Below are 72,089 nucleotides of genomic sequence, written 5' to 3'. Positions count from 1 at the left end.
TGAAATCTGGTAATGTGATCCCTCCAACTTTGTTCTTTTTTTTTTTTTTCAAGAATGCTGTGGCTATTTGAGTTTTTTTTTGGTTCCATATGAACTTTTGAAGTATTTGTCCTAGTTCTGTGAATTATGTCATTGGTATTTTGATGGGGATTGCATTGAATCTATAGATTGCTTTGGGTAGTATGGACATTTTAATGATGTTAATTCTTCCAGTCCATGAACAAGGTATGTGCATCCACTTTCATATTTCTTTTTTCTTCTATTTCTTTTTTCAATGACCTGTAGTTTTGTGCAAATAGGTCCTTTATTTCTTTGGTTAAATTTATTTATAGGTATCTTAAATTTTAGATAATTTTTGCCGCGCTGATAAATGAGATTGTTTTCTTAGTTTCTCTTTCTGTAAGTTCATCATTGGTGTATAAGAATGCAGTCAATTTCTTGATGTTAATTTTGTATCCTCCTACTTTGCCAAATTCATCTATTAAGTCTAGTAAATTTTGATGGAGTCTTTGGGTTTTTCTACGTATTGGATCATGTCATCTGCAAATAATGACATTTTCACTTACTCCTATTCCACTTGGATCTTTTTTATTTTTTCCTCCTGTCTGATCGCTGTGGCTAATAAGGGTGGTGAAAGTGAGCTTCCTTGTCTTGTTTCTATTCTTAAGGGAAATGCTTTTAATTGTTGCCCATTGAGTATGATGTTGGCTGTAGGTCTTTCATATATAGACTTTATTATGTTGAGATATGTTCTCTCTATGCTCACATTGCTGGGCGTTTTTATCAGAAATGGATGCTGGATTTTGTCGAAGGCTTTTTTGGCATCTATGAAATGATCATGTGGTTTTTATTCTTTATTTTATTTCTGTGGTATATTGCATTTATTGATTTGCAAATATTGTACCCGCCTTGCATCCCTGGAATGAATCCCACTTGGTCATGGTGAATAATTTTTTCGATATATTTCTGGATCCGATATGCTAGTATTTTGCTCAGGATTTTGGCGTCTAAGTTTATCAGGGATATTGGCCTGTAGTTTTCTTTCTTTGTAATGTCTTTTTCTGGTTTTGGAATTAGAATTATGCTGGTTTCATAAAACGAGTTTAGAAGTCTTCTTTCTTCTTGTATTTTTTGAAATAATTTGAGGAGAATGGGTGTAAGATCTTTTTTAAATGTTCGGTAATACTCTCCTGTGAAGCTGTCTGGGCCTGGGCTTTTATTTCCTGGGATGTCTTGATTACATCTTCAATATTGTTAATTGTTATTGGTCTTTTCAAGTTTTCTATCTCTTCCCGGTCCAGTTTTGAGCAACTATGTGTTTCTAGAAATTTATCCATTTTGCTTAGATTGTCGAATTTGTTGCCATACAATTGATAATAGTAGTTGATAACAATCTTTTTTATTTGTGTGGTGTCTGTTGTTACTTCTTTCTTTTCTGATTTTGTATATTTGGGTTCTCTCTCTTTGTTTCTTGGTGAATATAGCTAATGGTTCATCAATCTTGTCTATTTTTTTTTTTCAAGAAACCACCTCTTTGTTTCATTGATCATTTAAATTATTTTATTGGACTTGTCATTTATTTCTGCTCTGATCTTTCCTATTTCCTTCATTCTACTTGCTATGGGTTTTTCATTTTGTTTGCTTTCTAATTCTTTAAGTTATGAGGTTAGATAGTCTATTAGAAATTTTTCTTGTTTCTTGAGGGAGGCCTGTAGTGCTATGAACTTCCCTCTCAGAACTGCTTTCGCTGCGTCCCATAAATTTTGTCTTGTTGTGTCTTCATTTTCATTGGTTTCGAGGAAGTTTTTAATTTCTTACTTGATCTCCTCGGTAACCCATTCAATGTTTAATAACATGCTATTTAGCCTCCATATGTTCAAATATCTTTCCATGTTCTTGTTGCAATTGATTTCTAGTTTCATGCCATGTGATCTGAGAAGATGCGTAATAGGATTTTAATCTTCTTGAACTTGTAGAGATTTAGTTTGTGTCCTATAATGTGGTCTATCTTTGAGAATGTCCCATGTGCACTTGAGAAGAATGTGAACTCTGTAGTTTTAGGGTGTAATTCTCTGTAGATATCTATTAAATCCATTTGATCTAGTGCTTCATTTGGAGTCTCTGTATCCTTGCTAATTTTTTGTCTAGAGGATCTATCCAGTGATGTGAGTGGGATGTTGAAGTCCCCTGCTATGATTGTATTGCTATTGATTTCTTCCTTGAAGTCTTCCAGAAGATTTTTTATATATTTTGGTGCTCCTATATTAGGTGTATATATGTTTATCAAGGCTATATCTTCCTGTTAGATAGATCCTTGCAATATTATGTAGTGGCCTTCTTTGTCTCTAGTTATAGCCTTCAGTTTGAAATCTATTATATCAGATATGAGTACTGCTATCCCAGCTTTCTTTTCCTATCTGTTTGCTTGGAAGATTTTTTTCCATCCCTTCACTTTCAACTTAGGAGAGTCTTTTGTTGTGAGGTGGGTCTCTTGTAAACAACATATATATGAGTCTTGCTTTCTTATCCAATCAGCTACCCTGTGTCTCTTTAATGGAGCATTCAATCTATTTACATTTAAGGTAATTATTGAAATGTACTTATTTATTGCCATTTTTGTTTAGTGTGATTCTATTTTTCTTCCTATTTCTCTTGCTAATTACAGCAGTCTTTTTAACGTTTCTTGCAGTGCTGTTTTGGTGCTAATGTGTTTCCTTAGCCTTTTTTTGTCTGGAAAGGTCTTTATTTGACCTTTTATTTTGAATGATAGCCTTGCTGGATAGAGTAGATTTGGATTCAGATCCTTGTTTTTCATGATCTTGATTACCTTATGCAATTCTCTTCCAGCATGTAGTGTTTCCATTGAGAACACAGCTGAGAGCCTAATGCAGTTTCCTTCATGGTTAACATGTTGATTATTTCTTGCTGCTTTTAGAATTTGTTCTTTTTCTTTAATTTTTGGCATTTTATTACTATGTGTCTTGGTGTGAGCCTGTTTGGGTTCTTCTTACTTGGGGCTCTCTGTGCTTCTTGAACTTGAATGCCTTCTTCCTTCACCAAATTAGGGAAGTTTTCTGTCACTATTTCTTCAAACATATTCTCTAACACTGCTCATTTTCTTCTTCTTTGTGGACTCCTATGATGTGAATATTATTACTTTTTCAGTTGTCCCACAGTTCTCTTAAGCTGTCTTCCTGTTTTTTAATTATTTTTTTCTTTTGGTTTTTTGATTGGTTGATTTTTTTCTACTTTGTTTTCTAATTCACTGATCTGGTCCTCCGCTTCCTCTATTCTGCTGTTTAGACCTTCCAATGTGTTCTTTATTTCTGATATGTCATTCTTAATTTCATCTTGGTGGTTTTCAATTTCCAACTGGTTGATTTTCAACATTTCTATGTAATTACTAATGGTGCTCATGTCCTTACACATGCTGTTGAACTTCCTCAATATCATGGCTCTGAATTCTAGTTCTGTTAACTTGCTTAACTGAACCTCATTGATCTCATCTTTGGTAGAGGCCTCTTGTTCTTTCATTTGGCTTTTGTTTCTGTGTTTCACCATTTTGGCTATTGCAGTGGGCTTTGGAGCCTGCCTAAGTTTTTCTGTTAGAGTTGGTGTTCTGCTGTTTGTGGCTCCCTCTTCTGGGTTTGGATGAGCCAGGGAGGACCCACATTAAACACCACTGTCAAGTCTTACTTTCCTGGTTAGGGTTGCTAGCCCAGAAATGGTACAGTTATACTCTAGCTTGTTGCCTGGAGACTATCAGTAGTGACTACTTGAGAAGTCCTGGCTTCTCAGTTGAATGAGAAATTCCCTCAGGTGTTCAGCATAATTAGATTTCCTGAGGATGGGGCAGATGCTGGTTGTCAATTGGCCTCAATTTGCATTTCAATAGCCACTGGGTAGGTTTGGATCTCCAAGGGAGGGTTTGCTGCCTCTTCCCAGAGCCCTGAAAAAAATGTAAGATGACCACTATCCTGTGTGGCCGCAACTTCTGCTTAAGCTCTGAGTGCCCTCTAAATCTTGAGTGGTCTCACACAGTTCCAGTTCAGTTCGTCCTCCCTCTGCTGGAGCCCAAGGTGAGTGGCTGTGGCTATTTTAGCCAATGTACCAGCTACGCACTGTTTAGCCCCTTGGGAGTTGAACCCAAGGGCACTGCTCACTAAGGCTGCTGCTCACAGCTAAGGCCGCTGCCAACCGTCAGCTCCCAGCCCCCCTCTGGTGCCTCTGCAGTCCTACCAGGATTGAGTTAGAGTCCCTGGTTATATGGTCCTCCAAGCTGCTTTTATGTTGCTATTTCCTGATGATTTGTCTTTATATTTGTTGTAATTCCAGTTTGGTCCTGGAAGATGGTCTCTGTAACTTCTATTCACTCCACCGCCATTTCGGAATTCTCAGCTCTTTGTTTCATTGATTCTTTGAATTGTTTTCTTGGTCTCCATGTCATTTATTTCTTCTCTGAACTTTACTATTCCCTTCCTTTTACATGCTCTGGGGTTTTTGTTTTATTTGCTTTCTAGTTCTTTAAGTTGTGAGGTTAGATATTCTGGTAAAAAAATTTTTTACTTCTTGAGATACGTCTGTAGTACTATGAACTTTCCTGTCAGAACTGCTTTCTCTGCATCCCATAAGACTTCTATTGTTTTATGTTCATTTTCATTGATATTCAGGAAGTTTTTTATTTCTTCCTTCATCTCCATGGTAACCCATTCATTGTTCAATAACATGATATTTAGCGTCCATGTTTTCAAAAGTCTTTGCATGTTCTTGTTGCCATTGATTTCTAGTTTCGTGCCATTGTGATCTGAGAAGATACTTGATATGATTTCAATCTTCTTAAACTTGTAGAGACTTAGTTGGTGCCCTAACATGTGGTCTATCTTTGTGAATGTCCCATGTGCACTTGAGAAGAATGTGAATTCTGTAGTTTTGGCGTGTAATTCTCTGTATGTATCTATGAAATCCATTTGGTCTAGTGCTTCATTCTGTTTCCTTGCTAATTTTTTGTCTAGAGTATCTATCCAGTGATGTCAGTGGGGTGTTAAAGTCCCCTGCTATGGTTGTATTGCTGTCAGTTTCTCCTTTGAAGTCCTCCAAAAGATATTTGATATATGTTGGTACTCCTATATTGGGTGCATATATGTATACCAAGGTTATATCTTCTTGTTGGACAGATCCTTTCAATATTATGTAGTGGCCTTCTTTATATCTAGTTATGGCCTTTATTCTGAAGTCTACTTTATCAGATATGAGTATTGCTATTCCAACTATTTTTTTCCTTTCCACTTGCTTGAATGATTTTTTTTAAATCTTTATTGTTGAATATAGAATGCATTACAGATGTTCCTAATTTTTCCCCCATTGGCCCCTCGTCCCCACTCCCGCCCCCCCCCCCCCCACGTTTTCCCACACTATTGTCTGTGTCCATTTGTTATGCATATAAGTTCTTTGGTTTATTTCTTCCCACTTCCCAACCCCTTTCCCTTTGAGGTTTGTCAGTCTAGCAATGAATTTGTACTTCTTAGTCCCTTCACCTTTTTCGCCCATTCCCCCAATCCCCCTCCCATCTGGCAACCAACAAAATGTTCTTTGTATCAATGAGAATGTTTCTGTTCTACCTGTTCATTTTGTTTGTAGATTCCATTGTTGATAGATATGTATTCATTGCCATTTGGTTTGTTCATATATTTTATGTTTTTCTTCAAAAAGACCCTTCATCATTTCATATAACAACGGTTTGGTGGTGGTGAACTCCTTTAACTTTTTCTTGTCTGGGAAACTCTATATATGGCCATCAATTCTAAATGACAGCTTTGCAGGATAGAGTAATCTTGGTTGTAGGTTGTTGCTGTTCATCACTCTGAATATTTCTTGCCACTCCCTTCTGGCCTGCAAAGTTTCTTTTGAGAAATCAGCTGACAGCCTTATGGGAACTCCCTTGTAGATAACTAGCTGCCTTTCTCTTGCTGCTTTTAAGATTCTCTCTTTGTCTTGAACCTTTTGCATTTTGATGATGATGTGTCTTGGTGTGGGCCTCTTGGTGTTCATCTTGTTTGGGACTCTCTGTGCTTCCTGGACTTGTATGTCTGTTTCCTTCACCAAGTTAGGAAAGTTTTCTGCCATTATTGTTTCAAACAGGTTTTCAATTTCTTGTTCTCGCTCTTCTCCTTCTGGCACCCCCAAGATGCGAATGTTGGCATGCTTGAAGTTGTCCCAGAGGCTCCGTACACTATCCTCATTTTTTTTTATTCTTTTTTCTTTTTTGCTGTTCAGATTGGGCATTTTTTGCTTCCTTATATTCCAAATCAATGGTTTGCTTCTTGGATTTACGTACTCTACTATTGAATCTGTGTAAATTATTCTTGATTTTAGTTAATGCCTCCTTTATTTCTGACTGTGCATCCATCATTTCTGACTGGTCCTTTTTTATGCTCTTGAGGCCCTCACTAAGTTCACTGAGGTTCTCACTAAGTTCATTGAGCATCCTTATAAGCAGTTTTTTGAACTCAGCATCTGTTAGGTTGCTTATCTCCATTTCGCTTAGTTCTTTTCTTGGGGTTTTGTTCTGTTCTTTCATTTGGGACCTGTTTCTTTGTCTCCTCATTTTGGCTGCCTCCATGTGTTTGTTTCTGTAGATTACTTAACAAGCAGTATGGGACTACCTGATACCAGATGCTGCTTGTTTAAAAGAATTTAGGAAAAACCTAAAGCAGGATCTAAGACAGGTCAATCCTATGGTTAAGCAAGTGGCAACAGCTTGGGTGGGTCTGAAAGTTGGGTGGTGTGGGGCCTTAGAGAGTCACCAGAGCGGGGCTACCAGTTTGAGCCAGGTTGCTGGAGTCCCAGATATGGCGACTGTCTGCTGCCCCAGGGAAGGGCTCACCAAAGGAACAAAGGCCTCTGACAGCACGTTTTTCCCCGAGAAAGCCCCCTCTCCAGCCCTCGTCCAGCTCAGTTCTTTCTGTATGTCTCAGGCGCCCCTCAAGCTGCCTCCCCTCCAAGCTTAGAAGGAGTGAGTCCAATAATTCCATGTGCGGGCCCTTTAAGGAGCTGCCTGGGGCTCCAGCCATGTCAGCTTCCCTGAGCTCAGTTCCTGCTGGTTTTTCCAGCCAGAAGTTATGGGGACTTCTCTTCCTGACACTGGAACCCTGAGCGGGGCACCTGGAGTGGGACAGGGACCCCCCAGTCCTCAGAGAGGACCTTCACAGCTGAGGTATCCTCCTGATTGTTATCCGCCACACGTGGGTGTGAGACGAGCCCATCGCTTAGCCGCTGCCACCGCCACCTCTTGCGCCTTCGTCCCTCCTACGAGTCTGGATGTGGCTGCTTCTTTAATTTTGTAGTTGTAGGACTTCCATTCAGCTTGATTTCAGGCAGTTTTGAATAATGGTTGTTCTGTAGTTTAGTTGTAACTTTGAAGTAGTTGTGGGAAGACGCAATACCGTGTTTACCTACACCGCCATCTTGACCGGAAGTCCTTGAACTATTTTTTCCATCCCTTCACTTTTAACCTAGGTAAGTCTTTTGTTGTGAGTTATGTTTCTTGTAAACAACATATATGTGAGTCATGCTTTCTTATCCAGTCACCTACTCTGTGTCTATTTCTCGAAGCATTCAAACTATTCTCATTTAAGGTGATAATTGATATGTACTTATTTATTGCCATTTTTATTTAGTGGTTTTGTTTTTTTTTCCTATTTTTTCTACTAATTATAACAGTCCTTTTAGACTGCCTTGGAGTGCTGGTTTGGTGTTAATATATTTTCTTAGACTTTTTTTTTTTTTTCTGGAAAGGTCTTTATTTGACCTTCTATTTTAAATCATAGCCTTGCTGGATTGAGTAGTCTTGGATTGAGGTCTTTGCTTTTCATGACCTTCATTACTTCATGCCACTCCCTTATGGTCTGTAGTGTTTCTGTTGGAAAGTCATCTGAGAACATAATGGGGTTTCCTTTGTAGGTAACCTGTTGCTTATCTCTTGCTGCCTTTTGGATCCTCTTTTTGTCTTTAATTTTTGGCATTTTAATTACTATGTGTGTCTTGGTGTAGGCCTGTTTGGGTTCTTCTTACTTGGGGCTCTCTGTGCTTCTTGAACTTGAATACCTTCTTTCTTCACCAAATTAGGAAAGTTTTCTGTCATTATATCTTCAAATATATTTTCTAACACTTGCCCGTTTTCTTTTTCTTAGGGGACTTCTATGATGCAAATGTTATTACGTTTCCAGTTGTCCCACAGTTCTCTTAATCTGTCTTCCTGTTTTAAATTGTTTTTTTCCTATTGGTTTTCTGATTGTTTCATTTTTTTCTACCCTGTCTTCTAATTCACTGATCCGGTCCTCATCTTCCTCTACTCTGCTGGGTTAGTCCTTCCAATGTGTTCTTAATTTCTACTATGTCATTTTGTATTTCTACTTGGTTGGCTTTCAATGTTTCTATATCTTGACTCATGGTGCCAATGACCTTACTTATGCTGTTGAGCTTCCTAAAGATGTTAATTCCACCTCTGATAATTTGCTTAGCTGCATTTCATTGATCTCATCTTTGATAGAGTTCTCTTTTTCTTTCATTTCAAATTTGTTTCTTTTTCTCATCATTTTGGCTGTCTCAGTGGGTTTAGGAGCCTGCCAGATTTGCCCTGTGGGTGTTGGTGTTCTGCTGTTTGTGGCTCCCTCTACTGGGTTTGGATGAGCCTGGGTGGGCCCGCATTAAACACCACTGTCAAGTCTTAATTTCCTGGGTAGATTTCCAAGCCCAGGAAAGGTTCAGTTATCCTCTAGCTTTTTCCTGGTGGCTAGTAGTTTCAGTTACTCAGTGCCTTGGAATGTAGCCCTGGTGTTCTGCCTAAGAGGATTTCCCAAAGGAGGGATACTTGCTGGTTTCTAATGAGCCTCAATTTTTATTTTTTTGCTTCACCTGGGAAAGGCTGAATCTCTGAGGCAGTGGGATGCTGCTTTTCCCCACAGCTCTGGGAAGGAGCACATTGGCCATCGTTCTTTGTAGCCCCAACTCAGCAAAAACTCTGAGTGCCCTTCAAATCCCAGGTGTCCCTACAGAGTTTCATCCCAGTTTGCCCTCCTTGTGCAGTAGCCCCCAAGTGAGTGGCTGTGGCTATTTTAGCTCTATGCCCTGTTTCTCTGGGCTGTGGAGTGGCTTGGTCTTTATTCCCCCAAGGGTGCTGCTCAGAGCTAAGACTGCTGTAGTCCTTGGGTTACCAGCCTGCCACCCTTTTGTGCCTCCACAGATCCTACCAGTGTTCCTGGTTATATGGTCTTGTCCTGCTGCTTTTCCGTTGCTTTTTTCCAAGAATTTGTCTTTATTTTAGTCTTAATTCCCGTTTGGTCCTGGGAGATCTTCTGTATGGCTTCTATTTACTCCTTCTTTTTCACATCATCTAAGCCTATCTTGTGCACAGCTGGATCACACAGGTATTTCTGGTGCTCCTGCACCTTGCAGGGCCTGTGGGTAACTGTATAGCACAGTCCCTCTGGGGACCTGGCTCTATGCCTATGTTATGGGCTGCTGGGTTGCACAGGCCTCTCTGGTGCTTCAGCACCTTACAGGTCCTGCAGGAAACTGGATGGCACAGTCCCTGCTGGGGCGCACAGGCCTCTCTGGTGCTTCAGCACCCCACAGGCCCCATGGGTAACTAGATTGCGCAGTTTCTGCTGTGTGGCACAGGTCTCTGGTGCTTCAGCACCCTGTAGGTCCCATGGGTAACTGGATGGCATAGTCCTTGCTGAGTCGTGCAGGCCTCTCTGCTGCTTCAACACCCCACAGTCCCCATGGGTAACTAGATTGCACAGTCCCTGTTGGTTGGCACAGGCCTCTCTGGTGCTTCAGCACCCCGCAGGTCTCGTGGGTAAGTGTATATCACAGTCCCTGCTGGGTCACACAGGCCTCTCTGGCGCTTTAGCACCCCACAAGTCCCGTGTGTAATTGGATGGCACAGTTTCTGCTGGGTCACAGGAGCCTCTCTGGTGCTTCAGCACCCAGCAGGACCAGCAAGTAACTGGATTGCACAGTCCCTGCTTGTCCACACAGGCCTCTCTGGTGTCCCCACACACTGCAGTTCTGGGGGCAGGCAGCTGGATTGCACCAGTCTCCCTCAAGCTCGGGCATCCCACTGCAGTTGTGAGCTACTGGACCACACTGGGCCTCTGTAGACCCCAGGTCCCGCTGATGGTGGCTGGGGAGTGCTTCTGCCCCATGGGGCTCAATTCCTCCTCAGCTTTTGCTGTAGATTTTGGAGATGGGTCTCATCTGCTGGTCTGTGCTTCTGTTGCCTGGAGATGGATTTCTGCTCCCCAGCCTCTGTTGCTGGGGGTATATCTGGACTCTGATTGGGCTGCTACTATGGGTGATGGTGCTGGGCTCCAAGCTGTCCACAGCTTCTGTGACCAGCACCTTGGGAGCTCCACTACTGTGCACAGAGTGTCCACTGGTCCCATGGTGCCAGGTATGCTGGTAGGCTCAGGTTGCTGGGCCCTAGCCACTCCCACTGCCTTCTCTCAGGGATGACCTGAAACCTTCCAAAGTGGTGAAACCTCCCACTGAGCAGGGAGAAGCAACCCTGAAGTGCCGCTCACCAAGGTCGCTGGCTGCTCCAGTCTACTGCACAGGAACTATCTGCTTTGTGTCTCTGCACTGTTCAGGTTTTGTCAGCCACCTTCATGTCCACTCACACTCTCTCACACACTCGCTCACTTTCTCACACACTCACCCTCCCACCAATTCTGCCCACCACCATCTTCCATCTAGATTGTTTTGATTATGAAGGCTTTGTAGTATAACTTGATATCCGGTATGGTGATTTCTCCAACTTTGTTCTTTTTCAAGATTTATGTGGCTATTTGGGGTCTTTTTTGGCTCCATATATTTCTTTTGGCGTATTTGTTCTAGATCTGTGAGATATGTCATTGGTACTTCTTTTTTAACTTATTTTTATAGGTTTATTCTATGTTTATTTTATTTTCTTTATTATTTATTTTCTTTATTATTTATTTATTTGTGTTACAGATTTTTCTCCTTTTCCCCCCATTGACACCCTTCTCCCCCTCCCTCCCCATCCTGTCATCAGCTTTGTTGTCCATGTCCACTGGTCATGCATACATGCATATAAGTTCTGTGGTTTATCTCTCCCTCCTACCCCCTCTTCTGGGGATTGTCAGTCTGTACCTTACTTTCACGTCTGCCATTTCTCACACTTTTATATTTATTATATTTTACAAATAAGTGACATCATATACTTGTCTTTCTCTGTTTGGCTTGTTCCACTTACAATAATATTTTCCAGGTCCCTCCATGTCATCTCAAAGAATAAGAGCTCTTTCTTATAGCTACACAGTACTCTACTGTGTATGTACCACAGCTTTTTTATCCATTTGTCTACTGATGGACATTTGGGCTGTTTCCAGATCTTAGCTACTGTAAATAGTGCTGCTATATGGAGGTACATATATTCTTTACGATTAGTGTTTCAGGCTTCTTAGGGCATATTCCTGGAATTTGGAACACTGGGTCAAATGAAAATTCAATTTTTAATTTTTTTGAGGTAACACCATATTGTTTTCCATAGTGGCTGCACCAGTCTGCATTCCCACCAGCAGTGTACTAGAGTCCCCTTCTCTCCACACTCTTACCAACACTTGTTGCTTGATGATTTGTTGATGACAACCATTTTGACAGGTATGAGGTGATACCTCATTATTGTTTTAATTTTCATCTCTCTGATTATTAGTGATGTTGAACATTTTTTGTATGTCTCTTAGTTGTTTGTATGTCCTATTTGGAGAAGTGCCTATTCAGGTCCTCTGCTGGGTTTTTAATTTGATTGTTTGTGTTTCTTTTGTTGAGTTGCATGAATACTGTATATATTTTGAATATTAAACCCTTATTTTTTGTATCGTTGGCAAATATGTTTTCCCAAAGAGTGGGTTCCCTTTTTATTTTGATGCTGGTCTCTTGGTTATGCAGAAGCTTTTTAGTGTGATGTAGTCCCGTTTATTAACTTTTTTTTCCTTTGTTTCTCTTGCACTAGGGGAATTCAGTGAGAATTCTGCTACGTGTGATGTCTGAGATTTTGCTGTCTACATTTTCTAGGATTTTTATGGTTTCATGACTTACAGTTAAGTCTTTTATTGATTTTTGAGTTCATTTTTGTCTATGGTGTACATTGGTGGCCTAGTTTCACTTTTTTTGCAAATACCTCTCCAATTTTTCCAACATCATTTATTGAAGAGACTATCTTTTCTCTATTGTATGCTCTTACTTCCTTTGTTGAATATTAATTGTGCATACTATCTTGGTCAATTTCTGGGTTCTCAGTTCTGTTCCACTGATCTATGTGCCTATTCCTGTGCCAGTACCAGGCTGTTTGAATTACGATGACTTTGTAATATAACTTGATATCCAGTATGGAGACCCCTTTAACTCTGTTCTCCTTTTTTCTTCTTCAAGATTTCTGTGTCTATTCAGAGTCTTTTTGTTGTTGTTGTTCCATGTAATCCACAGGAGTATTTGTTCTATTTTTTTTTTTTTTTTTTTTTTTTAATCCTCACCCGAGGACATTTTCCCATTTTTTTGTTCAGGTAGAGTGGGAGGGAGAGAGAGGAACAGAGAGAGAGAGAGAAACATCGATGTGAAAGGAACACATCGAGTGGCTGCCACCCACACGACCGACCAGGGCCGGGGACAAACTGCAACCAAGGTATGCGCCCTTAGTGGGAACCGAACCCGGGTCTCTCAGGACCGCAGGTCGACGCTCTAACCGCTGAGCCAAACTGGCCAGGGCAAGAGTATTTGTTCTAGATCTGTGAAATATGGCATTGGTACTTTCATAGGAATTGCATTGAATTTATAGATTGTTTTCGGTAGTATGAACATTTTAATGATGTTGATTCTTCTAATCTGTGAACATGGTATATGCTTCCACTTTTTTATATCTTCCTTTATTTCTTTGTTCAATGTCCTTCAGTTTTCTAAGAACGGGTCTTTCGCCTCCTTAATTAAATTTATTCCTATGTATCTCATTTTTTTTGCTTATTGCAATGGTAAATGGAATTTTGTTTGTTTGTTTGTTTTCTTTCTGAGTGTTTATTATTGTATAACAATGCCATCAATTTATGAATGTTAATTTTGTATCGTGCTACTTTTCCAAATCCATTTCTTAAATCTAGATTTTTGGTGGATTTGTTAAGGTTTTCTATGTACAATATTATGTCATCTGCAAATAATGACAGTTTCACGCCCTTCTTTCCAATTTCAATGTCTTTTATTTTTTCTTCTTGTCTAATCACTGTGGTTATAACTTGCAGTACTATATTAAATTAGAGTGATGGAAGTAGAGTGGTGTCTTGTTCCTGTTCTTAAGGGAAATGCGAGGGGATTCCAAAGTGGCGGTGGAGTGCATGGAAGCTACATAGACTGTCTCCCAGAACCAAACTGGTATAACAATTATAACACAGACAAATTGACAGGAAAAAGCAACAGAAAAGCAGCTTGCAAGGACCATATAACCAGGGACACTGACTCAATCCTGGTAGGATTGCAAAGGTGCAAGATGGGGTTTGGGAGCCCACAGACAGCAGCAGCCTTAGCTGGAAGCAGCGCCCTCGGGTTAAACTCCCAAGCGGCTCCACAGCGCAGAGCCAGGACAGAGGCTAAAAAGCCACAGCCACTCACCTTGGGCTCTGGCAGAGGGAGGAAAAACTGGACTGGAACTATGTGGGAACACTTGGGATTTGGAGGGCACTCAGAGCTTTTGCTAAGTTGCTGCCACACAGAATGGTGGCCATCTTGCTCCTTCCCAGGGCTCTGGGGAGAGGCAGCAGTCCCTTCCTCAGAGATCCAACCCCACCCTGTGGGCTATTGAAATACTAATTGAGGCTCATTAACAACCAGCATCTGGCCCACCCTCAGGAAATCCCCTTATGCTGAGCACCTGAGGAAGTTTTTTAATCAACTTAAAACCCCAAACTCTTCAAGTAACCTTGACTCCTAACCTCCAGGCAAAAAGCTGCAGGATAACAAACAGTACCTTTCCTGGGCTAGCAACCTTAACCAGGAAAGTAAGACTTGACAGTGGGTCCTCCATTGCTCCAGGAGAGGGAGCCACAAACAGCAGAACATCAACACACACGGAAAACTTGACAGGCTCCAAAGTCCACTGTGATAGCCAAAATGGTGCAACAAAGAAAGAGAAGCCAAATGAAAGAACAAGAGACCTCCACTAAAAATGAGATCAATGTGGAGCAGTTAGGCAAGTTAACAGAGCTAGAATTCAGAGCCATGATCTTGAGAAATTTCAACAGCATGAGTAAGGACACAGAGATGCTGAAAATAAACCAATTGGAATTTAAAAATCACCACGAAGAGATAAAAAATGACATATCAAAAATGACAAACGCATTGGAAGGTCTAAAAAGCAGACTAGAGGAAGCTGAAGAATGAATCAGTGAATTAGAAAACGGGGTAGAAAAGATCAACCAATCAGAAAACCAAAAGTAAAAAACGATTAAGAAACAGGAAGACAGCTTAAGAGAACTGTGGGACAACTGGAAACATAATAATATCCACATCATAGGAGTCCCCGAAGAAGAAAATGAGCAAGGGTTAGAGAATATATTCAAACAAACAATGACAGAAAACTTCCCTAATTTGGTGAAGTAAGAAGGCATTCAAGTTCAAGAAGCACAGAGAGCCCCAAGTAAGAAAAACTCAAACAGGCTCACATCAAGAAAGAGTAATTAAAATGCCAAAAATTAAAGACAAAGAAAGAATCCTAAAGGTACCATGAGATAAGCAACAGGTTACCTACAAAGGAACCCCCATAAGGCTATCAGATGACTTCTCAACAGAAACACTACAGGCGAAAAGGGAGTGGCATGAAGTAATCAAGGTCATGAAAAACAAGAATCTGAATACAAGACTACGCTATCCAGCAAGGGTATCATTCAAAATAGAAGGTCAAATAAAGACCTTTCTAGACAAAAAAAAAAAAAAAAAGGCTAAGAAAATACATTAGCATCAAAACAGCATTGCAAGAAATGTTAAAAAGACTGCTGTAATTAGCAGGAGAAATAGAAAGAAAAATAAGACCACACTAAACAAAAATGGCAATAAATAAGTACATTTTAATAATCACCTTAAATATAAATGGATTGAATGCTCCATTAAAGAGACACAGAGTAGCTGATTGGATAAGAAAACAAGATTTATATATATGATGTTTACAAGAGACCCACCTCGCAACAAAAGACTCACCTAGGTTGAAAGTGAAGGGACAGAAAAAAATCTTCCAAGCAAACAGATAGGAAAAAAAAGCTGGAGTAACAGTACTCATATCTGATATAATAGATTTCAAATTGAAGGCCATAACTGGAGACAAAGGAGGCCACTACATAATATTGCAAGGATCTATCCAACAGGAAGATATAGCCTTGATAAACATATATGCACCCAATATAGAAGCACCAATATATTAAAAAAATCTTCTGGAGAACTTCCAAGGAGAAATTGACAGCAATACAACCATAGAAGGGGACTTCAACACCCTATTGACATCACTGGATAGATCTTCTAGACAAAAAATTAGCAAGGAAACAGAGACTCTAAATGAAGCACTAGACCAAATGGATTTAATACATATCTACAGAGAATTACACCCCAAAACTACAGAATTCACATTCTTCCCAAGTGAACATGGGACATTCTCAAAGATAGACCACATGATAGGACACAAACTAAGTTTCTACAAGTTCAAGAAGACTGATATCATATCAAGCATCTTCTCACGTCACAATGGCATGAAACTAGAAATCAGTTGCAACAAGAACATGCAAGGACATTTGAACACGTGGAGGCTAAATAGCATGATATTTACAATGAATGGGTTACCAAGGAAATCAAGGAAGAAATTAAAAACTTCCTGGAAACTAATGAAAATAAACAGACAACAACACAAAATCTATGGGATGCAGCAAAAGCAGTTCTGAGAGGGAAGTTCATAGCACTATAAGCCTACCTCAAGAAACAAGAAAAATTTCTAATTGACTGTCTAACCACATTACTTAAAGAAAGCAAACAAAAAGAAACCCTAGAGCAAGTAGAAGGAAGGAAATAATAGAGATTATAGCAGAAATGACTGACATAGAGACCAAAAAAAAAAAAAATTCAAAAGATCAATAAAACAAAGAGCTGGTTTTTTCAAAAAAATAAACAAGATTGATGGACCCTTAGCTAGACTCACCAAGAAACAAAGAGAGAGAACCCAAATACACAAAATCAGAAATGAAGAGGAGAAGTAACAACCAACACCACAGAAATACAAAAGATCGGTAACAGCTACTAAGAACAACTATATGGCAACAAATTCGATAATCTAAGCAAAATGGACAAATTTCTAGAAACACACAGTCTTCCAAACTGGGCCGGGAAGATATAGAAAACTAGAACAGATCAATAACAACTAAGGAAATTGAAGAGTTAATCAAGACTCTCCCAGCAAACAAAAGCCTAGGCCCAGATGGCTTCACAGGGGAGTTTTACCAAACATTCAAAAAAAAAACCAACACCCATTCTCCTCAAACTATTTCAAAAAATTCAAGAAGGAAGACTTCCAAACTCGTTTTATGAAGCCAGCATAATTCTAATTCCAAAACCAGAAAAAGACACTACAAACAATGGAAACTACAGATCAATATCCCTGATAAACATAGACGCCAAAATCCTGACCAAAATACTAGCATCAGATCGAGGAATACATCAAAAAATTATTCACCATGACCAAGTGGGATTCATTCCAGGGATGCAAGGCTGGTACAATATTCACAAATTAATAAATGTGATGGGCCATATAAACAAAATGAAGAATAAAAACCACATGATCATATCAATAGACGCTGAAAAAGCATTTGACAAAATCCAGCATCCATTTCTGATAAAAACACTCAGCAATGTGGGAAGAGAGGGATCATATCTCTAAATAATAAAGGCCATATATGAAAGACCAACAGCCAACATCATAATCAATGGGCAGAAACTAAAAACATTTCCATTAAGAACAGGAACAAGACAGGGGTGCCCACTTTCACCACTCTCATTTAACATAGTACTGGAAGTCTTAGCCACAGCAATCAGACATAAGGAAAAAATAATAGGGATCCAAATTGGAAAAAAGGAAGTGAAACTCATTATTTGCAGATGACATGATATTATACATAGAAAACACTAAAGACTCCATCAAAAGTTTACTAGACTTAATAAATGAATTTGGCAAAGTAGCAGGATACAAAATTAATGTCAAGAAATCGATGGCATTCTTATACTCCAATGATGAACTCACAGAAAGAGAAACTAAGCAAAAAATCCCATTTACCATTGCAGCAAAAAAATTAAGATACCTAGGAATAAACTTAACCAAAGAAATAAAGGACCTATTCGCAGAAAACTACAGGTCATTGAAAAAAGAAATGGAGTAAGATATAAAAAAGTGGAAGCACATACCCTGTTCATGGATTGGGAGAATTAACATCATTAAAATGTCCATATTACCCAAAGCAATCTATAGATTCAACGCAATCCCCATCAAAATACCAACAGCATACTTCACAGAATTAGAACAATTATTTCAAAAGTTCATATGGAACCAAAAAAGGCTTCGAATAGCCACAGCAATTTTGAAAAGGAAGAACAAAGTTGGAGGGATCAGAGTACCAGATTTCAGGTTATACTACAAAGCCATTGTAATCAAAACACCCTGGTACTGGCACAAGAACAGGCATATAGACCATTGGAACAGAACAGAGAACCCAGAAATGGACCCAAGGCAATATGCTCAATTAATATTGACAAAGGTGGGAAGAGCATACAGTGGAGTAAGGACAGCCTCTTTAATAAATGGTCCTGGGAAAATTGGACAGCTACTTGCAGAAAAATAAAACTAGACCATCAACTTACACCCTACACAAGAATAAACTCAAAATGGATAAAAGACTTAAATGTGACTCATGAATCCATAAAAATCCTAGAAGAGACTGTAGGCAACAAAATTTCAGACATCATATGCAGCAGAATTTTTACTGACACATCACCTAAGGCAATAGAAACAAAGGAGAAAATGAACACATGGGACTACATCAAACTCAAAAGCTTCTGCACAGAGAAATATACAAGCATCAAAACGGAAAGGCTACCCACTGTATGGGAGAGCATAAATGCCAATGATATATCAGATAAGGGGTTAATCTCCAATACATATAGAGTGCTCATACAACTCCACAAAAGGAAGACAAAGAATCCAATTAAAAAATGGGCAGAGGAACTAAATAGACACCTCTCCAAACAGGACATACAAATGGCTAAGAAACATATGAAGAAATGCTCATCATCACTAATCATCAGAGAGATGCAAATTAAAACAACAATGAGGTATCACCTCACACCTTTCAGATTGGCCGCCATCAACAAATTATCAAACAACAAGTGTTGGCAAGGGTGTGGAGAAAAAGGGACTCCAGTACACTGCTGGTGGGAATGCAGACTGGTGCAGCCACTATGGAAAACAATATGGTGTTACCTCAAAAAATTAAAAATTGAACTTCGATTTGACCCAGTGATCCCTCTTCTAGGAATATACCCTAAGAAGCCTAAAACACCAATCAGAAAGAATATGTGTACCCCCATATTTGTAGCAGCACTATTTACAATAGCTAAGATCTGGAAACAGCCCAAGTGTCCATCAGTAGACAAATGGATTAAAAATGCTGTGGTACATATACACAATGAAGACTACATGGAGGGACCTGGAAAGTATCATTTTAAGTAGAACAAGCCAAACAGAGAAAGACAAGTTTCATATGATCTCACTTATTTGTGGAATATAATGAACATAACAGTCTGAGGAAGGGAGTAGTCCCAGAGTCGCGGAAGTGGGATACAGACTGACAATCCCCTAAATAGGGCGGTGGCGGGGAAGAGATAAACCACAGAACTTATATGCATGTATGCATGAACAGTGGACATGGACAACAAACTGGGGAAAGGGCAGGGAGGGAGGGGGAGGGGGGAATCAGTGGGGGGAAAAGGAGAAACATCTGTAACAAAAATTAATTAATAAAAAAATAAAAATAAAAATGAGTGTTGAATTATGTCTGTTTTTTCTGTATTTGTTATGATTATGTAATTTTTATTGTTTATTTTGTTTACATAATACATCACATTCATTGATTTGTAAATAGTACCAGCATTGCATCCCCAGAGTTAATTTCACTTGGTCCTTTTAATGTATTTCTGGATACAATTCGCTAATATTTTGTTGAGGAGTTGAATATCTATGTTCATCAAGGATATTGCCCGATAATTGTTTTTCTTTGTACTGTCTTTATCTCTTTTTGGAATTAGGATAATGCTGGCCTATAAGCGGAGCTTCGAAGTCTTCCCTCCTCCTGAATATTTGGAATAGTTTGAGAAGGATATGTGTTAGTTCTCCTTTGAATGTTTGGTAAAATTCACCCATAAATCTCTCCAGTCCAGGACTTTTGTTTGCTTAAAGTTTTTTTTTTTATTTTTATTTTTTTATTATGCTTCAATTTTATTAATTGTTTTTGGCTTATTCAGATTTTCTAATTCCTCCTCATTGTGTTTTGGAAGATTGTGTTTCCAGGAATTTGTCCATTTTGTCTAGCTTGTCCATTTTGTTGTCAGGTAGATGTTCATAGTATTTTCTTACAATCTTGTGTATTTCTGTGGTGTCAGTTGTTACATTGCCTCTTTCATTTTTATTTTTATTTATTTGCATCCTCTCTGTTTCTTGGTGAGTCTGGCTAAAGGTTCATCAATCTTGTTTATCTTTTCAAAGAACCAGCTCTAGGTTGCATTGATTTTGTGTATTGTTTGTTTGTTTGTTTTTTAATTTCTATGCTATTTATTTCTGCTCTGATCTTCATTATTTAATTCCTTTGAGTTTTTCCTTGTTGTTGCTAATTTTTTTTAATCATATGGCTATATCCTCGTTCTTTTTTTTTTTTTCCCTGCTCTGACTGTATGATCTTTTTCTACCTTGTCTTTCAATTTGCTGATTTGGTCCTCTGCTTTGTTGAGCCTACTATTTACTGCTTCCAGTGTATTTTGTTTTGGCTATGATACTCTTTATTTTCACCTTATTATTTTTCATGGTTTCCATGTTTTGCTTTTCATGTTGTTGAGCATCCTTATAGCCATTACATTAAGCTCTGTTTCAGATAAACCATTTGCCTCCTTCTCATTTAGCTCTTCTTATGGAGATTCCTCCTGTTTTCCTTTGGGCCTGTTTCTTTGTCTCCCCATTTTCGCTGTCTCTTTGTGTTTGTTTCTATGTATTAGATAGAACTACTATGACTCCTAGTCTAGTTTGGGCGGCCTTCTGTAGTAGATGTCTTGTGGGACCCAGTGGTTCAGTCTCCTTGATCTCCTGAGCTGGTGCTCTAGAAATGTCTTTGTCAGTTATTTGGGCCACCCTGTTGTAACTGGATCTTGAATGCTGTTGACCCATTCATGGGTAGAATCAACCCTATGCCTGATTGACTGAGGCTCAATCCCACCCACAGCATGCAAGCTACTGTAAACGTGGTCTCACGGTGTCTTATTGGACTCGATAGCACAATCTTTCAGATCACCTGTGCTCCATGCTCCAGGAATGTTTCTTGGAGGTTATGTGCATCCTTTGTTGTAGTTTCACCTTGATGAATGCTGTTGGTCCTTTTTGGGGGTGGATTTAAACCTTCAAGCTGGGTAGGTATAAGATTAAACCTCAATTATCATGTATGAGACACTGTGCAGGGGTTGTACCCTGAGGTGGAGTTGTTCCCAGCAAGGTCTGTTGACTGCCAGAATCTTTTTTTTGGTGTATAATTTGTGTGGCTGATAATTTGTCAAGCTCTGGTGTGGTCTGATGTCCACCACTGGTTGTGTTGGCTTTGGGTCCACTTGGGTATGTGTCACTCTGACATTATATGTAACTAGTTTAGGGCTACCTTTCTGGAGCTGCCATGCTGTTCACTCTTTGTGTCTGCATCTACTGGTCCTGGATTTGTGTGAGAGGGGCCAATCTTTGTAGATGGGTAAACTTCCTAGAGCTGTGAGTTGGGGGCAGATAATTAAAAAACCAAGTACCCTGAGGTCAGTGTCCACCTGTTGGATACTCCACTCCCCTTGAAGTTGCCTAGACTTATGCAGAAAGGCTATAGAATAGGCCCAATCTGGCCACATCCCACTAACCTTTCCATAAGGCTCAAACTTGGTAGGTTGGGATGACCAGGTTGGATGAACAAGTCTAATGGGTCCTGCAGTTTGGGGCAGCATGGTCCAGCACTCAAAGGGGAGAATGTGGCCCCTACTCCAGGGGCCATACCATTCAGTCTCTGTCAGAATCTCCAACTCTAGTTCCCCCAGAAGGGCACTGCAGGTTCAGGGTGGGTGTAGCCAGCTGTCCTCACTGCAGGAGCAAACTCAGCAGAACAGAATGGAATCTCTGGGACTTGGGCAAACAGATTGAGAAAGTCTTCTTTTGGGGTCTGCACCAACTGTACCATGGAGTACCTCAACTCCTTTAACCTCTGTAGCCACACCTACTCATGCCCTGGACTGGAGCCTCTGAGGTAAACCACTCTGAATGTCCTTGCTCTGAGCAGAGCCTCCTTCCCCCTCAAAAGTGAGCCTAGCAAGATAGGGCAGCAGGACATATGAAAACAGATCAAGACAGTCTTTTTTTGTTGGTGACTTGGTCCATATGAGAGAAAGCTGCATGATTCCTCCCCTTAGCTCCACAGCCATGTCTTGAGAAATCCCAAAAGATCTGCATTCCAAGGCCATATCTCCAAGCTATGCTCCTTGCTCCCTTGCCCCCTACAGTACTTGGAGGAACAAATCAAAGCAGCCTTCTGCTAGGTGTGGCACTGGCCCTCCAATCCTAGAGTGAGCTGCTAGGCTTTCCCTAGCTTGGCAACACACTGCCAGAGAGCCTGACCGAAGGCTCCTAGAAGGTTACGCCAAATGTTTCAGTTTTGAGATATGTTTCCTTTCTCCTAAAAGGCTGGACAGGCAGGACAGTGCCAGCAGGGCTTGGAGGAACAGATCAAAGCATACCTCTTCTGGAGGTGGAGCCAACCCTTGTGATGGGAAAGAGCTCTTTGCCTCCCCCTAGCTCTACAGCACAGTGCCAGAGACTGACAGAGGGCTCCAAAGAGGTTGTGTCAAATGTCCCAGTTTTGATCTTGGCCCCTTGCCCCCTCCCTCCTGAATCTGGCTTAGCAGGATGGGGCCAGCAGGATTTGGGAATGCAAATCAAAGCCTTGGGTAATAATTGACTTTAAAATATCGTGGAGTTGTTAAGACAATAGATATAACTAAAATGAAGGGTTTTTAATAAAGCTTTTTAGTAATAATTATATATACCTAAACATAATTTCCCAAAGTCTTTAGTAATGAGAAACTTTTACTGAGTTAAATAATAAAAACTATGAAATATTTATGTACTTTGAAATAACAGAATACTAAAATGTTAATTAAGCTGAGTTTGCCTACTTCGGGTTTCTTATTTCAGAGAAGCTAGAGAATAAATTTGGATCAGTTAATGAATATGTCATATTTTATTTGAAATACGTCTCTTAAAATGTGAATATATTTGCTAATGAAGAAAGGGTCGGCCTATTTCTAGAGGTTGTGGACTGCTGTCACCAATCTGAGGAATGTTAATTACTTACTTGTCACTAAAAGATCAAATTTTCTAAGAGTTAAGAGATAATTAAATATGAAAGAAATGACATGGTTTTGGTAATATAAAATTAAAAATAGGTAGTTCTAAATTAGTTGTTTGTGAATGAGTTAAAAAGAAAAAACTGAAAGAGACTAGAAAAAATGGAGGTCTGTACAAATTGAAAAAAAGATTGTACAGAGGGAAGAAGCAAAAAGAAACATATAGGTAAACTGAATAATAAATTTAATTAGATAAATCAATCTAAAGTAAATTAATACAGATTTTATTTGGTCCTTTTCCAGTCTGTTAAAAAAGGAAAAAGGTTTTCCTGTATTTGCCTAGGAAGCAAAGACTCTATATATTTGAAATGGTTAAATGTTATATTATGTTAATCAGGTACTTGATTACATAAAAACCCATCTTCTTAATCATAAAAAATGAAGTTTTACTAGCCTGTTTGTATTTAATGTCTTTTGCTGTCACTTGGAATGAATAATTTAATACTGTTTAATAACAATATTAATTTAATATTAATATAATTAATATTAACATCCATATATTAATATAATAATAATATTGATAATAATAATAATAAAAATATTTTGGTCAAATATGTTTGACAACCTTCCCGGGGTTTGAAATTTAAGAAACTTTTCTTGACCTAGAATTGGCTTTAGGTCATTCCAATAGGCCCTGGAATACCCTAAGAGCTGTTTTTATTCTTATGAAGGAAACATTTTATGCTTAAGTTACATGGGAAGCTTTGTCAAATGAAGAAATAATAACTATATTAAAGTGGATATCCTACAGATTATATAAAGAGTCTCCAAGAGTTCATAAATTCTGATAGATTTTTATTTATAACTCTGATAGTTCTTCTGAAACATTGTGTTTTACAAAAAGGACAGGGTTCTGTTTCGATTACATTATAATCAGAGCTATAACTGTGTCATTTTAAGTTTCTTTTTCTCACTTAGAGACAGTCACTGCATCTGCAATGTTACATTTTCTGAAAGATCCTTGGAAAGGACTCTGACTTATTTTAAATTACATATCTCTGAGAATAAATTTTCAGATCATCCCCTTTGAACTGGATAAAAATTACTAGAACTCTATAGGATATCTAAATTCATAAAGGTACTGGTAAGAGAAATCAGAAGAAACAATTTGATTATGGGACTGAATAAACTGAAAATGATTATAGTTTTTATAATCTTTGTTGAAAGTATTGCTGATTTTTAAACTTTTTTGTTTTCCAGACATAAGAAAATTGTTTCTCTTCTTAATTTGGTAATTTATATTTTCATAAGCAATATTGAGGCATTTATATTTTTCTCCCTCCCTATCTAATCCATCCAGAATTTGGAAACTCTTACTGAGTATTATTATACTCATAGCAATATATTTATTTGCATAAAACCAATAAGAATCTAATTTTTCCATAACAAGACAAAAAAAAATCAGTTTCCAAATGTGGTCTTATTAACCAAGACTTTGACTGGAATGTCATGTCTGAGAGAGACATGCCAGAACTCTGGATGTTATCAAAAAGTTTTAAGAAATGAAGATTGACTTTGAAGCTGATAATGCCCTTTGGAGAAATGGCCTGTTACCTTGCTTGGTCATATGGTTCATGCAGTCATTCCAGGTAAAGAATGAAGGCTGCTTTCCTGAAACACAGTAAGGAGCCTCAAGATCCCTTTGGAGACCTCAAAAACTTGAGGAATCCATGCATTTATAGGTTTTACAGACAAAGTCAGATGGCAGCTGTGTGGTTTGGCTTCTGTGCCCTGAGGGACTGACCAAAGCTCAGTCTGAGTATTACTGGTGAAAACAGTCTACATGATCTATTTGATCAATTACTATTATTATTATGTTTATGCATATAATCAGGCCAAACTAAAAGTAGACTTGATACAATCTCTTTGTAAATGAGGGTAATCTTAGAAAGAAGAATTGTGTTTAACTGGAAACCACAATGCCCAATTGTAGGTATTAAACTCCAATGCAGTTAGCTGTCTTCAAAGTTTTGATTTAAGGCTGTCTCTGTATGCCATACACATCTCAGCCCCTGATGACATCAGCAGAAATGTCCTAAGTGCAGACAATCAGATTGTCACTATGTGATTTCATTCCCCAGCAGAAGCCTTACATTTGGAAATCTTCTCAACTGGTTTGTGATTTACTGTATACATTAATCTTTGTTTTGTGTTCTTCTGTTTCATTGAATATATGCCTATGTCCCTATTTACCTAATTGCTTACTCACACAGTATAGGCCTCATCATAGAAGCCACCTACACTGTGTCCTGAACATAAGACTCAATGGTTTGGACTTTTGATTGAGTCAATGAAACATGGACAGTCTATTAGTTTCACTTAAAACTGCTTTCCCCTTTTTAGCTCCCTCCTTCTTTTGTCAGCAGGAAGCAGTAATAGATGAGACTTAACACCCCTTTTCCCTGAAAGAATTCAGAGCCAAAATCCATAAGGGAAAAATATAATAGGCCAGATATAATATGGCTCAACTACAAGACACTTTCCTTATAAAGCTAATCTCATAGATATGAGATAATACTAACAGTGGGGAATGATGCAGGAAGAGCATAGGAATAGAAACACAGTTGTTTACTGACTATAGATCACAGATTTTCCTACAGACCCTGAGAAACTGGAGGATGTGCTTCAAGAAGACAAACAGGGCTGTAAAAAAATATAAGATGCCTCAAAGCCCTAATGGATCCATTACTCAAAAAAGAAAATACATTTTGAGAACAAAAGACAGGACACACTTTGATTTGGTTGCTGTGCCTGGACCCTGACCCCTCCATGAATTTGCTTCAGGAATGCTGACCTTTCATCAGCCCCCGGAATGGGGCAGAGCTATTCTTATCATAGAAAATTAACTACTTTTGCTATTGGATTTCAAGATCCTAGGAGACATTTGGACCACAGACCATGTAGCCCTTACCCTGACCACCCCCACCTCCCCTTGCATGCAGCCCCTTTCTTACTTATCCATATATAATCAGCCAACCAATAGGAAACGTTAGAGCATAATTTACAGAATGACCTACTGCTCTCTCTATACTGCCGGCATTATTGGCATAAATGCTCATATATGATTCAACCCTGTCTCTGCTTAATTTGGCTCAAGTAGTGACAGGCAGCCTTGGACCCACTGTGTCTGGTATCAACACTAAGAAATTGTTAATTTAGTCTGGTGTAGGAAAGGCACTCTGCTTATGTTCCAAAGGCCTTATTTTTCAGACTTGCATTCCAAAAAAAAATTCATAAAACCCAACTTCTGACACCTCCCTGATAATGTGCACAGCCATTATTTTTCCTATCTGTGGCCTAAAATACCCGAGACACCCTCCTCCTCCAGGGTAAATGGTAAGGCTGTACTTTCTATTCTTTTTAAGTTAGACCAAGTGACCTGCTTGGGCCAATAAAAAGTGGCCCTGGCTGTTTTGGCTCAGTGGTTAGTGTCGTCCCACAGACCAAAGAATACTGGGTTCAATTCCTGGTCAAGGGCATGTACCTAGGTTGCAGGTTCAATCCTTGGCCCGTTGGGGCATGTGCAGAAGGCAACCAATTGATGTGTCTCTCTCACATCAATGTTTTTTTCTCCCTCCCTTCCATTCTATCTAAAAAAAATCAATAGAAACATATCCTCAGGTGAAGATTAAAAGCAACAACAAAATAAAGTGAATTAAGTGACCATATTTGCCACATCCCCAATCCTGCCTGTTCAAACTCCAGTGAGCACCAGGATCACCTGGAAAACCTGTTAATATACTGGGTGCTATCCCACCCCAGCCCCACCCTGAGTTCCTGACCCACTACCTCTGGGGTGGGTGGGACTTGAGAATGTGCATTTTGAACAAGTTGCAGGTGATATTTATGTTGCTCTAGAGAACACACTTTAGGAAGCATGGTTCTAGAAGAATCCTCTCTGGACCAGGATCTCAGAGTGATAAAGGGTAGGTGACAGACATTTCTTTTCATTTCATTGTGAGATGTTCATGCTCATAACTAAAAGATCATGTCCCACAAAGAAACAAAATTCTCAGAACTGACAGTCCTCAAGAAAACAGCACTGTTTTGATTAGACTGGCCTTATCCAGCTTCAGAGTTCCAGGCACACAAATCCTCATGGAATTATTGGTGCAGAGCTGCTCAGAGCCTTGGGCACATCCTAAAACACAGTTCCCCGGATCCTCTTGTACCTGGTCATAGGATGGCCACTTCCAAAACGAAGTTCAACCCTTCCCTCTGTCTCCAATGGCCCTGCCTACGCCTTGAGTTTCCAATTATGGGATAGCAAACACTGTAAGAGCCAGTGGAGGATGGAGCATGTTTGAAACAAGGTTAATCAGTGATTTTCTTGACATAAGAGCCATAAACTTCTAGCTGACATATGGATGCAGAATGCAGACAGCTCCAGGAAGGGCCCACACCTAGACACCTTGAGACAGGTCAAGATAAGGTTTATAAATCAGACCTGGGCTCAGTGAGTGTCCAGGAACCCCTGAGCCCCATTCTGCTACTGGCTTAATCACCTGGGTGTGCTTCTTTGTCTCTGAGGTCCTTCCCTGCAGCTGAGTGCACCTATATTCACCTGTCTCTTCACTTCTTTTACTTTCTCCAATTCTTAGGATTTCTCTTGCTACACAGTGTTTTCTCTCATCCCCCCTCCATTTATGATTCTAGATTAATTAGCCTATCTTTTACATTCTCTCTGGATATGTCTTTAAATATACATACCATTCAGAAAAAGTAAATGTGTTAGGTAAGCTAAATAGGTGGTTGCATTGTTTTTTTAAACCTTAAGTTTGTGTTTTGTGGGTGCTATGAAGACATAGCTTCCCTCCAAGGGAGAGCATCCTAAGGCCTTGTACCCTTTGTTGTCATTGATAGGTTCCTTCTGAGTCACTAGTCCCTTCTCCTAAATACAACTGTTTGAGGGAAAGGGAAAGTTTTGTGATCAGTCTTCCAGAATCCTGTCCAAAGTGGAAAAAGGGTTTGAGTAAAGGGCAGCTGAAAGAAAGCTAAATTGGGGAGCAGGGGCTACACACTCTTGCCCAGGCACAGGGGCAATTGGGTTCCTGGCCTCTCTCCAAGAGGAGTGGAAGGTTGCAATCACAGCGAAAACACTGAGGTTCGAAGGAAAAGGGAGAGGTGACATAAAGTGAGGGCCTTTCATACTTCCCTGAACAGTGGCAGCCCCTGAAAGCCCCACAGCTCCAGGACCTCCCTGCCAAGAAGACCTCCATGCCAGCAGCTTCCACTATCCCTCCATTCTTCCCTCAGCTCCACAAACCCTGTAAGAATTCCTGTCTCACCTCTGGAGAAGGGTAGAACCAACACAGCTGACATGCCCTTTTGCTGCGTATGTAGTGGAGAGGACCCTACGGAGAGAAAAGGGGACAGTGGCCAAGCATGTGTGATGAAGTAGCTAAGGAAAACGGAGTGTCTTCTCTTGCCAAACTCCACCACCTGACCGCCATTCCATCCTACATCCAAATGTTCCTCTGTCCTAAATGAGGAAGAAACTCATTTGTACTTCCCTCCCCTCAACTATGTTGATGAACAAGTCAGCTGGTTTATCCCAGGTGTCGTAAACAAGGCCTGCCTGCCACAGGAAAAGAGAGGCCACCCTATCCCCAGCACTGCAGAGTCCTTGATTCAATGTATGAGCATAAGCTCACACCCAAAGCAGCTGCCCACTGCCTCTGGCTGGGTTCCAATCAACCCTGGACTTGGAATTCTCATGTTCTGTTCCTAAGACCTCTCTGCAAACACATCCACCAGCTCACATGCTCCACCATATGCTTCACAGGCTCAAACTCTTCAATGGCCATATCATCTTAGTGCTTTAAAAAACCTAAGAGGTCATCTTCCCAGTGGGGTCCACTTCTTGCAGACTGGGATACTAAAGCCCAAGGGAGCTGAATGGGTCATTCATGTGTACACAGCCCCTTAAGGCAGAGGCAGACCAATGACAGTCCTCTACAGTGTGGCAGTGCTTTTTACTCCTGGGTTAGGTCTGCCCCTCTCACATTCATGTATCCCAGTTTAGACCAACATAACATGTGACATATGGTCACTTTATTATGTCTATTGTAGCATGTTAAATGTTGAGCAAGACGGAGTCGGGGATGACACCACAGGGGACATTGGGCTAATTCTGCAATAAGTCAAAAGAGCTTTGAGGAACTTGGGAAGTGTGGGGGAATAAATTCAGACCTGGCTAGAGAGCTGGGGAAGCAGAAAGGCCTCTGATCAAAAGTCCATGAGTGGAGCCTCAAATCAGCAGCAGAAGTCTAACAAGTAAAGCAAGGAAGAAACGTGTCAAGAGTAATACAAGCATCAGCAGTTAGTGATCAGATGCATGATGGATAGTGCCATGTGCCAGATCCTGAGAACACCAAGATGGGTGAGACACAGGCCCTGGCTTGAGTGGCTCAGGACAGATTTCAGAAATTGAGGCCTAGGGTCAGAAAGACTTGGAGACGGGGGACCGCCTTCCAGCACCTGTCCAGCCTGCACCCAGTGGGTGGAGTGCACTGCCCAAAGCTCCCCATCCTTTCCTAGCCTCCCAGATCCCCCCTTGACTACAGCCCCTTCTAGTCATCTATATTTACTGCCCCACATGCACTTGTATTCCTCACTTGGACTCCCCACCCACTTTCGGGTGTTTCTAACAAGCCCTACCAGTGGTTTTTTTTGTTTTGTTTTTTAAATTTTTTTCTTTATTGATTTTAGAGAGAGAGGAAAGGAGAGGGAGAGATAGAAACATTGATGAGAGAGAACATCGAATGGCCACCTCCTGCATGCCCCCCACTGGGATGTGGCCCACAAGTTGGCAGTGCCCTGACTGGGAAATTAACTGGTGACCTCTTGGTGCATGAGTCAATGCTCAACAACTGAGCCACATCAGCCAGGCTCTACCAGTGTTTTGTACTCAGAAAGAGCACATACCTAGGTTGCAGGTTCGATCCCCGGTCAGGACATGTACAGGAGGCAACCAGTCAATGTTTCTCACATCAATGTTTTTCTTTCTCCCTTCTTCTCTCTCTAAAACCAATAAAAACATATCCTTGAGTGAGGATTAAGAAAAAAAGAAAAGACTCTCACTCCCTCCATTTCCTTCTATGAACCTGGGGCAGGCAGGGCACTCCCACTGTAGCTGTTGTCTCCTCTGGAAAAAGACAGCTATGGTGCTACCACCCCATTGTGGAACTAAAATGCGTCAACGCATATGCCTGGCAGAGGACATGTCCTATGTGGGTGCTGGCCACCGTTATCAGGATTGGGCTGAAAGCACTTTCACTGTAGCTATTTTATTCCACTTGGAGGAATCATCATCAGCTCTAACCATCATCATGGTCTTTCCCCATTCCTACCTTATGTGACAGGTGATTTTGCAAGAAACTGGGTGGCCACAGCCAGCTCTTCTTTCCTGAGTTCCTTCATAACAGGAGACTTACAGGTGCATACTGCTAGGGACTAGGAAGGGAATGATGAGCTGGGTGTCATCCTAGAAAGCACATTTGCTCAAGGTCATAGGCCATACAGTCAGAGCAGCTTTTCTTGTGATAAAATATTTTGGCACCCATCTGCCTTATGATACTTTCATTATTTATCAATAAAGCCAGGTCAGAAAAGGCAGTCTCACACCTGAACAGTACCTGTCAAAGGGCACTAGTGCATCTTCTGATGTCCAATCTGAGGTCAATAGTCAGTGTTCTGCCCTCCTGTCCCTACAACTCCTGGCCTTTGCCTAGCCCCTTAAGGGTGTTTAAGCCTCATTTCTCACCAGATTTCCAGTGGGTCTCCGAGCCTCCCAGCAGCACCTTCTCCATCTTTGGCTGACCCCGCTCCTTACATGACTGTAAACGCAGGTGCAACGCTGATGGGGCTCAGTCCAAAGGCTTCCTGTACCTCATGCTCCTCATCTCAGCCCTTCTCCACCTGATGCCACCAGATGCTTCACAGGCTGAAGTCCAAAGGCACTCAAACTCCTCCTGGCCCACAATAGGTCAAGCCTTGATTGGGAGTTTCCTTTATGTGTTAAATTTTACCTTCAGATAGACCACAAATAACTAAGTATGACCTAAACATTGGAGCAAAATTCATTCACCATCTGAAATCCAAGTTTAGCCGGGCAACCTGTACATTTATTTGCTAAATCCTGCAACCTTTCCTTCATGCTCACTCACATCCAGGAGTGGAATTCATATGGATCATACCCCTATGTAGTTGGCAAGTCCACTCCACCATACAAACCCAATAAGTGGGGTAGGGTACCTTTCCTATGTGCTCACCCTAGCCATGTGGCCATAAGCCCTCCCTCCTCCCTTGGCCTGGTTAAATCTCACATCCAACTACTCTTCTCAAAAGAGGCTCCCATCAACCTGCTCATCACCCCCTTCTCCCTTTCATGATAGAGGTAGTAACCATTACTGTTACATAAACTATTTTATTTAAATAAAATCAGGAGCAGACTCCTTCCCCAGACACACACCAGCACATGCACACACACATGACATTCTTTCTTCCCTCTACCCATGGCCACCTCAAACCCAGGGGTTCTCATTGTGACCATCCTATCTCAACTCTAGAACAGGGAGACACTGTCCACATGAAAGCCCACTGCTCCCAATTGATGGCAATGGCACATAGGCCTAGGTACAGCCCTCCTACCTAGTCCAGTTCTCAGCCCTCCTAGGATGAGACCAAGAACCAGTCCCCACAAGGCACCCAGACCAGGTGTGGTGTCCCCACCTTCACACACACACACACACACACACACACACACACACACACAAATACAGCCTGGCAGCGCCACCAGACACCTGGAGCTGCTCCCTAGGAGGGTAAGTCCCCTCCCCACATCAAGGGCAGCCACATTTTAGCATTCCCCAAAGGACCCTGGAGTAGGTATGGTTTGGTTGGGGGAAGAGCACCAAATTCCCCAACTCCATCTGCAGGAGGAGGCTGAGATCTAGCTCAAAATCCTCTAAAAAGTAAACCTCACTCCACAGCAAGGAAGGCAAGGGCCTCAGCCGTCAAGACTTCATTACATTTCTATTCCCAACATGGACCCTGTTAGAGACCCACTAGCACCTTGGCAATGTTAAGGGCCCAGCCCTGCTGGGGAAAACATGCACATAGAAGCCTGTGTGGAGTTGAGGAGTTGGTAATGTCCCCTGTGTTGACACAAGGGTTGGGTTTCACCTTTGCTGACACCAGCACCCTTCAAGTCCTGCTCTGGGGCACACAGAGCAAAGTAATTTAGGTCATGAGGAGGGAGTGCTGAAGGGACAGGAGTCTTTCAGAGGCACAAAGCCCCACAGTATATCTTATAGATTACACACAGGCAGGATGGGACCAGAGCATGGGGGCAGGGCTGCCAGGAGGGCTCCACTACATCCCTAGGGCTCTTTAAGAAAAGGGGAGGTGGGAGAAACACCTGTCCATTCATTCAGGCTAGGGGCCCAAGATACCAGATTCAGGTCCAGCACCCACCTTCTGTGATGGGCTTCCCTGTAATTCCTAGACAAAATTCCCTGAGGGAAAAAGCCAGGCAGAAGGAGAGAAGTTAGAAAGAGGCCAGCAAAGGGCATGGACAAACTGTGAGGGCTGGAGATAAGCCTTCTTCAGGAGTAAGGCAAAGAGAGCTGTCACCTGAAACATAGGCAAGTGGGGATGAGACACACACCAGTGACAGGAGAACTCAGACACGGCCAATCTGTGGAAATTCTCCAGGGAAACAAGAACCCCAGAAAGGAGGTGGGAGCCCACTGGCCCTGAGTGGGCTAGCAGTGGTAAGGGACACACCAGCCAACCTGAGCATGGGCTACAGACTGATGCTGCGCTGGTGGCGGCCCCTGCAGCCTCCACTCCGGGTGCCCAGCTCCTGGCCATCTAGACTGGTGTGGTCCGAGAGGCCCAGTAGGTGTTCCACGGAGTCACACTTCTGCAGGTCCGAGGCCACTGTGCGCAGGCTCAGCAGGCTCAGAGTGTCTGCATCAGGGGCAGGACCGGGCCCCAGGCTGCAGCCCTCTTCCAGGGCCTCGCCCTCGGCCCCCTCAATAATCCCACTGTCTCCATCCTCCTCCTCCTCCTGGGGCCTAGCCTCAGCACCCACAGGGGAGGAGCGCCGAGGTCCAGGGGGATGAAGGGGCAGGCCCCTACGCCGCTCGTGAATCTGCTCACTGATCTGTTCAAGGTTGCGTAAGGCCACGGAGTAGCGGGTCTTGGCCTGAGCGACCTGCTGTTCCAGCTCTGTCACCTTGGCCTTGTGCTCCTAAAGAGGAAAGGGGGAGGGAGGGAGGAGGGAGGGACAGAGTGAAATAACCCAGTTGGCAACTCTCCACAGCTGGGAGCTGCCAGTCCCCAGGCCCATTGGGCAGCCTTGCCCTGCCCCACCCATCTGCTCCTCCTCCTTTCCTGATTATTTTTCTCCTTTACCTCCCTACAACTTCAATCTCTACCAGTACCCGTCCCCAACTCCACCTCCCACTTCCTTTAGGTCATTCTGAGCACAGGCACCACCACCTGTCCCATCTAGCTGGTCTGGTGATGGCAGAGAGGCAGACCACAGTTTCCCAGCTCTCTTTCCATGCCTTCCCTCTCCTGCCTGACCCCCACGCCCCACAGCTACCTCCAGTATCTGGCTGAACTGGGCCTTGAGCTCAAAGTAGGGGCGACTCTTGCCAATGGCCCGCCGGAGGGTCTTCTGCAGAGCTTGCACCCGAGCTTCAGCCTGCTGGCACAGCCGCGTTACCCGCTGGTGCTCCCGCTCTCCACGAAGCCGCTCCTCCTCCGCCTCATTCACCTGGCCCAGGTCGGGTGGATGACACACATCACTGAGCTGAAGGACATGCTCCTGCCCCTATCATCTACCCCAGACTGCCACTCCAAATGTTATACTGGGGAAAACCTCTACTATCTGGAGAGCCTGGAGAGGGCATGGATTTCCTGAGACACAAAGGAGAATAGTGGGTTCTTACACCTGCCTATTGTTACCTATGTCACCACCACTAAGTTTTGCTGCTGCTAGGAGGGTGCCAGGGCCCTCTGAAGAACTGTGAGCCTGTCAGAAATGTCTGTCTGGGAACATCTCCCAGTCATCATCCTCAGGGAGCCCTCAGTGCTAGGGGAAGGAGGTGAGGGGACCAGAGGAGCCCTAGTAGGGGTAGCCATAGCTCTGCACTGGGTTTTCTGGGTTTTCATACCCCAACAGGAAGCAGGCAAGGACTCCCACCACCTTGTCCTCCAAGACCAGGGGGCCATCCTTGCCACACACTTGGGAGATGCACACTGGAACTCTGTCATGCCCTGCCACTCACAGCTCAACAAGCCCTCCCCAGTGCTGCACTCTCCTATATGAGCTCTTGATCTATACAAGGCAATGGGCCTGGACTAAGGAGTCCTCAAAGAACCTGAGGCATAACCAACCTTCAGGTCAAACTTGCTGCTCTAGACTAAATGTTTGTGTCCCCACAAAGTTCACATGCTGAAATCCTAACCATTATGTTGATAGTTTCTGAGGCAGCCATATGAGAGGTGATTAGGTCATGGGTGGGATTAGTGCTCTTATAAAAAAAACTCTGGAGAGCTCCTTCGCCCCGTCTGCCATGTGAGGGCAGTGAAAAGAGGGCCAGAAGTCTAGGAACCTGGAAGCGGGCCTTCACTAAACACCAGATCTGCCTGTGCCTTGATGTTGACTTCCCAACCTCCAGAGCTATGAGAAATAAACAGTTGTTGTTTAAGCCCCAAATGTATGTTATTTTTTTTTCTTTATTAATTTTTAGAGAGAGAGGAAGGGAGAGGGAGAAAGAGAAACATCAATGAGAGAGAACATCGATTGGCTGCCTCCTGCATGCCCCCCACTGGGGATAGGGCCCACAACCTGGGAATATGACCTGACTGGGAATTAAATCAGTGACCTCTTGGTGCATGGGTCGATGCTCAACCACTGAGCCACACCAGCTGGGCTGCGTATGTTATTTTGTTATAATAGCCTGAATGGACTGAGACATGGTGAAGGTGGCAGAATGGAACTGATGCCAGGAATCCTCCTGCTCCTCGGTCCCCGTCAAATAGCTTTGAAATGATATACAAATTACATTTCAAATATCAAAGTACAGTTGCAGAGCTTAAAAGCAAGAAAAAGAGAAGGGGTCACAGTTAAACATAACAAAATGTGAGTGTTGAATCTAGAGCATCCAGCAGGGATAAACTATTTGGGTTAGTCCCTAACTTAAAGGCAAAGGTTCAGAAAGAGCCAGTCTGAGTCCAGAGGAGATGTACATGAAAAGCACTGGAGACCAAACAGAGTATAGCAAGAAACAGGTCTGCTGAAACAGTTAAAGCTGAGCCTGGCGTGGAAAACAGAGAAAAAGGAGTGAGGAGCATAATGGGATAAAGAGACAGCAAAGGAAGCATGGGAACCAGGGGAGGAAATCTGCTGGAAAGCCTGGCTCACCTTGCAGGTGGCGTGGTTGAGCATCTCCTGCCATGTGGGGTCCAATCGGTTCTTGTCAGCCATGACACCCTGCTCGGCCACAAACACCATCTCCCGTGCAGCATTGTGCATGCTCACAGCCCTCTCATATCGCAAGGCTGCCTTCTGTGTCTCCTGCTGGGCCTGGAGGGAGAGGGCCATCAGAACTGGGGGGAGTCCTAATGGACTCACAGCCAACCACGGAGACCTATTCTAGGTGAGGACAAGAGGAGGAAGGCCCACTGCAATGTCGGCTTCACTTTTCACAGCGCACTAAGGATAAATGCCAACCAAAGAAACAACATTCTACGAAGAGTATTTTGTAAGGATGTGGCCTGAAAGTAGATGGGAAAGCACGATGCTGCCAGTGGAGGGTAAGTGTGTGAGACCCAGCAGTCTCAGAGGCCACTGGCCTTCTGCCCTAGGAACAAAGAAAAGTCCACACCATGATAGTTGTAAGGGGATTAGTGACATGGACCAAGTCTCACAGAAAGAAAGCATGCCCAAGCCCATACAAAAATCATGAAACATGTGCATGGTAGGATTTGGGGCAATTTTTGTTTTCTTCTCTTTACCTTGTTTTACTGTTACAATTACAGTCTTCTAATAGTGAATCCACTTTGTGAAAAGAAAAGAAAAGAAAGAAAAGAAAAGAAAAGAAAAGAAAAGAAAAGAAAAGAAAAGAAAAGAAAAGAAAAGAGAGGAAGAAGGGTCAAGAAGTAGAGAGTAAGCAAAAAAAAAAAGAGAGAGAGACATGAACCAAAAGGGAGAGAAAAGGTGATCTGTTTCCTACTCCATACAGAAGAATCCTGGGCCAGGTTTCGTGTGCGGCCCTCCCAGAGCAAGGTATACCTCCTTAGCCAGCCGACGAGCCTCATAATAGGGCCGGGCCTTCTCAATGCAGCTCCCCAAGTGGGAGCCCTGAGTGTTGAGCTTCCTTGCTGACTCCTGCAGGATCCTCCGATAGGTGGTCCTGGCCTCCTGGCAAAGGGAGAGATGTGTGGGCAGAGGAAACATTGTGCGCAAGTCCCAGTCCCTTGTTTCCTGTATCACCCCTTCCCCTGCCACTGTGTGAACAGGGAGAGAAGACACATGGAGACACCTGGGGCAGGACACTCACATCCAGCTGCAGCTCCACCTGGTTGATCTCCTCGCTGGCCTGGTTCAGGTGCTCCAGCTCCTCCTGCCACAGATAGGGGCAAAGTTAGAGCCAGGGAAAGGAGCCTCCAGGGAGCTGGGTGAGCAGGAAGTGCATACAGAGAGAAAAGCCCACCAAACCAGGAAAAGGAAAAAATGGAGGGGGGCACTGCTCCTTGTCAGAGACCTAATCTATAGTCTAATATTATCTCACAACTTACCTATGTCAGGAAGTAAAATTCCCACTTTAAAAGTCAGGAAATCAAGGTTTGGAGAATGGAACACTCATGCACAAGTGAGGTGGCAGCAGCCTATGCATTCTCCCTGAGATCATACCAGCTCCTTCTCAAACTTCAGTCAGGAGTCTCCTCAGAGCTAATAGTCTCTTCCCTGAGCCACTAGCTCAGCATACATACTACACAAATCACACCTTAGCACGAGACCTGAGAATTCAGGGCTCACAGAGGTGAAAATTTATGGCCCCACAGGTAAGCAACAGACCCTCATGGTGTGAAGAGCCATAGGAGGGGTGGGCCTGTTAGGTGGTGAGGGCAGCAGAGACACCTACCTGGGCAGCATAAGCCTGGGGCGGATACCCAGAACATTTGCCCTGACTAGGCCTTGATGAATGCACAGAAAGCACCAGTGACAGGCAGATGCCCAGGAGGCAAGTGCTCAGATGAGAAGCCAGAGAAGCTGGGGCACAGGGGAGGGGAGCCTCTCAAAGCCTGGTGCAACCTGGCCTATGGCTTAGGAAGGCCTATCTGAGCAATGTGAGAAATGAGTGGAGAGCCCAGGGAGATAACAGTGGAAGCTGTCTGCAGTATTCCAACTGGGGGAAGAAAGGAAGGTCCAAGGACATGCAGGATACAGAATCATGAGGTTCTGATGGGCAAATAAGGCCAGATAAGGAAAGATCATATAGTTTGAGAGACCTTGACCCTGCTCAGGAATAGGGTGACAGTGACCTCAGGTCCCAATGAAGTAGATCCTATGGGAGAAAGGAAGAGCCTCAGGGAGAAGTTACTAGGCACACTAGCTTGAGTGCTTCACTGGGTCCAGGACCACCTGGGACAGAGAGTAGGAAGGAGTGCTGGCCTCAAGTTTCTACCTCTGCCCTTTCTTGATCAAGTTCCTGGAACCCAACAAGCCAAGGACACTCCTAAAGAGTAGTATGCCAGAAGACACTCAGCTAAGGAACTCCCTCCAGGAGCCCGGCAACAGCCAACTGGACTCACCAGTGTCTGCCTGCTATCCGTGCTCAGATATGGCCTACACTTGACCAAGAGTAACATTGCCTCCACTGGCTCCCACACACCTCATTCAGCCCTTCCAACAACCCAGTGTATGATGCCTCTTAATCCTTTTATTTCTATACCCCTCCTCAAGTCCTGAGATTTGAGTCTACAGGAATCCAGGAAACCAAGTTATGTGCCTAATTACAGTAAATGAAGAACACAAAGGAAGATACAAAACAGAACCAAGAACAAATATATTAAAGCATACCTCCCCTGCCTCCAAGAGAGCCTCAAACTTTACTTCGAACTGGGCAGAACAAAGCTGTTCAACAAAAATACAATGTGTGCCTCATGTTTTCTAGAAGCCACATTTAAAAAAAAAAAAAAAACCAAACAGACGAAATTATAACACTTTTTCCTTTACTTTTTTTTTTTTTTTTTGGTTAATCCTCACCTGAGGATATTTTTCCATTGATTTCTTTAGAGAGTGTGGGAGGGAGAGAGAAACATTGATATGAGAGACATATTGATTGGTTGCCTCCCACACGACCCCAACCAGGGCCAGGGGTCGAACCTGCAACCGAGGTACGTGCACTTGTCCAGAATCAAACCCACAACCCTTTGGATAGCGGGCAGATGCTCCAACCGCTAAGCCAAACCAGCCAGGGCGTAACCACACTTTTCATTTAACCCAACATGCCCAAGAAATTACAATTTCATTATGTTATCAACATAAATTATTAATAATACTACATTCTATTCTTAGACTATGCCTTTGAAATATCCACATGCATTTGACCCTGGGCACATCTCAGCCTGGCCAGTAGCACTTGGCTCCCGTACTGTGCAGCGTAGGTCCAGAAATTGGTATGCATGGGCTACCTCATTAGTCACATAACCCAGTGCTCATAAGACAAGACAGTCTGGAACCAAAGGCAGACAACACTCAGGGATCCCAGAGAGGCCAAAGAGAGCACTCCACACCACCACACAGTTCCTAGTTTCACTGCCTTCCCAAAAAGAACTTAAACTGCAGCTGATGGGAGCACCCAACGGGCCCCAGAAGAGGCCATTTCTGTTAGAAAAAGAAGCCACCTCTCCCCATAGACCAAGTTCCTGTGTATGACTTCAGCCCATGGTTGTTTCTGACTCTGGGATAAGAGATGACAGAACAGCCCCATTGGCATCCTCCCTTTTAACAGTTCATTCTCTTGACAGACAAGAAACAATGAGGTGAGCCTGTGCCAGTGTGGTTCAGTGGATAGTGTCGAGCCATGCACCGAAAGGTTGTAGGTTCAATTCCCAGACAAGGGCATGTATACTTGGGTCGCAGGTTCACTCCCTGGCCCTGGTTGCAGCTCATGTGAGGGGCAACCAATTGATGTGTCCCTCTTTCACATAGATGTTTCTCTCTCTTTCTCGCTCCTTCCCTCTCTCTCTTTCACTCTTTATCAAATTCAATAAAAGCACATGGGGAAACCTGGGAGGGTAAAGTGATTCTGAACCATGAATCTCCATAGCTTCTGAAGGTTGACTTAAGAGACTACTGGTTTTCCACAGCTAGATACTACTTCATGCGTGACCTTGGACAGTAACAAAAGAAATAATAGCCCAAACCCAAACCCTGATACTATCATACATATTCCAAATTGGCAGTGGATTGAATGGAAGCTACACTACCTTCTCCCAGAACCAAACAGGAATTACACCTGAAATATAGAGAAATCATCTTGAATAACCAACTGAAGACTAGTTGGAGAAAACCCTTATAACCAAGGACATAAAGAGGAGACCACATCAAATCAGGTAGAAAGTACAGAGGTGTGAGAGGGCTGGCTGGGCTCCCACAAGCAGCAGCTGAAATTCTGGAGGGATATCTCAGCTGCGGAAGGATATGCCTGAGGGCCTGGGCCTAAACCCCAAGCTGGGCTCCCCAGATCTGAGTAATTGAACTGGGAAATGTGCCCACATAACAAATGGAGGTTCTATCTGGCAGGGGAAAAGGGCTGGAAACACAGGTACCTTCTTGAAAGGCCAATGCACTAAATTTTGTCTGCAGCCACTCACTCTGGGCTCCAGCACAGGGAGGGCAAGGCACACTAGAGCTGTGTGCTAAGACTCTGGGGTTCATGGCTCTGGGAGAGAGCTGTGTAAGCCACTGCCTGGATCCCTGTGCTGCGTCATTACCCCACGCTGCAGAAGCCACCTTTCTCAGGGAGAGTTCTCCCATCAAAGCAGCTTTAGCCCAGGGGAAAAACAACTTCTCCACCCATTGGAATTTCCCTCACCCCGCCTGTGAAGTTTATGTCTAGCAGGGGACTACAACCTGAGGCTCATTAAGTGACTGAGACTAACAGGCAGCCGGCAGAAATAGATCTCTGGGGGCTTTGAGTCTTTGCCTGGCTTATGGACTCTGGAGTTCAAGACTCTGGGGAGAGAGCTGTGAAGGCCGCAGCCTGGGTCCATGTGCTGAGTCATTACCCCAAAGAGAAGAAGCCATCTTTCGCAGACAGAATTTTCTCATCAAAGAAGATTTAGCCTGGGGGGAGGGGGAGACAATTGCCCCACTCATTGGAAATTCTGTCACCCTGCCCACCCAAGTGGAGTTTACATCTACCTGAGGACTACAATGTAAGGCTCATTAACTGAATGAGACTAACAGATAGCCTATAGACAGAGGCAGACCTCTGGGTGATTTTGATTCTTTGCCTGACCTGCGATTCTGCCCAGGGAGAGTAAAACCAAACCTTGGTGTACAGATTGGTCCTTTCCACATACATCCAGGCCCAGTAGAGGGGGCCACAAACTGCATATTGTTGATATCCACAGGGATAACTTGGCAGGTTCCAAACCCTGCTGAGGTGAATTGCATTTCACATGATAAGCAAATGCACAGCAGCCTTCTTTCTGTGTTAGTGTTGAACATCACTGGGAGCCAGCCAGAGGGCTGAGCCCACGTACAAATGGGACAAAAGCAATCAAGATGCGATTACAACAGGAGGGCTTACACAAAGCACACAAGGGACATTATTAGAGCATCCAAGTCTGGTGATCATGGAGACTATGCCACTGGGTCCCACAGGTCACCTACTACCACAGACCACACTACCCAGACTAGGAGTCGTATCACATCTACCAAATACATAGAAACAAATCCAAACAGGCAGCTAAAATGGTGAAACAAAGAAACAAGCCCCAAATGAAGAAAACAAGACAATTCTCCAGAAGAGCTAAATTAAATGGAGATAATTTATCAGATATAGAGTTAAGAGTAAAGATTATAAAGATGCTCAACAGCATGAGAAAAGATATAGAAACAATGAAAAACAATCGGAAATGAAAAACAACCAATTGGAAGTGAAGAATGACATAGTATAAACAGCTGATTAGAGGAAGCTGAGGATTGGATCAGCATAGAAAATCAGATCAGAAGACAGGGTAGAAAAAAACAAACAAAAATCACTCAATAAGAGAACCACAAAGAAAAAACAATTAGAAAACAGGAGGACAGTTTAAGAGAGCTATGGGACAACATGAAACATAATATTTGAATACCAGAAGAAGAAAGTGAACAAGGGTTGGCAAACTTGTTTGAAGAAGTAGTGGCAGAAAATGTCCCTAAATTGGTGAAAGAAAATGTCACACAAGTTCAGGAAGCACAGAGAGTACTAAGCAAGAGAAACCCAAAGGGACCCATGCCAATACACATAATTAAAATGTCAAAAATTAAAGACAAAGAGAGAATCTAAAAGGAAGCAAGAGAAAAGCAATGGGCTACCTACAAAGGAGCTACCATAAGGCTGTCAGATGATTTCTCAACAAAAACACTACAGGCCAGAAGGGAATGGCATGATGTATTCAAGTTAATAAAAAACAAGGATCTGAAAACAAGATACTCTATCCAGCAAGGCTATCATTCAAAATAGATGAAATAAAGAGCTTCCCAAACAAAACAGGCTGAAGGAATTACCACCAATCAAGCAGGGAAGAATAGTTAAAGGAACAGCTGTAATAAGAAGAAATAAAGAGAAGCATAGGCATAATAAATAAAAATGGTAATAAGTACCTATCAATAATAACCTTAAATGCAAATGAATTAAATGTTCCAATCAAGAGACACAGGGTAGCTGAATGGATTAAAAAAAACAACAAAAAAACATGACCCATACATATGCTGTATATAAGAAACCCACCTTAGAACAAAAGATTCACACAGGATGAAAGTGAAAGAATGGAGAAAATTTTCCGTACAAATGTAAATTTAAAAAAAGCTCATATCAGTATTGCTACTCAGTCTATTTTATCCTATCAAATAAAATAGACTTCAAAATAAAGGCCATAAAAAGAGACAAAAAAGGTCACTACTACATTATATTAAAGGGACTGAACCAACAAGAAGATATAACCCTAGTAAATATATATGAATCCAACATAGGAGCACAAAAATGTATTTTAAAACTTCTGGACAATTTTAAGGGAGAGATTAACAGCAATACAATCATAGTTGGGGACTTTAACAGCAATACAATCATACTAGGGGACATTACTGGATACACTTTCTGTCAAAAAATTAAAAGGGAGTCAGAGACCCCTAAATGACATACTAGAACAGATGGATTTAATTGATATATACAAAACATTTCACCACAAAGCTGCAAAATATACATTCTTCTCAAATGCATATGGGACATTCTCAAAGATGGACCACATGTTAGGATGCAAAATGAGTCTCTACAAGTTCAAGAAAATTGAAATCATACCAACCATCTTCTCAGATCACAATGGCACAACACTAGAAATCAAAATATTCAAACATATGGTGGCTAACTAGCATGTAATAAAAACAATGAATGCATTACCAATGAAATCAAGAAAATAATAAAAAAACTTCCTGGAAACTAGTGACAACACACAACAACACAAAATCTATGAGACACACAAAAACAGTTCCGAAAGGGAAGTTAAGAACATTACAGACCTACCACAAGGAACAAGAAATATTTCTTATAAACTATATAACCCTACAACTTAAAGAATTAGAAAAAGAACAAAAAGAAAAACCCAGAGTAAGTAGAAGGCAGGAAATAAGAAAGATCAGATGAAATGAGTGAAACAGAGACTAAAAACCACAAAAGATCAATGAAACCAAGAGCTGGTTCATTGAAAAGATAAATAAGACTGATCTACATTGCCCTGGCCGGTTTGGCTCAGCGGTTGGAGCATCAGCCTGAGGACCAGAGTCCCAGGTTTGGTTCCCGCTAAGGGCACGTACCTTGGTTGCAGTTTGTCGTGTGGGTGGCAACCAGTCGATCTGTCTCTCTCGCATGGATGTTTCTCTCTCTTCCCCACTCTCTCCCTCCTGCTCTATCTGACAATAAATGCAAAAAAAAAAAAAAATGTCCTCGGGTGATTAAAAAAATATATATATATTGATCTACATTTAGCCAGACTCACCAAGAAACAAAGAGAGAAGACCCAAATAATTAAAATCAGAAATGAAGGAGGTGAAGTATCAACTGACACCACAGAAATACAAAGGACTGTAAGAAAATACTATGAGCAATTATAGGCCAACCAACTGGACAACCAGGCAAAATTGACAAATTCCTAGAATTATACACTCTTCCAAAATTCAACCAGGAAGAGTCAAAAAACTTCAACAGACCAATAATAACAAAGCAAATTGAAGCAGTAACCAATAAAAACGCAGCAAAAAAAATTCCTGGTCTGAGTGACTTAACATGAGTTTTACTAAACATTCAAAGAACACCTATTCTCCTCAAAATATTCCAGAATTTTCAAGAGGAGGGAAGACTTGCAAGCTCTTTTATAAAGTCAGCATAATCTTAGTTCCAAAACCAGAAAAAGACACTACAAAGAAAAAAAATTACCAGCCAATATACCTGATGAACAAAGATGCCAAAATCTTCAACAAAATATTAATAAATCAGAACCAGTAATATAGTAAAAAAAATTATTCACCACAACCAAGTGAGATATAACTCAGGAATACAAGATTGGTTGTATCACAAATAAATGTGATACACCATGTAAACAAAATGAAAGATAAAAATCATGATTGTATCAGTAGATGCTGAAAAAGCATTTGACAAAATCCAGCACCAATTCTTGATAAAAACTCAACAAAATGGGAATTGAAAAATCATACTTCAACATAATAAAGGCCATATATGACAAACCTACAGCCAACATCATATGAATGGGCAAAAACTGAAAGTATTTCCTTAAGAATAGGAACAAGACAGAGATGTCCACTTTCACCACTCTTATGGAAAGTCTTAGCCACAGCAATCACTTCACACCTCATATCATGAAATCATCAAACAAGTGCTGGCGAGGATGTAGAGAAAAGGGCAATCTAGTACACTGCTGGTGGGAATGCAGATTGCTGCAGCCACTCTAGAAAATATGGTATTTCCTCATAAAATTAAAACTGGAGCTGCCATTTGATCCTACTTTCTAGAATATATCCTAAGAAGCCTGAAACAGCAATCACAAAGAATATATGCATACTTATGTTCATAGCAGCATTACTTACAATAGCTAAGATCTGGAAACAGCCCAAGTGTCCTTCAGTAGATGAGTGGATTAAAAGCGGTACATCTACTTAATGGAATACCATGCAGCTGTAAGAAAGAAAGATCTCGCCCTGGCCAGTTTGGCTCAGCGGTTAGAGCGTCGGCCTGCGGTCCGGAGAGACCCGGGTTCGGTTCCCGCTAAGGGCACGTACTTCGGTTGCGGTTTGTCCCCGGCCCTGGTTGGTCGTGCGGGTAGCAGCCACTCGATGTGTCCCTTCACATCGATGTTTCTCACTCTCTCTCCCTTCCTCTCTCTCCCTCCCACTCTATCTGTACAAAAAATGGAAAAATATCCTCGGGTGAGGATAAAAAAAAAAAAAAAAGAAAGAAAGATCTCTTATCCTTTGAGACAACATGGAGGGACCAGGAGAGTATCATGCTAAGTGAAATAAACCAGTAAGAGAAAGGCAAGTATCACATGATCTCACTTATTTGTAGACTATAATGAACAAAATAAGATGACAAACAAAGCAGATTCAGACACATGGAAGTAAGGAACAAACTGACAAACCTCAGAGAGAAGGTGGGTTGGGGGGCGGGGAAAGATATACCAAAGAACTTATATGCATATAGGCATAACCAATCAATACAGACAACAGTGTGGTGAAGCGGGTGGGTGGGGGAGAGGGCAGGGAGGAGGATGTCAGGGGGGGGGGAAGCAGGGACATTTATAATACTTTCAATAATAAAAATAAATTTAAAAATAACAAAAATATTTTATGGTTTTGGTATACAAATCTTGTTCTTATTATTTTTTGTAAGTAAACTTTTTGATGCTATTGTAAATGGGGTTATTTTCTTAATTTTATTTCAGGATTATTCATTGCTGGTATGTAAAAATATAGTTGATATTTTTTTAATCCTCACCTGACGACATTTTTGCATTTATCACCAGATAGAGCAGGAGGGAGAGAGGGGGGAAGAGAGAGAGAGAGAAACGTCAATGTGAGAGAGACACATCGACTGGCTGCCACCCACATGATCCCAACCAGGGCCAGGGACAAACTGCAACCGAGGTACGTGCCATTAACGGGAACCGAAGCCAGGACTCTCTGCAGGCCAACGCTCTAACCTCTGAACCGGCCAGGGCATGATTTTTAATATTAATTTTATCTTACAATCTTGCCAAATTTGTTTATTTTAGTCTTTTTTTTTTTTATTCTTTGGGATTTTCTACATATAAGAACATATCATTTGTTAATAAATACAGTTTTACCAAAAAAAAAAAAACAATGGAAAAATACCCTCAGGTGAATATTAACAACAAAAGAAACAATGAGATGGCATCCAGGCATAAGTGACTGAGTTGGGGCTAGATCCTGGACCCACCCTTTGATCTGGATTTCCTGCACCGTCCCAGGACTAAGGATTTTTTTGATGGAAACCTCAAAGACAGGAACCTCAGAAAGCCACAGCCCCAGTAGGAAAAGGATAGACGACAGGAGAGCAACAAATATTGACTCTGGGGAAGGAGAGAAGGTGTGTGTAGGCCACGCTACATTGTTCCCACATGCAGACCAAGGTCCAGACTGCTTCCCACTTGGTTCCACGGCCCAAAGTGCTCCCAGCTTCTGATAAGGTTATCAGAGTGGATGGCTCTACAGAAGTAATGCGCAATTGGAAAAATCCTGTGCAAGGCTCTGGCTATCGGCAAAAGGCAGAAATCTGCATCAGCACAGCAGCTCCAGCATTAAAAGTCTTCTTCAAAAGAGACTCCCCCTCAGTCACAAAACTCTTTCTAACAGGTTGGAGGGCAGGGTGGGCAAGGGGCTGGGGGCAGCCAGGATGACAGGAAGCTGAGAAGCACCACGCCATTTGGGCAGCTAGCAACATGTTCCATGTGGCCTGCCCCACTGGGGACTCCTGGTAGCTGCTGACATACAACTCCAGGAAAATGAGGTCTGAGTCAGTGAACATTGCCCATCAGTGAGCCTGCATCCAGCCGGGAGGGTGACCTTTCTGGGCAAGTACTGCATTCCCAGGATGCCAAGCCACTGTGGCAGAATCCTGACCACTCAGGCTGCCAACATGCCTACCCACCTGTGCTGGCCATTAAAACACTAAGCCTTGGTCAGCGGGTGGGGTCAGGGTGATATACAGTCCAGGTCTTGGAAATAAGGCAAATTAAGCTGTCTGTGAACCAAACCGACATTTCAGATGGGGAGGCAGAGACTGCAAAGTGACCCTTAAGAGTCTGAGTGAATGTATCCATTTGCCTCAGGAAAGAATGTGCCCACCACAAAGAGGTTGAGAAAGTCACAGGGGAGGAGACCCAGGCCCAGAGGACCAGTTTGGAGGCCTCAGAGAACTATGCTGAGGTCAAGACATGGAGATATAGCCAGTGGCCTTCCCAAGGGAACAGCACACTCCTTGTAGGCCTAGAGTTGGCCACCAGCTGGCTTCCCTCCAACTTCCAGGGGATCCCACGAGACAACGGGGGCATGAGCGGGCTGCCTGCCTGCCGAGAAACCTGTCACCACGTCAGAAAGAGCTTGCCCGAAGATCCAAAAAACACCTGAACAGGTCCCTGTCTTTGGATATCCCTGGCCCAACAGACTCACAAAGGCCACATGTTAGAACCTCTTAATCATCCACCCAGGTCAGAAGGATGCACATGTCTTTGCACAGCTCAGACAGGTGCTCTTAAAGCTCCTTGGTGGGTTCTGATGAATCTGTGCATGAAGACCTACTGAATGCAGTAAGTAATCTACTTACAACACTGAAACACACTATGAGAACAGCCTGTGCATTGTCAACACTAAAGGGACACAACAAATGCCCCACTCTCATCTGCATCCAGAAGAGCCCAAACCTCAAAGGGATGAATGCCAGCTGCCGACCCTAAAAGGTGCCCCTCACAGCAGCCTGCCTCTCCCACATGGTGACAAGAGCTAAATCCCCACTGAGGCCAGGACACTGGCTCAGCTGAGTACCACCTGTGCAAGGAGACCTTTCCTTCCTACATAACCCACAATGCATCTCCCACTTTGGCAAGTCATGGCAGGCTCACAAAAGGCCATGAGATATTACCCATGCCCAGTGTCCTCATCTGATGGAACTGCCCATGGTAGAATGTCCTAATTTTGCACTGCCATATAGCACTCAGGGAACTGCATCTTTAATTTTAATTTCATTGTAATTGATGATTTTATTTAAGTAGCCACACACAGCTAGTGGCTATATGATTGGACAGTGAAGCATTGGAGTGACTCTGTGTGAGCACTAGGCAATACAGGAGCAGGAGGAGCTATAGAAACAAGCTTTTGTATTCTCCTTGAAAGTAGGGCCAGGAGCGATGCAGGGAGCATGGAGCACATCACATGGTCCTCCTTTCCAACACACACAGGGATCTATTACCCAAAGCACTACCTGCAAACTGTCAGCAAAAGACAAACTAAAGAATTTGTGAAAGATTCATAGGACTCTGTCAGAGCAGTGCAGGGAAGGAATCATGCAAATCAATGAAAAAACCCCTCACTTTACAAAGAAACCAAGGTGTGCAGAGGTTACATAACTTGCATGAAAAATCACAAAGCATCAGGCAAGAGACTGCTTAAGCCTCAGTCCAAAGTGTTTTCACTACAACTTGTTTCCTCAGTGGAAGACAAATCTGTAGAATTAGCAGAAGAAATGAATCTGATTGCAATGCAATGCCTGTGAAATACAGCAGGAATGTTTCTGATGCACCGCTGCTCCACTGTGAGCAAGGACACAGTTCCCACACACATCCCAGAAACCCAACCAAGAAGGCAGAAAGGATTCTAACACCAGCTTTGATTTCTTCTGGACACACCAAAGTAATCCACCAAAAATTTGTTAACAGAAGCAGGAAGCAAGCCCAAGGATGTGTCGCTCACCTACATAGATGTGAATCACCTGCATACCAGAATCTGGAAGATGCTCCAAACCAAAGGGCAGGCTCAGCCCCAAACACAGAAATGGGCTGACCCTCACCTGCCCAAGCAGCTTCCCCAGCTAGTGCTTCCTAGCCATGGCCCAGAATCACTACAATCCAGCCTCAGCTGGCCAAGCACCTGCTCCACATAGTGCCTACTCTCTCCATCCTCACTCATTGCTCCAGGTCTCCTTTCCAAAGATCTGCCCAGCTGACTAACTAGACTGCAGATGCTCTGAGATGACAAAACAGCTCTCCTTAGAGCTAGGCATCTATGTCACTGAGGACTGACAAGGACCAACATTATCAGATTTCTTCAGAGGCCTAAACCTGATACTACCTTTATAACACATGAAAGGTCTCACCCTTTATAGATGTGAACATCCCTGGGAGGCACTGATGAAATGGTGAGATTGTCTCTCAGTCTCAAAGTCACCTCCTCTCAAGTCCCAGTCATACCATGCCTGAGCTGACAGCCCTGCTGCTTATTTGAAAAGAATAACAATTCTACTCTGCACTGACCTGAAATATGCCTCCTGTATGTTCCTTCCCTTCTTCAGTGAGGCTTCAGCAACCACCCCAGGCACTCCGGCCAGCCTTTCTTGGCACTCCCATCCCAAACTAATATTTTAGCACTTGTCACACTGCATTGCAATGACTTGTTGACAAGCTTGTTTTCCTTTCCTGCGCCAATGCACTCATCTGCCAGCTCTTAAGGAAAGTTGACACCTGTCTCTCCCCTATCAGTCGTCTCACCTGTATTCTAGGATCCAGCTCTTCCTCCTCCACCGGGGACAATTTGGCCTCACTGCTGTTGCTTTCATCTCCTTGGGGTTCCTCTGTGACTGGGCTCCGAGGGACTTTATCCTCTACAACCTCTGGCTGTAGCTCCCCCTGAGGGGTCTCCCGCCCCCCTGGAACCTGCCTGAGCTCAGCCATGCTGATGGGGAGAGGGCATAGCCCTATGCATAAGAAAGGACTGACATGCGGGGACCAGGGCCCCAGCTTGGGGCTTCCTGAGCTCTGGGTGGCAAGAAGAAGGGTATGTCTTCTCAAAGACTGGTAAAGGAGGCACGGGAAGAACTCGCACTGGATTGGAGGTCGAGATTTCAGTCGTTATTGGGGTTCCTAGCGCTATAATCTCGTCTGCACAAAAGTTCTTCCCTCCCAGCCAAGGGTAGCAGCTGCTCTGAGGCAGTGGGCAGAGAAGGCCTGGATCCTGAGCCAAGGCCTGGATCCTGAGCCGAGGCCTGAGAGGAAGGACACCATTAGGGAGGAATGAGGCAGACAGCTGAAGACAGACGGGTGCACTCGAGAAGAGATCGCGGATAAGTCTCTAGGGAACTGCAAGGAAAAACAAAGGCCAAGGATATACTCAACATCGGAACGTCGGCCACTAAGCCCCATTCTCGTCCTCCCACACGCCAATACGTACGACCAGCCACATCAACTTCGCCTCAGCACTCAAGGACCTGAGGTCCCCCCGCCCCCACCCGCGTCTCAGCCGCTCCTACCTGCCCCCTAGCAGCCCCCGGGCTCACCCTCCGGCACACCCGTTGCCCGCCAGCCGGACCCGCGATTCACCTCGCAACCCCCAGCCCCGCCCCACCTCCTCGTCTCTCTCCAAACTGCGAGCTCTCAGAGTCTCCCGTCTCCAACCCCACACACTTCCAAGGATCCTGTCCTCAGAGCTCCGGCACTGCTTGACGCAAAGACCCCACCCCTCACAGCCTTGCCTCAGTTTACCTTACCGTGCACGAACCTCCAAACAACCTTCCCCCCGCCCTCCCCTCAACAGGCTGGGCCAAACAAACAGGATGGGGCCAAGAGGAAGCGGAAATAGACCGCCGGATAGCAACACCCTCCGCCTCCCCGCCCTCCCTCTCTCGCTCTCCTGCCAGCCACCCACATCTGGATTCCCCGCCGCTTGCCACGCCTGGCCTTCAATTTCCGTACAAAATGGCGCCCTTATTGCTCAGGTCACCTCACGTTGTCATCAGCCCGTACCCCACTACAGCTGAATGAGATTGAAATATGAGAGAGATTTTGTGAGAAACACGATGTATAAGATAGAAACAGAGAGGCGCTGGTGGATTGGGAAGTGACACAAATAGGACGAAGACTGAACAACCACTTTAAAGAGAGCGCTGCCATCTTGCTTTACGGCACTATGGCACTGAATGAAGGAAAGCCACTTCAGGCCTCGCCCAGGAAATTGGAAGCCGCACCGGAAGTGGGCTGTTGAGGTTTCCGCCCCGGCGGTTCCAGGCTTAAGTTCGGCTGCAGGCGGACTCAGATGTTGGGGTGGACTGTCGTTTTCCAGAGTGTTTGTCCTCACTTCAGAAAGGACAGTGGTGCCCTGAGTAACAGAGTCTAACCAACGGCTCAAATGGGTAAATCTCTCCTTCGGATGTTCCTGGAACGTCGTGTCGCTGGGGTCGCTCTTAACCTCCAGCGCTAACCGGAAATTTGTACGCTTGAACTCGGCCTTCAAAAGTCTTCCACGAGGAGAAGTTTGCTGCATGTGCATCAGGGAAAGGACCTAAGCGCAGCGACCTAGTCGCTACTTACAGCTGTCACCAGGCGAGGCCGAGGGACTGTTTTTTCTGCCACAGGCCGGACTTCCCCTGAGCTAGCCAGGGTACACCCTGGGTGTGGAAGGCTGCGTTACCAAGGGCCCCTCCTCCTTCCCTCGCCTGTTAATCTCCGCGTGCAAAAAATGTTTTAACAAGTAGAACCAAATAGTTCCTTAAAAGTGATTGCAAAGAGATTTTTCACAAAATTATGAATTTTATTTTTAAAATTCTGGTAGTGACGTTGCCCACTGCAGTAGGTCAACGGGACCCTGTCTAAGTAGATAGATCTGGTGCATAATAAACGCTTTAGTCTTCTGTCACATTCCGTTTTGTTATTGAGGTGCTATACAAAAACAATGAAAGGTACACATGGAAATCAGTTTATTTGTTCTGTAGCAATCACTTTAATTTTGTAAAATTGTAACTGCATTTTATCCACCTTCTGTGTACCCTGGCCAGACTCCTCCCCACTGATCCTATGCAGCACCATGCCAACATCTGTCACCTTTCTGTTGTCCCACAGCTTCTTTCCCTATGCATCCAGGCTTTCACAGTCATGATTTGCAGTTGTCACAGATCTTGGTTGCATTTGGTGGGAAATGTCCTCAATTCCTGTAATACCCAGACTGTCCTGATCATGTCCTGAAGTTTAGTAGCCTTCCTGCTGTATGCACTGGCCTCACCCAGGGTTGGCCCTCCCTCACCACGATCAAATGCCATGTCATCATGTACAGATTGTAATGAAATTCCAAGTGACCTGGGCCCTGAGGCTAAGGCGACTGGATTCCATTTTTATCATCAATGGACCTTCCTTGATATTTTTCCAATAATAAGTTAATTATCCCTAGAAGTGAAGGAATTTTGCCCAAGATTATAGTTGCCCCACATGTTGGGAGGTATTTGCAGTTTCCAAGTATCAGTATTTGCAGGCATTTGCAGGTACTCGTGAGCCCAGTGAATAATGCTAATTTTAATTTATGTAATCGCTGTCACACCCACTAGTCTACTGGTGTCCTGAGGCCAGGGGTGGGGGTTGGGGGACCATTTACAATTCCACTGTGCGTCTCTGGTTATCTCGCTGACAGTTACAACACAAGCAGTTTTTCTGCTGGGTTTGGATAGCATTTCCAGTAAGAAGAAGTTGGGCGCTGTACACTGCTTGTTTTATTGAAGCTAGCATAGACATGATGAATCAAGTCTCTTTTCTACAGCATCACTTTCTGCAATGATGGAAATGTTCTGTATCCGCTCTCTGCAGTATGGTTGCCACTGGCTGCATGTCGCCATTGAGTGCACTTGAAATGGAGTTAAGGAACTGCATTTTAATTTAATTCTAATTGAAATAGCCACGTGTAGCTAATGACTTTATTATTGGACAGCACAGTTCTAGAGCATGCCTTTCCTATAATCTCTTCCCAACACATGTTGGATTTTCACATCTTAAATACAAAACAGATATCTCTCACTCTCCACTGTCATTTGTCTCAACCCTTCTTCCTCACCCCCCATTTACTTCTGCAGTCTGGCTTCTGCCTCTGCCAGTCTACAGCAATTGCAGAAACAAGCTCATCTGTGCTCTGAACATTGCCAAATCACTGACATCTGACCCTGGGTTGTTTCTTCTCTCTCATCCTTTTTAGCTCCTGAGTCACCCTTGTCCTAGGTTTCCTCTTCTCTGGTGCATTGATTCATTTCTTCATGCAGCATGTCTTCACAGAGTGTCTACTATTACCAGAATGTGGGGTAATGAGAGAAAGGACACTGTCTCATTTCACATGTAGCTTATAGTCTGTGCTGCTCAGTTTTTAAGTCAGTGACATTTGTCCTAATTGGACCACAACTCAGAAATATGTTTTACCTTGCAACCCAGTATACATATATGTGTATAAAGACAGTCATAATAAGTGTTTCAGGAAAATATCTTTACTCAGATCATGCAAAGCATATTAATATTTTCTATAATATATTTTTAATGCTGGTGGAGACCTAGTCTGTTGATTTCTTGACCTACTCACAGTTTGAAAACCCTGCCCTAATACCAGTGCTTCCCAGACGTGGTACCATCCTCTGGCAGTCTCATGCAGCCTACTTTCTCTAAGCCCTTGCTCAATTGCATGGCTCCAGCCCCTACCCAATGCTACTGCCTTTTCCTATGAACTCTGTCTCTGCTCAGGCTTCTCACAGATTACATTCTGATATCCAGCAGCTTCTCAGACCACTGTCTCAGGCTTGTCTCTCACTCACTGGGTACAAATCTGATTTCATTCCCTTTTTCCAAATTCTGCTTCTATATTTACTTTGTTGGTGAATGGTTCTACCATCCACCAGTTTACCACAGGGAGAAACCTAGAAGACAGGCTCAATGAATGAATCCCCATCTTTACTCTGCATCACATTTAAGTATTTCAGAGAGATCTCTCCTCTCCATCTCATTGCCACTGCTTCAACTTAAATCCTCCTTATGTCCACTATAGATAACATACCTCAAGAGTCTTCTCTGTCTAGCCAGGTAGCTCATTTGGCATTGTCCCCATACACCAAGGTTGTATGGATTCAGTCCCTGGTCAGGGCACATACAAGAATCAACCATTGAATGTGCAAATAAGTGGAACAACAAAATCAAAGTTTCTCTCTCTAAAATCAGTCACTAAATAAAAAGTTCTGAAAAGAGTCTTCTGAATCAGGTATGTTCCATAGAACTTTCAGCAATTATGGGAATTTCTGTATCTGCACTGTTGCGAACTTAAAATATGGCTAGTGTAACTGTAGGACTAAAATTTTCATTCAAGTTTAAATAGCCATATGTGGCTAGTGAGAAATGTATTGGACAGCACAGGTTTACAAGATACTCCCACCACAGGTTACCCCCTTCCAGTCCCCAGCACAAATAAACAACCAACCAACTGCTGTTGACTGAGATAATTAATAAAATATAAAATTATGAAAGTCATAAAGATGTTAGTAATGCCATTAATTACTAGGTAGCATCTCAAGTCAACTATTACTCAATAAAATAAAACATTCTCATAAATTTTTATTTTTTAATTTCTTCACCCAAATATTTTAAATTTCCTTCATTTTTAAAAGCGTTCTATAGTTTGGTTTTTCTACTAATAGAAACTACCTATCTTTTTATTGAATTTACTGAGGTGCACTGGTGCACAAAATTATAGTTTCAGGTGCACAAGTCCACAACAAATCATCTCTACACTGTATTGTGTGTTCATCACCCCAGTTAAGATCTCCATCCATCACCATTTATCCCCCCATAGTCTCCTTGATTTCCTTCCATCCCTCCCCTCCCAGCAATCACCACACTGATGTCCCTTTCCATGAGTTTTTTTCTCCTTTTTTTCTTTCTTTGTTTAATCCCTCTGTTACAGTCACCCCAGAAACACTCAAAAAGGTGTTATCAAACAGCCCCCTGAGTTGAAAAGAGAAGGCTGTTCCCTCCTCAGTTCTTGTCAGTCTTATAGGAGGGAATTCAAACAAGTGACTCCAGCCTATTGCACTGTAGTAAAGCCAATTTATTACAAAGTAAAGCAAGTAAATTTATTTTAAAAGCAAGGCAAGCCCTGTGTAAGGCCAGCGAGCTCCAGGGAGTCACATGACTGGGAAGTCGCATGACCCGAAATGGATGGCCAGAGGAGAAATCGAAACCTAACTTGGGAGGCTTTGCCTTACCCGGATGTAGCTGAGGGGACACTCCTGGTCCTGTCCCACCACCCATCCCAGCCAATCAACATACACTATGTTCGAATCTCCCCAGCAGCTAGCCAGTCACCTGATGCCACACCTAATCACCCCACCCAGGTCCCTAACATTCCTATAAATCTTCCCTGGGTGAAAGTAGCAGCGCAACTTCCCTGGCCCCCTCCATGTGGACCAGTGAACCTTGCACGGAATGCTTCAATAAAACTTTTGCCCGCCTTTGTGGCTCCATTTTTTTCTTCCTCCGCGAGATACCTTACACCCTGACCAGTATAACTCAGTTGAGCATTGTTCTGTGCACTGGAAGGTCACCAGTTTGATTCCTGGTCCGAGTGCACCCTGGTTTAGGGTTTGATCCCCAGTAGGAATACACGTGGGAGGCAGCCAATTGATGTTTCTCTCATTGATGTTTCTATCTCTCCTTCTCCCTTTCTCTCCAAAACCAATAAAAACATTGTAATAATGTGTCATCAATAACCAGATATGCACAGCCAAATTGTAAAGGAGCGCTTTATTCTCACCAGCAGTGGACTGGAGGGCATGGTCTCCCCTCAGATCAGCAGCCCTGATTCTGCTTACTCTTCCGATTTTTTTCTTTATTGATTTTAGAGAGAGAGAAAGTTAGAAACATCAATGACAAAGAACATCGATTGGCTGCCTCCTGCATGCCCCCCACTTGGGATCGGGCCCACAACCTGAGCATGTTCCTGACTTGGAATTGAACCAGCAACCTGTTCGTGCATGGGTTAACACTCAACCACTGAGCCACACCAGCCGGGTTGCTCTTCAGATTTTAAAGACAGAAGCCCCATCCCTCCCACCCACCCCCCTCCGAGGACTGGTTCAATAGTGGGTGTGACAGCAATGACAGAAGTCAAAATTAGCATTATTCGCTGGGCTCTCCAACCGGCACTGGAAACTGCAAATGCCTACCAACACGTGGGGCAACTACAATCTTAGGCAAAATTATTCTACTTCTAGGGTAATTAACCTATTATTGGAAAAATATTGAGGAAGATCTATTGATTATAAAAATGAAATTATTTTTGTTGCCTTAGCCAAGAGGCCTACATAAGAATGGAATCTAGTCACCTTATCCTGGGGGCCCAGGTCAATATTAAAAAAAGAAGAAGAAGGGCAAGCAAACCTGTTAAACTACACCTGACCTAGAGTACAGCTGTGATTCTCAGCTAGCCTGAAAAACATTTTCTGGTGTGGGGGCTCAGTATTTCATACTTTTCTATCTATGGGTTTTTAAATTTCTCTGCTATCTTGGTACATATTAACTTTTAGGGTTTCCCCTTTTACTTTATTATGGCTTTTCTATAATTTATCAGAAGTACCTGATTATTTTATCATGGCAAGCCCCAAGATTGATGGCTTCACTGTTTAAACAGAATAACTACACTTTTTTCTTCCTTCTGCCCTCCTGCTGCCTTAGCAGTTCCAGGGTGATTTATGCTATGCATTCTCTGGTTAGAGCAAAAGGACATTAAGATTTCCATTTTCTCCCTTTCCCTTCCCCCTCCTTTCCTGCATTCTTTCATTAGTGAGGAATGGTTTTAATCCTTTGTTCTCAAGATAAGGTCCAGTGGCAAACTGGCTGTAAACTGTTTGGCTTTGTTTAATTATCTTGTCTCAGTTTTCCTAATCCATTTAGAAATTACCCTAGCTTCTTACTATCCTGTAACATCTTTATCCTTTCAACCCAGTCCCACACCCCCCACCACACCCCAGCTGTCAGCCTGCTCTCTGAGTCTCTCTAATTCACTTGTTAGTTCATTTTGTGCATTAGATTCCATATAAGAGTGAAATCATATGGTACTTGTCTTTTTCTGACTGACTTATTTCACTTAGCATAATGTTCTCCAGGTCTATCCATGATGTCACAAAGGGTAAGATTTTCTTTATTACTGCCAAGTAGTATTCCATTATATAAATGTACCACAACTTTTTTATTCACACATCTACTGCTGGACACTTGGCCTGCTCCCAAATTATTGAAAATAATGCTGCAATAAACATAGGGGTGCATATATTCTTTCAAATTAGCATAGAAACTGTGTTTTTATGTTCTTTTATTGTTTTCTACCACCATTCAAATACTTAATAAATATCACCATCAGTTGCTAGTTAAACATATTATTTGATTAGCCTATGGTGATAGAAAGCAGATCAGTGGTTGCCTAGGGGAAAGGTGGGAGGCATTGCAAAGTGGCACACAGCAACTTATGGATAGTACATGTTAAAAGGTCTGAGCCAGAGGGAGATCACACTCACAACACAAGGCCAATGCAGAGCAAAATGGCTTTATTACATGTGCCTTGGTGCAGGCCAGCAGAGCCAAAAAGGGGTCACTTGAATAACAGTTCGGGTGTAGGTTATATACTCTACTTCTAGCTTCTGGCAGTTCCTGCTAATGTACTCTGCCTGGCCCATTGTTCTCTTTGCAGTGGACTGGTCTGGTATCTCATTCTGCATCTGCTAGGTGATTCTTTGTCTTTTGGATAATCCTTAGTCAACAGAAAGCTGAGCAAAGGTCATGGAAGCAATGCATTTCTTCAGTTTCTGCCTTTTGAAAGCTTTTATCTTTACCCTTTAAAACATTAGTAACCCTTTTATTCCCATCTTATAATGATGATAAAAAGGGAAAAGAGGCTGTTTCTCTTTGTCTACTTCCTGCAGGTGTGGGATAGTCATGGATTTCTAAAAAAAAAAAATTGTTAGATAACTTATTGGGGAATGGGGCCATAGGGTCCTTTTGCCTGTGCTAGAACAAATTGTCCAACTGTCTAGTTGACTAAAATTTGCAGTTGATTTTGTACAAACCTAGTAATCAGGCACAAGAGGCAGGATTTGAAAAGCAATAATAAGAACGCTAATACTAGGGGCCCTATGAAGGGGAGTAGCCAGGTTAGTTTAGGCAAGGCTGCTTCTATACTTGTCCAGATAGATTGGGGTAGGTGATCCTGACTGAATTCTTTTAGCCACTGGGCATTATCTAGAATTTCTTGTGTCCTCTCCTCAACCAGGTCAGTTGAGTTAACATAGAAGCAACAAGATGTATTTGCTATCATGCATGCACCTCCTTCCTTGGCTAGTAAATAGTCCAGTGCAATGTGGTTGTCTATTACCATGCAGGTAAGAGAGTCAAGGGATTTTGAAAGAAGTTGAAATTTTCACCTGTATCTCTACCTATATTTTCCATGGTGGCAGTTACATTTTTTACTGTTAGGGCATTATAAGTAATTTCTCCCATGAGGCCCGCAGTGGTAATTGCAGCTTCAACTCCTGGCTATGACTCCTGCTATGAGAAGTCCAACTCCCTTTTTTGCCCTATGATGGCTATTGGGCTCAGGGCTTGATGAGGTTGAATTAGGGATGAAGAAATTGCTGAAGGTATTGGCTGGAGTTACATATCTTACTGCCCTTAAGCCATCCTCTTTTTCTGGGTTTAGGCATTAAATAGCAATTCCTCTACTGGGGGCAGAAAGGTTTAGTGCACCTAACAAAATCAGTCTCACTAGTAAGCAAAGTAGTCCAGTCATAGTTGGGCCTAGGGAGGTGTTTGATAGTCCCACAGTAAGGCTCGAATGATTAAACCATGATAGAGGGAGAGGAGGATTAGTGCACTGGCAGAACTACACCCTGGATAGCAACTAATTTCCCTCGTATGATTTTTTTTTTTGGGGGGGTGTATTGCATCAAGTCCCTCTGAGCTTGCACATATAAAGGTCAACTGCAGGGGCTAGACACATCAAGAATAGTTAGATTACAGTTACCTCTCATAAGGTTATAATGAGAGATATACGCGGTGCCTGTTTTCATGATCTGTATTCGTACTGAGAAGATCAACTGAGCCTTTGCTTTTCTGCTCCATTAGAGGTTTCTGTCCTCTCTGAGCTTGCCTTAGGACACCTGCATTACCAATTTACAGGTGTACTGCCCGTCAAACTCCCCACCTGGCACTGTGCCCAAGAGGGTTCACATCCCGCTGGCACAGCAAGGAGCTTGGTGCCAGAAGCAAGAGCCCCTTGGGACTTGCTGCCACCCCCTGCCTCACCAGGTCAGTAAAAAAACAAGTAGAGCGCTGGCCAGTTTGGCTCAGCGGTTAGAGTGTCGGCCTGCGGTCCGGAGAGACCCGGGTTCGGTTCCCGCTAAGGGCGCGTACTTCGGTTGCAGTTTGTCCCCGGCCCTGGTTGGTCGTGCGGGTGGCAGCCACTCGATGTGTCCCTTCACGTCGATGTTTCTCTCTCTCCCTTCCTCTCTCTCCCTCCCACTCTATCTGTACAAAAAAGGAAAAATGTCCTCGGGTGAGGATAAAAAAAAAAAAAAACCAAGTAGAGTAGTGGCATTTCACTGGCGGAACCTGCCCCACTCTCTCAAAGTGATGGAGGGGCACCTGGGAGGTGGGGGTTATGTTACGAGAGGAAGCAGATTCTTGGAGGAGACAAAGTAAAGAATGAGAGTGGTTGGTGAGGAGGGTAGAAGCAAAGATTAAAGTAGCATGGAGTTTAGATAGAATGTCCTGCCCTATCAAGGAAGTGGGGTAGGCTGATAACACTAAAAAAGAGTGGAGAAAGATATAAGGGCCTAAAGAATAAGTGAGTGTCTGGGTTGCAATATTTGGCCATCAATTCCCACAACTGAAACCCCAAAGCATCGAAGAGGTCTGCTGAACTTGGGGAGGGCAGAGTAGGTTGCCCTGGTGTTAATTAAAAATAAAATTGGCCTACCTGTTACCAGAGTAACCTAAGGTCCAAAGTTTGAGATGACAGTTGGGGCATCCATTTCTGGGCACCTTCAGTCTTCAGCTGCAAGGCCAATCACATCAAGGCCTGGACTGCCCATTCCTCCAGCCTGAGCAAGGAATACGGTCCAACTCTGTGCAGTCTGTTCACAGTCTAACTTCCAGTGGGGTCCTCCACATTGAGGACATAGCTTAGGTGGTGGTCAGGGATTGGGGCATTGCGTCACCCAATGGCCAGTCTGATTGCATTTAAAGCAGGAACCTAGAGGTCCACTCTGCTGATTCTGGTGGGTGTCCTTCTTCTGTCTGCTGAAGGGGGTTTGCTGACCCCTTTGATTAGTGGAGCTTCTGATGGCAGAGGCAAGCACTTGGAATTCTGCTATCCCTTGCTATTTAGTTTCTTCATTGCAATTATTAAAAACTTTTTTTTTTTTTTAATCCTCACCTGAGGATATTTTTCCATTTTTTGTACAGATAGAGTGGGAGGGAGAGAGAGGAAGGGAGAGAGAGTGAGAAACATCGACGTGAAGGGACACATCGAGTGGCTGCCACCCGCACGACCAACCAGGGCCGGGGACAAACTGCAACCGAAGTACGTGCCCTTAGCGGGAACCGAACCCGGGTCTCTCCGGACCGCAGGCTGACGCTCTAACCGCTGAGCCAAACTGGCCAGGGCAATTATTAAAAACTTTAAAGGCTAGATTTAGAAGTTCCTGTTGAGGGGTTTGAGGGCTATCTTTCAGTTTTTGTGCCTTTTTTCTAATGTCTGGTTTAAAATGACAGTCCCTTCTGGGCTTGTAGGATCTAAGTTAGTATATCTTCTAATGGCCTGTGTAAGGCAGGATAGAAAGGTTTCAGGGTTTTTATTCCTTTCCTGGATTATTTCAGAGAGTTTTTGTTCTTGTTGTTGTTGTTGTTTTTAATTAACAGCCTTGTGTGAGGCTTTTTCAAGTCCCTCAATAAGACGTATTATCATGTGGTCCCTGGCTTTTCTACCTGCCCCATTGTCCTGATAATTTCACCTGGGGTGCTGGCTAGGGACTGCTTCAGCCCCTACTGGGTTAGTGGGGGCCTGTCATCTCAGAGCATTGGCATGACCCTGGGTGTTAACCCATAGTCAATTTTAATCTTTCATATTAAGGGTGGAAGAGAGAATAACATGAATATCATTCCAAGTTAGATCATAGGACTGGGGTAAGGTACTCAAATTCCTGAGTATAACTGGTGGGATCCTCAGTAAAGGATTCTAATCTTTTATTTATTTAGGACAAATCTGAGAGGGAGAAGGGGACATGAACTCTGACAATCCCTTCAGCTCCTGCTACTTCCCTCAGGGAGCATTCTAAAATGGGGACTGAGGTAGGGGATGGATAGGAACCAAAAATGGTTCCTCCAAAAAGGCCTCAAATAGCCACAGCAATCTTGAAAAGGAAGAACAAAGTTGGAGGGATCACAATACCAGATTTCAGGTTATACTACAAAGTCACTATAATCAAAACAGCCTGGTACTGGCACAAGAACAGGCATATAGACCAGTGGAACAGAACAGAGAACCCAGAAATAGACCCAAGGCAATATGCTCTATTAATATTTGACAAAGGTGGCAAAAGCGTACAGTGGAGTAAGGACAGCCTCTTTAATAAATGGTGCTGGGAAAATTGGACAGCTACTTGCAGAAAAATGAAACTAGACCATCAACTTACACCCTACACAAGAATAAACTCAAAATAGATAAAAGACTTAAATGTGATTCATGAATCCATAAAAATCCTAGAAGAGACTGTAGGCAACAAAATTTCAGACATCATGCGCAGCAGAATTTTCACTGACACATCACCTAAGGCAATAGAAACAAAGGAGAAAACGAACACATGGGACTACATCAAACTCAATAGCTTCTGCACAGCGAAAGATACAATCATCAAAATGGAAAGGCAACCCACTGTATGGGAGAACATAATTGCCAAAGATATATCAGATAAGGGGTTAATTTCCAATACATATAGAGTTCTCATACAACTCCACAAAAGGAAGACAAAGAACTCAATTAAAAAATAGGCAGAGGAACTAAATAGACACCTCTCCAAACAGGACATACAAATGGCTAAGAAACATATGAAGAAATGCTCATCATCACTAATCATCAGAGAGATGCAAATTAAAACAACAATGAGTTATCACCTCACACCTGTCAGAATGGCCGCCATCAACAAATCATCAAACAACAAGTGTTGGTGAGGGTGTGGAGAAAAGGGGACTCTAGTGCACTGCTGGTGGGAATGCAGACTGGTGCAGCCACAATGAAAAACAATATGGTGTTACCTCAAAAAATTAAAAATTGAACTTCCATTTGACCCAGTGATTCCACTTCTAGGAATATACCCTAAGAAGCCTGAAACAACAATCAGAAAGAATATATGTACCCCCATGTTTGTAGCAGCACTATTTACAATAGCTAAGATCTGGAAACAGCCCAAGTGTCCATCAGTAGATGAATGGATAAAAAATCTGGGGTACATATACACAATGGAGTACTATGCAGCTGTAAGAAAGAAAGATCTCTTATCCTTTGAGACTACATGGAGGGACCTGGAAAGTATCATCCTAAGTGAAACAAGCCAAACAGAGAAAGACAAGTTTCATATGACCTCACTTATTTGTGGAATAATAATGAACATAACAGTCTGAGGAATGGGGTAGTCCCAGAGACATAGAAGTGAGGTACAGACTGACAATCCCCAGAAGAGGGGGTGGTGGGGGAGAGATAAACCACAGAACTTATATGCATGTGTGCATGAATAGTGGACATGAACAACAAACTGGGGAAAGGGCAGGGAGGGAGAGGGAGGGGTGAATCAGTGGGGGGAAAAGGAGAAACATCTATAACAAAAATTAATTAATAAAAAATAAATAAATAAACATGAAAAAAAAAGTGGTTCCTGATTGCATGTGTGAGGAAGTCATTTGTGGTGGTAGAAGAGTTGGAGCCAGAGTAGAAAATTCAGGGTGGGGTGGGGGACCCACTGAAGGGGCTGGAGGAGGAAAGTCCTGCTGGAGGGAATGAGGAAGGAAGTGGTGAAGCAAGATAGGCTGGGTCAAAGGAGAAAACAGGAGAAGTTAATGTATTGTTTTCAAAGAGAGGTTTGGGAGGATTAGAGTGGGAGTCGGAAGATATGTGAAGGAGAGCAAGAATTGCATAAAGAGGGATGTGATCAGAATGCAAAGGGGCCTGGTGTAAGGAACCTCAGACCATTTTCCTTGCCTTTCACCAAAATTGTCTAAGTTGATGAGAATGTTGAAAGTGTTGTTCTCAGGCTATTGTGACCAATTGTTTAGTTTGTATTGAGGCCATGCAGTACTGCAGTAAAAAATGAGTCACTTGGGACATAAGTCTTGAGTGAGCCATAGGGTCTGTAGATCTTTTAGGAGACATCCTAGGGTGTTGTCTCATGTTGCAGTGTGAGATATCATGGCCTAGTGGTCTGATGGATACACTAGTGGAAGAAGAAGGCATCCCCACTTCTCCTCTAGAGTAGAGAGACATGCAACTCACCTATATCAGGTGGCCGTAGATATATGGTGAGCTGAGGAAACCTGGCTCCTAAGGATCATGTCCTGACCAGTGCTGGATTTTGGAGGGACAATGAAACAGATGTGACTAAGAGACCTGGCTTTCTTATGTCTGGGTGGGAGATAATAGGACAGCCCAAAGAATCAGACTAGTAGGCAAAAACAAATACTCACCAGCATATTAGTGTCCGGTGTTGATGCTCGATTGGTGGGAAAGGTTGGAGGTCCAGTATCTAGTTGAGGATGTGATCGATCTCCATCCTAAAGGAGTCCTGGAGGACTCTGGAGGCCTGTGATTGCCCCCTATGCGAGATCCTCACAGAACTCCCAGTCTCAGCACCAAATTAAAGATCTGAGCCAACAGGAGATCACATCCACAATGCAAGGCTATTGTAGAGCATAACGGTTTTATTGCATGCTCCTGGGTGCAGGTGGGCTGAGCCGAAAAGGGGTCAGCCTTGAATAACTGTTGGGGTGTAGGTTATATACTCTACTTCTAACTACCAGCAGTTTTTGCTAATGTACTCTGCCTGGCCCATTGACCATTTTGCAGTTGGACTGGTCTGGTATCACATCATGCATCTGCTAGGTGATTCATTGTCTTGCAGATATTCCGATAATCCTTACTTAACATAAGGCTGAGCAAAGGTCATGCAACCAATACATTTTTTCAGTTTTGCTTTTTGCAAGCTTTTACCTTTACCCTTTAAAACATTACTAACCTTTCAGATGTGTTCTCCATTTTGATTATAGTGAGGGTTTGATTTCCATATACATATGTCAAAACTTTGGAAACTGTACATTTTAACATGTGAGATTCTGTATGTCATTTATATTTTAATAAAGCTGTTTTTTTAAAACATTATTTAAAAATTCACTCCCAGAAATATATAATATCAAACCTGCTAATAAATGTTAATAAAAGTGACAGCCTATATCACCAAAATCCCTTAATTACTTCTACCCTTGTTAAATCCGCTGGGTTTTCCAGAAGTAAATTATTTTTCCAAGTTGCTCATCTCCTTTAATAATAAAGCCAGCAAACACTCAATACAGTGTTTATCTGTGCCAGGAACTGTTCTGAGTGGTTTATTTCTATTAATTTGATCCTCAGGACAACCAACCGAGGTATATTATACCTCCACTTTGCAGTTGAGGAATGGAGGAACTAGAGGTTAAATAACCTGTCCAAGGTCATACCACTGGTAAGTGGTGTCACCAGTCTTTGAACTCAAATCAGGCCCTTAGGCATAATAACACACTGTCTCAGTTAAGCTTTGAAAAGAAAATTATTTAAGATTATTTAAAATCTTTTAAACAATATATCTTAAGTTAAAATGTATCCACTTAAATTTTAAATGCTCTAATCTGTAAAAATAACCAAAATCAAAATACTTTCTTAAGATGTTACACATTTATGTGTAATACTAGTATTATTTATACTATTGCTCTTAGCCTTTGATTTCAATCATAAAAACTGATTTTATCCTTACCTTGTATTTAAGTTTGAAATTGATTTTCCCCTGAGGATCTGTTTCACAATTCTAAGCTCATTTTCTATGTCTTATTTTGTGAACCTGGATATGATTTGGAACATAATCTTTATCTAATGTAACTTTCTTTTCTGTTTTTTAATCCTCACCTGAGTTAAGTATGACTTGCTCTCAGATATGATTGACAGGCAAGCACTTTCCCACATCATCCAGACCTAACTAGGCATGTATCTATTGTCCAGTCCCTTTCCTCATTTATCTGCTGGGAAACAGACTTGGAGAATGTTAAACTGCAGCTTCCTAGCACAAATGGCATGCCTATATTATCTAGTCTCCCCTTTGCTTTTTTGTTAATTAACAATGGGTTATTACAACATTATTAGTAGCACCAGTGGGTCATGTGTCAATGAAGGGGTGAGGGTTGCAAATTATAAAAGGGCTAGGCTGTGCACTCAACTCAACTACCAGCATGGATGCAGTGTGCTAAACTCAGCACAGTGTTCACTCAACTGGACAAAGGCGAAGGAGGGATTGGTTAAGCATGGGAGGATGGCAGGGCCTTTGCCTGGGAGGCAGGTGGGACCTCAGTGTTCCTCCTCTCCCTGTTAGCCTGGCCCCTAGCTAGGATTCCTGCCACCTCCAGCCACCTAGAAAGGCTGAGCCATCAGTAAAGCAGTCTTATCCCCCTGGTCTTCCCAGCAAGCAGTGGCATGGCCCAAGTAAGGTCTATCACTGGCCAACATGGCAGAACAGAGCAGAATTGTGACCCCTCTACCCAGAGGCACCTCCCTGTTCCCAAATTCTAAGGTCATCACTTGGCCAGCCTCTTCCCTCTCTTTCCCACCCAGTCCCACAGTCTGGAAGAGGACACCAAGTCTGCAAGCCCCCTGACTGGGAACCCAGCAGTGCAGTACTCAAAGAGCCAGCTGGTGACCAGAGAGGGGACTGGGGGGGAAAGAGGGAAGAAAGTATTGCAAAGAGGCAAAGGTCCTCAATACTTGCCTCTGCTTCCTCTGCTCCCATCTGCTGCAGTAGAGAGCTCTGCCAGCCACCCCTCCAACCCCAAACCGTGTGACATGAAGGCAGGTGGAGCCAGTGATTGGCAGCACTCCCCTGAGACTACCAAGCACCCTGCCCTGCCCTTCCTCACTGGCCCTCCCCTGGTGATATTTGGAACTCACATCCCCACAACGCCACAGACATTACCAAGCCCACAACATGAAAAGGGCACCAGCAGCATTCAATGCCCAACTGCTCACCACATTTTTGGTGCCTGGCTTTCCCTCCACATGGACTGGAGGCCAGGGCAAGATTCCTGCGTGGACAGGAGATAGTGATACCATTGTAATTAACCCAGTTATATATATATATATAGTTGAGAGTAATATAGATGTTTCTCCTTTTTTTCTCCTGTTGACGCCCTCCTCCTGGCTCTACCCCATCCCATTTTCCAAACTGTTGTCTGTGTCTATTGGTTATGTATATATGCACATAAGTTCTTTGGGGTTTAAAACAAATTTTTAAAATTGATTTTAGAGAGAGAGAGAAACACTGATGAAGGAGAACATCGATTGGCTGCCTCCTGCATGCCCCCCAGTGAAGATTTAGCCCACAACCTGGGCATGTGCCCTGACCAGGAATAAAACTGGCAACCTCTTGGTGCATGAGTTGATGCTCAACCACTAAGCCACACCAACGAGGCTAGTTCTTTGTTTTACCTCTTCCTGCCCTTGATCCCCTTCCATCTGAGGTTTGTCAGTCTGTTCCCTACTTCCTTATCTGTGGATCTATTTTGTTTGACAGTTCATTTTGTTCATTATATTTCACAAATAAGTGAGACCATGTGATATTTGTCCTTCTCTGACACTTAGCATGATATGCTCCAGGTCTCTCCACGTTGCTTACTATGCCATTGTGTATATATACCACAGCTTTTTAATCCACTCATAAACTGATAGACACTTGGGCTGTTTCCAGATCTTAGTTATTGTAAGTAATGCTGATATGAACATAGGTGTGCATATATTCTTTCTAATTGATGTTTCAGGATTCTTAGAATATATGCCTACAAGTGGAATCACAGCATCAAATGACAGTTACATCTTTAATTTTTTGAGGAAATATTATATTATTTTTCACAGTGGCTGCACCAGTCTGCATTCCCACCAGCAGTGTACTGGAGTACCCTTTTCTCCACACCCTCACCAGCACTTGTTGTTTGATGATTTGTTGATGGCAGCCATTCTGGCAGGTGTGAGGTGATAACCTCTTAGTAATTTTAATTTGCATCTTTCTGATTATTAGTGATGTTGAGCATTTTTTTTTTTTTAATCCTCACCCGAGGACATTTTTCCATTTTTTGTTCAGATAGAGCAGGAGGGAGAGAGAGGAAGAGAGAGAGAGAGAAACATCGACGTGAAGCGACACATCGAGTGGCTGCCACCCGCACGACCAACCAGGGCCGGGGACAAACTGCAACCGCAGCACATACCCTTAGTGGGAACTGAACCCAGGTCTCTCTGTACCGCAGGCTGACGCTCCAACCGCTAAGCCAAACCGGCCAGGGCGATGTTGAGCATTTTTTATGTTTCTTGGCAATTTGTGTGTTCTGTTTGGAGAGGTGTCTATTTAGATTCCCTGACCATTTATTAATTGGATTTATTGCCTTCTTTTTGTTGAGTTGTATGAGTGAAGTGGTGTTTGTCTCAAAAAAAAAGAGTGAAGTGGTATAGTTCTCAGCAGAGTTTTAGTGCCTCCTAAAAGCTTCCTTTAGATCCTGCTCTACTTATGTGCTAGCCACAGTCAGAAACTGTTCTCCTTTGGCTCTTAGCAACCTGTTTGGAGCTTCCAGCTATCCACAGTTTGTCTCTGTCTCCACAGAACTTGGCTGCATGAGCAAGGGGCCAAGCTGCACTCTAAGGCAAGTTTGTACAAATCATGGGGACCCAGGGATGGGTCAACACACTTCCCCAGGTTTCCAGTTTCCTGCCTCTACCTGCCTTTGCCTGTTGGCCTGCTGTCAATCTTAATCACTGAAAGTCTGTTTTTGCAAGGCCTTTAGGCAGAATAGATAGTTTGAGACCTCTGCGTCTCCTGTGAAGGGGAGGTGTCTTTCAGATTTTATTATCTGTGCAGGACTGTAGCCAACCTTCACAGAGGAGAACTGCAGTACCCAGCAGCAGACTTTCAGCCCTTTTATAATCAGGGTTAAACAAATATTAATTAGCAAGCTTGTGACAGAGATGGATATCGGCTGTTAGCCAGGTGCAGTATATATATTTTTAACAGTTACATTTTCATGAGGTAAAAGGGAGCTTCAGTTTCTCCCTATCAGTTTATTTACAAAGCATGCAGGACACTCTGGCCTTGAGGCCGTCATTGTCCTCCCTTTTTCTGAAGGATGTTACTTTTTGAATTCCCAGTGGAGGTCAAACTCCGGTTAATTTTTATGGGGCTAAAGCCATCTATAACATTCCCCACTGGTCTTATGTACAGATCAAATCTTTGATTCCTGTTGTTCATTTAATGGCAACCCTTGGTAATGAGCGACTAGGACTAATAATTTGACAGATTGGAGCCTCTCTCTTATGAAAGCTATTAATTTGTTTATAATTATAGGTCCACATGTCAGTCCTAGAAATAGGAGTATGAGGAGGCCTGCTAGAGCAGAGAGAAGAGTAGTGAGCCAGGGGGGCCAGTTATAGAGGTCTTTGAACCAGTTATTAGAGGCCTCTTAGTTTCTGGCCCATTCTGCGAGGCGCTTTCTAAGAATCTGAATACTCTCTCTCTCTGATGATTCCTGATCTATTGGCATAAAAACAGCAAGCTTCCCCTAGTGCTGCACATAAGCCACCCTGCTGGAGGAAGAGGAGGTTTAGTCCTAATATTCAAAATTACTTTGTGTCCGAGTGAAGTTGATTCTCTTGGGTTACAACTTCAAGGAAGAGATCAATAGCAACACAATCACAGTGAGTGACTTTAACACGCCACTGACACCACTGGATAAATCTTCTAGGCAAAAAATTAACAAGGACATAGAGTTCTTATACGACAAAGTAGGTCAGTTGGACTTAATTGATATTTACAGAACATTTCACCCCAAAGCTGCAGAATATACATTTCCTCAAGTGCACAAAAAACATTCTCAAAGATGGACCACAAATTAGGACACAAAACAATATGGTGTTACCTCAAAAAATTAAAAATTGAACTGCCATTTGACCAAGTGATCTCACTTATAGGAATATACCTTAAGAAACCTGAAACACCAATCAGAAAGCATATATGTATGCCTATGTTCATAGCAGCACTATTTATAATAACTAAGATCTGGAAATAGCCCAAGTGTCCATCAGTAGATGAGTGGATAAAAAAACTATGGTACATGTACATAATGGAATACTATGCAACTGTAAGAATAAAAGATTTCTCATCTTTTGTGATGACATGGAGGGACCTGGAGAGTATTATGCTAAGGAAAACAAGCCAAATAGAGAAAGACAAATATCACATGATCTCACTTATTTGTGCAATATAATGAACTAAACAAACTGATAAACAAAATTGACCCAGAGACATAGAGGTAGGGTACAGACTGACAAACCCCAGAAGAGAGGGAGTTGGGTCCTCCGGGTCCTCCGGCAACACTGGATAGAGCCTGTTCTTAGGGCGCGGCTCTAGCAGCTGACTATCCGAGTTTTTCCAAGCCCTTTGAAGGTTGCTCAGGAGGATATTTCCCTTTTGGTCTCGGGGCAGCTAGCATAATAGTGTGGCCCCCAATTTTGGTTTTCATTTCTTTCCCCTTGATTTTTTGGGGTGCTAGGCACTTTTTTAGATAGCCTGATTTGTCATGGCCTATATCTATCCACACATCTATATATATTTGTTGGTCGGGGTGTGGGACCTTATATATCATAACTCTGACAGCAAACAATAAGGAGAGGTCAAATGATCCCTCGGATGGCCAGTCTATGCCAAATGATGGCCATTCTAATTCACATAGGGTCCTGAGGAAGCCTGGGTCTGCTGGCCTTCCATAATCACAGGAACACTTAAAGAAATCAGAGAAGTTATTCAGCATGCATTGGAGCAATATTTGGGCTTTTAAGTCAGCTTGTCCCATTCTGTAGGAAAGAAAAATAGCCAGCACACAACAATAACAACACAAGGACAGACAATAACAGAGAGTGGATGTTCACATTCATTCACCAGCTGAATCCGCAAGCGGATCCAAAACAGAAGTCAAAAGTCAGGGAACAGGGGTCCCCTCTCGACCATGGTGAGGCAGTTCTGTGGCATCCCGCCTGCTGAACACCCGATACAGTTCCTCAAGAAATGAACAACCAAAAACAAATGGAAAAGGATGGTCTTTCCCTTACTTCCAGATGTCCCGGAATGGATCCGAAAAGCTCATAGTCAAATCAAAAGCCAATTTGAGGCAAAGGATATCGAGGCTTCCTTTGCCTAGTCTGAGGGGGGACCCCGTGGTAATCTCGCTGGGACCTCCAAATGTTGTAACCCAGGAGAATCAACCTCACTCAGACGCAAAATAATTTTGAATATTAGGAGTTTTATTACCTGTGCAGGGACTGCAGCCAACCTTCACAGAGGAGAACTGCAGTACCCAGCAGCAGACTTTCCAGCCCTTTTATAATCAGGGTTAAACAAATACCAATTAGCAAGCTTGTGACAGAGACGAATGCTGGCTGTTAGCTAGGTGCAGTACATATACTTTTAACAGTTACAGTTTCATAGGATAAAAGTGAGCTTCAGTTTTTCCCTATCAGTTTATTAACAGAACATGCAGGACACTCTGGCCTTGAGGCCATCATTGTCCTCCCTTTTTCTGAAGGATGTTACTTTTTGAATTCCCAGTGGAGGTCAAACTCCAGTTAATTTGTATGGGGCTAAAGCCGTTTATAACACAAGTTTTCCAGAAATTTTTAAATATATTTTGGTGCTTTTCAGAGAGCCCCAAGTAAGAAGAACCCAAACAGGCCCACACCAAGACACATAGTAATCAAACTGCCAAAAATTAAAGACAAAGAGAAAATCCTAAAAGCAGCAAGAGATAAGCAACAGGTTACCTACAAAGGAAACCCCATAAGGCTCTCAGCTGACTTCTCACAAGAAACACTACAGGCCCGAAGGGAATGGCATGAAGTAATCAAAGTCATGAAAAACAAGGATCTGAATCCAAGACTACTGTACCCAGCAAAGCTATCATTCAAAATAGAAGGTCAAATAAAGAGCTTCCCAGACAAAAAAAGGCTAAGGGAATACATCAGCACCAAACCAGCATTGCAAGAAATGTTAAAAGAACTGCTGTAATTACCAGGAGAAACAGGAAGAAAAATAGAACCACACTGAACAAAAATGTCACTAAATCAGTACATATTAATAATCACTTTAAATGTAAATGGACTGAATGCTCCCATAAAAAGATAAAGAATAGCTGATTGGATAAGAAAGCATGACTCATCTATATGTTGTTTGCAAGAGACCCACCTCACAACAAAAACTCACATAAATTGAAAGTGAAGGGATGGAAAAAAATCTTCCAAGCAAACGGAAAAGAAAAAAAAAGCTGTGGTAGCAATACTCATATCTGATAAAATGGATTTCAGAATGAATGCCATAATTAGAGACAAAGAAGGCCACTACATAATATTGAAAAGATCTATTCAACAGGAAGATATAACCTTGATAAACATATATGCACCCAATATAGGAGCACCAAAATATATTTAAAAACTTCTGGAGGACTTCAAAGGAGAAATCGATAGCAATGTAATCATAGCAGGGGACTTTAACACCCCGCTGACATCGCTGGATAGATCCTCTAGAAAAAAATTAGCAAAGAAACAGAGACTCTAAATGAAGCACTAGACCAAATGGATTTAATAGATATCTATAGAGAATTACACCCGAAAAATACTGAATTCAAATTCTTCTCAAGTGCACATGGAACATTCCCAAAGACAGACCACATGTTAGGACACAAACTAAGTCTCTGCAAGTTCAAGAAGATTGAAATTATATCAAGCATCTTCTCAGATCACAATAGCATGAAACAAGAAATCAATTGCAAGAAGAACATACAAAGACATTTGAACACATGGAAGCTAAATAGCATGTTATTAAACAATGAATGGGTCACTGAGGAGATCAAGGAAGAAATCAAAAACTTCCTGAAAACCAATAAAAATGAAGACACAACAACACAAAATCTGTGGGATGCAGCGAAAGCAGATCTGAGAGGAAAGTTCATAGCACTACAGGCCTACCTCAAAAACGAAGAAAAATCTCTAATAGACTATCTAACCTCAAAACTTAAAGAACTAGAGAGCAAACAAAAAGAAAACCCCAGAGAAAGTAGAAGGAAGGAAATAGTAAGGATCAGAGCAGAAATAAATGACATAGAGACCAAAAAAACAATTCAGAGGATCAATAAAACAAAGAGCTAGTTTTTTGAAAAGATAAACAAGATTGATAGACCCTTAGCTAGACTCACCAAGAAACAAAGAGAGAGAACCCAAATACACAGAATCAGAAATGAAAGAGGAGAGATAACAACTGACACGACAGACATACAAAAGATCGTTAACAACTACTATGAACAATTATATGGCAACAAATTCAACAATCTAAGTGAAATGGACAAAGTTCTAGAAACACATAGTCTCCCAAAACTAGATCAGGAAGAGATAGAAAACTTGAGCAGACCAATAACAACAGAAGAAATTGAAGATGTAATCAAGACTCTCCTAGCAAACAAAAGCACAGGCCCGGATGGCTTCACGGGGGAGTTTTACCAAACATTCAAAGAACTAATACCCATCTCCTCAAACTATTTCAAAAAATTCAAGAAGA

General features: G+C 42.7%; 1 protein-coding gene across 6 annotated transcripts; it reads right to left on the bottom strand.

Moving 5' to 3' along the window:
* Window positions 1–29,589: 29,589 nt before the first annotated feature.
* Window positions 29,590–49,956, bottom strand: SH3BP5L (SH3 binding domain protein 5 like). 6 transcript variants are annotated; one of them, XM_036239665.1, is made up of 7 exons: window positions 49,864–49,956; window positions 48,874–49,461; window positions 36,369–36,431; window positions 36,101–36,229; window positions 35,231–35,392; window positions 33,404–33,577; window positions 29,590–33,046 (listed from the first exon to the last, which is right to left on the bottom strand). In XM_036239665.1, the coding sequence occupies exons 2-7, from the start codon at window positions 49,054–49,056 to the stop codon at window positions 32,597–32,599; spliced, it is 1,161 nt and encodes a 386-aa protein (XP_036095558.1). In that variant the 5' UTR covers window positions 49,057–49,461; window positions 49,864–49,956; the 3' UTR covers window positions 29,590–32,596. The 6 variants fall into 6 exon arrangements, with proteins under 6 accessions (XP_036095558.1, XP_036095557.1, XP_036095559.1 ...); XM_036239664.1 differs by having other exon boundaries at window positions 49,869–49,947; XM_036239666.1 differs by lacking the exon at window positions 49,864–49,956 and adding an exon at window positions 49,727–49,821.
* Between the last annotated feature and the right edge of the window lie 22,133 nt (window positions 49,957–72,089).

This window comes from Molossus molossus, unplaced genomic scaffold (assembly GCF_014108415.1).
Source record: "Molossus molossus isolate mMolMol1 unplaced genomic scaffold, mMolMol1.p scaffold_m16_p_4, whole genome shotgun sequence".
NCBI classification, from domain to species: Eukaryota; Metazoa; Chordata; class Mammalia; order Chiroptera; family Molossidae; genus Molossus; species Molossus molossus.
Note: the sequence above shows the minus strand (reverse complement) of the source record. Positions and strands in the feature narration are given on the sequence as shown.

What these genes read in the sequence shown, in the direction of transcription:
- SH3BP5L (XM_036239665.1), bottom strand. Translation starts at nt 49,056, where the DNA reads ATGGCTGAGCTCAGGCAGGTTCCAGGGGGGCGGGAGACCCCTCAGGGG. An exon ending in AGCTGGATCCTAGAATACAG is followed by an intron (nt 36,432 to 48,873) that starts GTGAGACGACTG and finishes TATCTGTGGCAG; the next exon opens with GAGGAGCTGGAGCACCTGAA. An exon ending in CTCGTCGGCTGGCTAAGGAG is followed by an intron (nt 35,393 to 36,100) that starts GTATACCTTGCT and finishes CTCTCCCTCCAG; the next exon opens with GCCCAGCAGGAGACACAGAA.